This window comes from Staurois parvus, unplaced genomic scaffold (assembly GCF_062004578.1).
Source record: "Staurois parvus isolate SC_StPar_1 unplaced genomic scaffold, SC_StPar_1.0 ptg000104l, whole genome shotgun sequence".
Lineage (NCBI taxonomy): Eukaryota > Metazoa > Chordata > Amphibia > Anura > Ranidae > Staurois > Staurois parvus.
The window spans coordinates 7,397,297-7,469,385 of NW_028317900.1; the positions used below are offsets into that span (position 1 = coordinate 7,397,297).

At 41.4% G+C, this 72,089-nt stretch overlaps 1 long non-coding RNA gene across 1 annotated transcript; it reads right to left on the reverse strand.

Annotated features, from left to right (window-relative positions):
- Positions 1–2,148: 2,148 nt before the first annotated feature.
- Positions 2,149–34,549, reverse strand: LOC149467680 (uncharacterized). The gene is made up of 3 exons (XR_016311899.1): positions 34,312–34,549; positions 16,593–16,653; positions 2,149–4,197 (listed from the first exon to the last, which is right to left on the reverse strand). It is a non-coding gene; the product is annotated as an uncharacterized LOC149467680 (long non-coding RNA).
- Between the last annotated feature and the right edge of the window lie 37,540 nt (positions 34,550–72,089).

Consider the following 72,089-nt stretch of genomic DNA (forward strand, 5'->3'; position numbering starts at 1 on the left):
GGTAAACAGAGGCTAGTTTTGAATAGGGAAAAGCAAGCACATCTACAGTGGGCCATATTTCTTCTGCACAATATCGGTAGACATTTATCTTAATGTTGGAGTTTTTGTTTAATACTCAATTTAAAGTAGATGTAAACCCGATCATTAAAATTTCATATATGTTTTATTATAATAAAGTCATTTTATACATTGCTTTCAATCTTTTTAAATCTGCAGCCTTTAATAAAAATAATATCTGACAATCGAGCCTTGAAAGTCCTTCTTCAGGCACTTCCTGTTATAGGGTGACAACACTATGGGGTTTATTTACTAAAACTGGAGAGTGCAAAATCAGGCTCACTTCTGCATAGAAACCAATCAGCTTCCAGGTTTTATTGCCAAAGCTTAATTGAACAAGCTGAGGTTAAAAGTTAATTGGTTTCTATGCAAAAGTGAGCCTGACTTTGCACTCTCCAGCTTTAGTAAATAAACCTCTGTCTCTGTTTTTCACATCTGAGTATGTGGTAAGATACCGCACAGCTACAAAAATACTGCTTTTATATTATATTATTAAGTCATGCGGTATTTTAGTGGTGAAACATTCTCCGCTGACAGCTGAATGTCAAAAGAATTGTCGGCATTGCCCGACAATTAAAATGTTTTTTTCAAACAAATGGTGTGGGGTCCCCCCTCCTATCCATACCAAGCCCTCTGGGTCTGGTATGGATTTTCAGGGTAATCTCCTTGCCAAAATTTAAAAGAAAGTGGTGTGAGGGTCCCCTCCAAAAATCCATACCAGACCCTTATCAGAGCATGCAGCCCGGCAGATCAGGAAAGGGGGGGATGAGCAAGCGCCCTCAACATGGGAGGGGGATGCTTTGGGGCAGGGGGGCTCCCCCCAAAGCACCTTGTCCCCATGTTGATGAGGACAAGGGCTTCTTCCCCACAACTGTGGCTGGTTGTGCGGGTCTGCGGGCAGGGTCTTATCAGAATCTGGAAGCCCCCCAGATACCACCCCCCCCCCCCATGTGAATGAGTATGCGGTTAAAAAAAAGTGTAGTGTAAAAATGACAGGAGACAGTCTTTCAGTAGTACTTTAATAAAAACAAAAATAAAAAAAATGTCCCCTGAAGTAGATCCGACGTCAATTATGATGCCTGCCGCCATCGCCAACCAGAATATAGAAAAAAAACACTCTGCTCTCAATGCTGGCGCCTGACCATCTGACAGCTGCGCTACAATGACAGTTCATAAATACTGTGATGACGTCACAAGGAGGTGGGGTTACCCCCTCCCCCTTGTGACATCATCATGTGCATGATTGGCCAAAGCATTGCATCTGACCTGTGGTCTGGAGCATTGCTTTGGCCAATCACAATGCAGTTGCAGTGCATTGTGGGGATGAAACAGCCCACCAAATGCCCTTACCATTCGTGTTTTCAGTGAGCACACAAACGGCCAATGTTCGAGTCGAACTTACGTATAATTACATAGTGCTGTAGAAAACTGAATGTCATCTTGTTGGGGCTTACATATGCTTTAAAACACTACAAACTACAGGTCTTGTGTGAATTATACATGCTGTTAATTATTTTGTATGGCTTTAAAACCCCTTGCAACTGAGATGTTTTCATGCTATTTATGTCCAGTACCTTCAAATTGTGTATACAGAATTCCCTAATGAAAGTGTCAAAGTGGGACTGACAATTATTACAGAGGAATCTTGGAGGTAGTAGTAAGGGGTCCCAGACACCCTGGATTTTTAAGCATTATCAAAATATGGACAACATTATTACTGGAGACCAGTTGGCCTGCATTTGGCAGCTCACTATAAAAATGGGGATTCGCCCGGAGAGGACATTCACCCAAATCGAGAAATCCAAGCTTAATTGGTCAAGAGAGCTCCAAATGAAAAATCCTTAAGAGTCCAAAGTCTTTATTGTTAAACTGGTTACAACAGTTGCTCTGCTTGGGGCAAGGATTTTTCATTTGGCACTATCTTTGACCTATTATAGGGGAGAATCTTGACTTTGGTTTGAGAATATCTATGACTGACTTGCTTGGTCAAATCACTGCTGTCCCACTGTGTCTTTTCTCTTCTTCTTGCCTTTGCCAACTCTGCAATACTGTGCACATGTGGTGATGTCTTATGAATAATAATACTGCATATTGGTTTTGTACAAAGCTATCTTTTTAATAATGATTAGGATTTTTTTTTTAAATACATTTTTTAGTCCAGTAAAATAAGAAATATCCATAAGCATAAGAAATATATGAACATGTTATATTTTCACAGACAGCAGATGGAGCTCCACTATCTTCTTGCCACCCTTTGTCTGCAGAGCTCAATATCTCAAGCTGGCATTTACACACAAGTGAATATCAGGAGTGAAACTTTAAACATTGGATGATGCAATCTAAGGTTTTAATCAGTATAAAAGGTATGAAACAATAGAAATACAGAAAAGAGTGACAGGCCACAATTGAATAAAATAAGTCCAAGATAATTTAATAAGCCATATGAAAAAGTCATATAAAAACAGCAAACATGTTCCGTAGGCAACACTACTCCCCCTTCCTTTGTGGCTCAACAAAAGATAACACTTAGATGGACTCCAATTTTACAACAGTGACTTCACAGATCTATATTAGAACCAGTATTGAACTTTCTCCATGGAAGAACAACTTGGCAGCAGTTGCTAAACAACAATGAAGCCTCCAAAAAAGGCAGTGCCACCTACCTGTTTCATTATTTAGAAAATTGTCTCTCCCAGCCCCTTTACAGAAATGAACTGTAAAGCTGGGTTTACACTATAAGAAAATCGGGCAAACAATTTCATACAAGGAGCGATAGGTCGATTATCTGTTCATTAGTATAGTGCTTTTGAAAGCTGATTCTGACTGTTCATGCAAAAAAAAAGTGGAAGAGCAAGCTAGAACATTTTTATCGCACGTGAACACAACATCTGATTTTTGCTAAATGTATACAGTAATCATATAAAGGTAATTGCATAGAAGAAAACGCACATGATTAGAAGCAAAGAATGACCCAGAAGAAGGTCGCAATGAACATATCATATCACAATCGTAGAGAAAAAAAAGAACGTTTGCCTTTTTCGTTTGAGAATTTTTGTACAAGTTAATATCATTGTCAGTTACATCATGATACACACCTTCATGGAAAATTGGACAATCGTTTGTCCAATTTTCTCATTGTGTGTACCCCACTTTACATTGTACTTGAGCACTTTGTAAGCTTTGAGAGGAAAAATGAAGAAAGGTGAAAATCACCCAGAGCACAAATCTGCCAAATACCCTTGGTCATGAAGCGATTCAGCAAGACTTTTGGGACACATTTCTAGTGCTGTTTAATGTACTTAGAAACCTTGTATAATATACATAAAAATCTGTGCAATATCTTTATTCTACTATATACACATGCAAAAAATACAAGTAGCTTATATTTATGACACTTTTACTGTATGGTAAACAATTCTGAAGTAAATACTGTTGTATCGGTGATAAGGAGCATGGCTGTAAATAAGAGCTCCTCAACGTTGGAGTAGATTGTTGACTGTGTCACACATGTTACAGTTGTATTGCCCCTTGTTGACAATTCTGGGCCAAAATTTGCTTTTGAAGCAGAAGCAAATTTCTCAATACTTCTTTCTGATTCCACAGTCCAAAACCCGCAAGGTCCCTCACTGGCATCAGCATCTTCTCCCTGACTTCTTCCGGGTGCCTGACTTCAGCCATCTTGATTGGCCAGTATGGTATGACATCAGTCCTACACAAGAGTTTGGTCAGCCCAGCACACAGGCACTGTGCCAGAATGTAAGCTGAACTGTGCGTTGCATGTCTCTTCTACAATAAAGAGCCAGCTTGCTCACAGTTTTTTAATTTTAGGCTTTAAGTTCCACTTGAAGTTCCTCTGGATCTGAGATTTGATATGTTTCTATTACTCTCCCAACTTCTTTAAATAGCTTCTCTACTTTCGCAGGAGGAATGTTTGCCACAATCCAGCAAATTTATATACACCTTACCAACACATACATGAATCTGTCGCACGTTTCCCATTTGTTGCACCAGCATGAGACAGGTCTCTAAAGAATATCTACGACACTCTTTATGAATTCCAGGGATGGTGTTTTCCATTCAAATTTTTGAATTTTAACACTGGCTCCTGTTCATTCATCGTCACTCTCCTTGCCATCTTAGCTGGAAAAGAAAGCATTCCTATATTTATCCACAGCAATGTTTCAGTGTGCCTTCTGGTAAACAGCAAGTCATATCATCCATAAATGGACATTTCCACAATCTATAAAGCTTGCATTCATGCCTGGCCCTCAGCTAAGGGAGGTACAAAGAAAATAATAACAGCCTCATTATTTGTCCACTCATATGTCAGTTCCTGGCTGCGAGCTTCATGATTAGAATGCTGTGACATCATTATTTGCAACCTTTTAAGAGCATAAATATAACACATATATATATATGGTGTAAAATTATCACAGCATATTCAGCTTAATCCATATGTTTACTCAACAGCCAGAAAATGCTTTAGTATACTTACTCTACCATTGTTTATTTTTATTAATGCAATCATTGTTAAATTAGCTGCACAGTTATTCAAGGAGTATATTCTTCCTAGGCCAGGAAACACATTTGCAATGCAAAGGTCCTATTAGGGGAAATTTTAATTCTAATCTAAATATTTCTAAACCTCTAAAAAATTAGATAATACATTCTATTAATATTAAATGAAACATATTTTAATGTTCCTAGGGAAAGGTTCGCTGGAAGATGGGATTCCACTGCAATAGCTAGTTTGAAGTCTGGAACCTACGAAAGTATGATTTTCCCAAACAGATATTCTTTCTACATCCCCAAAAATGTTTGAAACACAAAGCACACATATATGACTATGGGGTTGATTTACTAAAACTGGAGAGTGCAAAATCTGGTGCAGTTCTGCAGAGAAACCAGTCAGCTTCCAGGTTTTATTGTCAAAGCTTAATTGAACAAGCTGAAGTTAGAAGCTGATTGGCTACCATGCACAGCTGCACCAGATTCTAAGTGCTCCAGTTTTAGTAAATCTACCCCTAAATGTTCTGCTTTGAAGATATTTTTCCTTATTTTTTTCTATACTATAATATGCAAAACCTAGCTGGATGACGTTCCGTTTGCTAAAGCATTATGTATTATAAATAACAGCCATTGTTTTTTTTTTTTAGAAAAATTACTCTTTTCACCCATTTTCATCCATTTTTGCGTCTCAGTGCTGTTAATCTCTTGCAGCCTCTTTCAGCCAATTCCTGTCTACAAGCACTCACTCCAGTATCGGTTGCATCTCATTTCTCAAAACCGGTAATGACAAAGGTGGACCATGCCATGTCAGCCACAAGAGGTCCCCACCAGAGGCATGTGTAACAAAGTGAAACTGCAGATACACGATTAGAAAATGGTTGTCACTCCATTACAGGAAGAATCTGAGCAAGGGCCTTCCAGGCACTTCCAATACCTACCAGGTATTCTTTAATGTAATAGCTGCAGATTTAAAAAGATTGAAAACTTTTGAAATCACATTAACATGTTAAAGCAAATCTGAGATTTTAGTGATTGGGTTTAGGTCTATGTTAAGCTTCCGCTCAGCTGATAAACATTTTACTGATGATTGGGTGTTGAGTTGTTCAAGAATTCCTTGAGCTATCATAAAACTGACCAGCTTCCATTGCTATTCATACTGAAAAGAAATATCTGTATTCATCTTCATAACCAAAATGAAAAAGTACTGAATTTTTTTTCTTTAGTTAATACTGGTAGCCACATGGTGGCTCGATTTTGCGTCTTTCCAGCTGTTTTGAAATTTTCCCATTTTCTACATCAATGTATACATAAAATAGTACACTCTAATAGGATATTTGATTAGCTTCACTCTATTGATCTGAGCACAGGTTCACTTTAAAGTCTATTAAATCTAGCGGCATCCTCTATTCCCTAGCCACACTGCAACGGCTGCCACCATGTTCACCAAATTGCATACTTCTCCCTTTCTTCGGGCTCTCCTTTTAACCAGAGGACTTTGACAAATACACTGTTATTTGATAATTAGTATTTTCCATTTTAATTAACCTGTGTAATACTCCTCATTAAACCATTTTGGAGAATGCTGTGACAATCAGTGCACATCTTAACTCTTTCTGCGGCTTTTCAGAAGTGCAGCACTTCCGCGAGATGCATCACACAGTGCCTGACACGGTGGCGTCTGCTGACTCCAGAACAGTAACCGGTGCAGTCCACCTGTGACCAGGATTCACATGCAGACATATTAACACATCTGCTGCGAGTTATATATATTACCCAGCGCCAGACTCAATTGCCTATTTCCCCATCTGCTGAGGGAAAAATGATTTCAGGAATTCCTATATATAAAAGAACTGCTCCCTAACATTTCATTAGGCTGAAATCAAATAATTTCACAGCTAATCTAGAAAGTTGTGTAAATATTTGCAAATTAGAAGGGAGCAAGACATGCAAAAAAAATCCTCTTAATTACCTTTTTTCAAGCAGTGTATTGATTTTTTTTTTTCGTTGCTGCAGATTTCAAATAGAATTGAATGGCCCCTAATGAAGTGAATTGTTTAATGCAAGGTGCTGCTTTGCACAGGAAGACACTTTGCTGCTCTTCATTAAGAGCAATTCAACCCCGAGTGCTTGAAAGCTGTCTGTATTCTAAATAAAACACAGATACAGCGGTAGCATGCCGCGGCCGCTCGCTGAAACTGAATTACGTCCACTTGTATTGCTAGATCATTCCATTAAAGGATGCTGGGGCTTAATCTAAAGGACATATCATATGGATTATTATCTGACTGATGAAGAATAATACCCACAAGGCATTACTCTATTTTATTTCAAAGATGATCTGTTTGATGGTTTATGTCAGGAACGTGCAGGTCATAGCTACTCCAAATATGCGTTTGCTTTAATTATCTCTTTATTTAAAACAATATTCTTTCCATCATTGACAACTTTTGCAGGAAGTCTGGGACGATGAAGATGCTCGCGCTTTTCATTGCAATGCCAAGGTATTCAAATAGACTGTGTCGCTTTAAAAAGATTCAGTCAAAGTGCTAAAAGTGACCACCTAATCCAGCTACCCTTTAAAAAAAAAACCATGCAGATAGTGAAATAAACAGGATTTTAGAGTTTTAATAAGCCTTGTAGAATCACAGTAGATAGGCTTCCTTGCCAATAATAAATTACAAAAAATTGGATTTTTGACAGTGTGACAAGATAAAAGAAATCGCATGGGAAGGATGCTCACAATTATAACTCTGTGATCCTTGGGTGAGGAAGTCAGCACATTAAATGTACATGCTGGCTTTTTGGAGAAATCATTTCCAAAAATGTATTTGTCAGGACAAAAAAAAAAAAAATCCCCCCCCTTTTTTTTTGTTCAATTACATTTAGGCAGGACAATAGCTGGAAATCTTCATTGCTCTCCCTACTGATGTCTTTTATTTTTCATTGTAGGTGAGTATGACACCCATATAGGGGTTAGCGCAGACCAGACTGCCCTGTAGGGTGACTGGCACAGAAAGGGTGGCAGGGAAGGAAGCACAGAGGTTTAGCAACAATCTGACACTACATAAATAATAATCAGGCCGTATTTCATGAAAAGAATCCCAGACAAGTATTTTTTTTTTTATGATTGGAGATTAGCACTCATCCAGAACAAGCAAACAATTTGTTATCGACAGAGGAGAATTTCACAGGAATAAACTGTACCTGCTGTCAGAGGAATTTAGCATTCGGCACTAAGCACAAGGTTTTCCCTGCGGAAAAAGAGCTTGACCAGGCTATTCTCATTTACAAAGAGGCAGGTTAAACAGTTAAACGCTAGCAAATCCTTCATAGCCCTGTGGGAAATTCCACTTTAATCCTGAACTTATAGGCGGACAATCAAAAGCCGAAAGCCTGGGTAACAAATCTGATCCGTGGTTACAAGTGTGTTCTCCTGGGACAGCAGGAGATGCTCCCTGCACAAGCCCAGGAAGGATAAATACCTTAATGATGAGACAGATAGTGGATGCGGAAGCAGTGCCCAGCTACAGACATTCGCCTCCAATTTAACATTGCATCATGAAAAGGCAATTGTGCTGAAACTGAAGGCGAGCCAGTCCTGATTATTGAAACTTGAAGTGTGGCTTTAAGGAATGATTAATGACAGTGTCACAGTTAAAACAGTGGCACAATGAGAGTTATCTCTAATCCACCTGCTTGCAGGCTGCGATTGTAAAACCAGGATGCAAACAGACCCCCACGCGCTCTGATAACAAAAAAAAAAAATTAGAAAAAAAAAATCTGTAATATGGGGCAAGGAAATCTAAGTACAAAGGTGGCGAGCCACAGATAGGTGTTAATGTCACGGGTGAAAAAAAAAAATGTCCCTATGCGAGAGACAGAAATTAAAGCGTGCTGCCTATCGCCTCGCCCGAAGATAGCAGTTATTTCTTTCTCGTCGGCGAGAGCGCTGAGATGCGATACACAGAAATTCCTTCTTTTTTTTTTCCGGAAGAACCTTTTAACATTTTTTTCCTATGATTTCAGTAATGAGGCTCCCCTCCTTTTGTTGTGTTACAATACTCGGGAGCTATCTGCTTATATTTCGAAAAGGCTTTTTAATCGGTTTAAAAAAAAAAAGTCAGTTCTTCCCGGACAAATAATGCCTTCTTGCAGGCCGCGCTTAATCTGTGCTTCCCGGGGGCTGCAAGATACAAACAGGAAGGTGACGGTCGTACACAACGTGGCTTGGAGGAGTTTAGAATCTTCTTTGTTTACAGAAAAGCAACAAGAAGCTCCATCCACTAATTATAAATATTTAAGAATTATGGCTGCAATGCCATGGGAGAAATAAATGCCGCGCCCGCGCCATTTCTTTATTTAAGGCTAAATTATTTACTACACTTCAGCACACGTCCCTTCGCTTAGAAAAGACAGCATCAATTTCAGAACCACTAGATCTACACATTACTATTATTATTACCGCTACTTGCGCACTACTGAAAATAATATTTGTACAGGGGCTTAATTGTCTTGTGTATTTCCACCTAAACAGACTTGAACGAGACGCAAAGCATCATTTAACCAATGGAATCCTGTTTAAAAGACAAAAGATATTTTTTTTATATGAAATGTAAAGAGGCAAATGCTGACCTTAAAGGCTTCTGGATGAAGGTTTTTTTTTTTCCACATCATATGAAATGAAAGCAATGGGTATTTTTATAATGCATTCATAATTTACATTAACCCCTTCAAATCTCAGTACAACTCCTAGCATGCACTGTACGCCTATAATGTAGTGCTCCAGAGGAAACTTGTGGATTAGGAGACAGCTTTTGTGAGTCTCAGAATGTTAAACAAAACCTCTGCCTCCAGTTTGCTGTTCGCACTGAAGACAGAGCAATGCTGCCACATGCAGGAATTTCTTGGTCATTACACCTTTTGCTCAACTGCTCCTTTTTGAATATAGGGAGGTTATTCTTCCCTTACCCAGCGAAATTCAAGGGATCATTCATGATTGACCCAGCAAACCATTGTTCATGTCAATTATCCTGAATGCAAGATTTGTTTGACTAATATTTTCCTAAAACCTTATCTGTTATTTAAAGTGAATAGAGGATTGCTAGCAAGCAGAAAGGGTAAATACTATTTGAAATTACTGAAATCCACCTATAATTGTCATAAAAAGCCATAATCCTAAACTATAAGTAATCCTTGCAAATTATCATATGACAGGAAGAAACACAAGTGTTGTTATTCTTATCATCGTCAATGAGTTTTAGTCTTAACCCAATCAAGTCTCACTTTGGGGCAGCGCAGTGGCTAAATGGTTAGCACTTCCACCTGGCAGTACTAGGGTCATTGGTTCAAATCTCAGCCACAGCACCACCTGCCTAGAGTTTGCATGTTCTCCCTGTGCCTGCATGGTTTTCCTCCAGGTACTCCAGTTTCCTCCCACACTCCAAAGACATCCTGGTAGGTTAATTGGATCCTGTCTAAATTGGCCCTAGTATATGTATGCATAAATGTAAGTTAGGAACCTTAGATCATACACCCCTTGAGGGTTAGGGACTGATGTGAATGTACAATATATATATAAAGCACTGCATAAGTTAAATGAGCTACATAAGTACCTGAAAGAAATAAATAAACAAAATGTTTCTGAATCCACAGGCCAGACATTTTCCACCATGCTGTAAGATTTCTCAAATTAAAGCTTCTACCTAATAAATGCTCTTTTTTTCACACATAGTACAGTACGTGACTAGCAATAAGCACAGAGAACTAAGCAAGAAGACAATAGCACTGCTGCACATTATTTCAGGCTAGCGTATTTGAACTGCGCTTTAATTATTTCTTACATATCATGTGTCACCCAATAAATAGGATAGTGTTCCAAAGAGCACAAGCTTTATGGCAGTTCAGAGAACGTGTTTTCTATTCTACCACAAAACAGGCATTGTGAAAGTCTTTCTTTTTATTCTTTTATTTAACTCTGTAATTTGATTGGATGTTAGAAGTGGGGAGACGTTATTGCAATTTCAGCGCATGTCATAACAAAAAAAAATATCCCTGATCTTTCAGTGAGCGGCTAGCGCCTATATGGCCATTGTACCAAACATATACATTTGTATATATAAATTTCAATTGTATGATATATATATATATATATTATAATTAATATATATTTAAAAATTAAAATACATATATATATATCAGATATAACAAATGGGTCCGATTACATAGCAAAGTCTGTAGGACATATAATCCAAAACTAAGAGCAACACTCATGGGTCTTGAGAGGTGAACACACAGGGGCTGATTTACTAAAACTGGAGAGTGAAAAATCTGGTGCAGCTGTGCATGGTAGCGAATCAGCTTTGAAATTCAGCTTGTTCAGTTAAGCTTTGACAAATAAATCTGAAAGCTGATTGGTTTCTATGCAGAGCTGCACCAGATTTTGCACTCTCCAGTTTTAGTAAATCAACCCAGCAGTGAAGATTTTATTTTGCCAATTCAACGAGGCACAAGCTCATCTTCCTCAGGACAATAAAAAAGTGAACCAACAGGCTGATGCTTCACTTGTTTGTTGTCCTGTGGAAGATGAGCTTGTTCCATGTTGAATTGGCAAAATAAAATCTTCACTGTGTGTTCACCTCTCAAGACTCGTGAGTGGCGCTCTCTCTTTTGGCTTTTATATATTTTGCTTGCAGATAGTAGGATTATGGAAATCAGCAGAGCTTCATCTTATTCACTATATTAAGGGAAAATTTCCTTGCAAAGTGAGTTCATAAATCAACCCCACAATCCCATAATTATATATATATATATATATATAAAAATTTTTATTTATTATTTTTATTTATTTCAGGTACTTATATAGCGCCATCAATTTACGCAGCGCTTTACATATATTTTGTACATTCACATCAGTCCTTAACCCTCAAGGAGCGTACAATCTAAAGTCCCTAACTCACATTCATACATACACATACTAGGGCCAATTTAGACAGGAACCAATTCACCTACTCACATGTCTTTGGAGTGTGGGAAGAAACCGGAATACCTGGAGGAAACTCACACAGGCACAGGGAGAACATGCAAACTCCAGGCAGGTGGTGCCATGGCTGGGATTCGAACCAACGACCCTAGTATTACCAGGCTGAAGTGCTAACCATATATATATATATGTACACACACACATGTATATATATATGTATAATTTGTTTACATTTTAATTATAAGGTTGACCTACTAACTACTCTGCTGACTTCTAGAATATATACATGTGCAAGCAAAAATACTTTTTTTTTTTTTCCTTGCATGTGCATGGGTCTTCTTGGCAAAGAGTAACTTCACCACATTCACTAAGCTAAGGGAAGATTCCCCTGCAACGTCAGCAGCCTATCTGCCCCTATAGATATTATTTTAATTGACATCTATAAGACTTCTTTACTATATATTTCTGTATAGATTGCCTTTGGTGTCTTGTAAAACTTGGTACTGAAAAAGTTAATATAGAATTAAACAGATACTGATAAGGGAGAGTGATAAACTCACAAGTCTGAATATGAAAGTCAGTCTGCGCCAGCCTCTGGCTATATCTAATCCCCACCTATTAGTTTGTTGGACTCATTTATTTATATATATATATATATTATAAAAAAAAATATATATATATACACACACACACACATTTTTTTAAAGACCAAAGAGGAGCGAGATCCAGCTTTGTAAATAGTGCCGAGATGACGTGCTGTCAGAATTCTGGATGAATGAAACGAGATATATAAATAATGCGGCATTCATGAAGTCTCTGGTTTGCTAATTACCAAGATTCTCTGTGCAAGCAGAGTCCTGAAAGGCTGTGGATAAGAAAGATGCTTTATACCTGTCTGTCACACCAGGAATCTCAGCTGTAGACTGTCACTAAACTCCTCATGTCAAAGTCTGCACAAGAGAGAGGCAGGAAGGATGGCGCTTTTTTTTTTTTTTTCCTCAAGGAAAGGGAGATGCATTTTAATGAAAGCCTCTGCATGTGGAACATTTGAATTGACACACAGATATGACCAGACCTGAAGCTGAAAGCAGACATAACAACTGACTTGTAATTACAAACTGGAACCTGCAAATTTTATTCACTCTTTCCATACTATGATGCCAACAGCTGAAAGAGTTAACTTGTTTTCTCCATGTTGGTAATCCAGGGGCCACCTACGACTCGGCCGCACTGATAGAATATAGTCTGGGTGACAGGTCCATTTGCCTGATTGTGGAAGAAGAGCTAGATCCTACACAAGTGTTGCATTGTACACACCACTGGGTATTGCCATGGGCAGACTTGGCATTGCAGGTGCTGCATGGTTGTTTATTGGATCACCAGATCTGGTGTTTACTATTTATATAATCTGATTCTAATTATACCTTAGAGAAGGCCTTCAATCAATTACAGGGTAATTAAGGACATGGAAACATGTATTCACACAGCTTGTCACGTGTGCCTTTTTTATGCATTTCAAGCTTTTTATTGTTGTTTTTTTTTTTTTAGAGATGCTGTTCAATTAACTCTCAAAGAAAATGGGGGAGATTTACTGAAAGTGGTGCACACACAATTTGGTGAAGCTATGCATAGTAACCAATCAGCTTCCAGATTTTTTTTGTCAAAGCTCATTTGAACAAGCTGAAGTTAGAAGCTGATTGGTTACCATGCACAGATGCACCAGATTCTGTGTGCACCATTTTTAGTAAATCTCCCCTTAAGTCTCACCCCCTGTTATTCAACACTCAAATGCCATAGACTAAAGTCAAAGGGATATTAAAAGTTCAAATTCGCCTTTCCAGATTAAATAATTTAGTTTTTGGTGTGATGACCTGGTATTAAATGTTTTTTCACATTTTAAAATTGAGTAGTAAATCTCCCTCAATGAGTGTCAAAATGAATGCAAGGGGGATTTCTTTACGTTATTAAATGCTGTCCTGTATAACACAATGGAAAATGTGGTGATCTGGCAGAAAAAAAGCTTTAAAGTGAACCTGTGCCTGGATCATGCACACTAAAGTATAAACATATTCTGAACAAGAAGTCAAACCAATTTACTTATCTCTGTATCTATAAGCATTGTGGAGAAATTCATTTTAAGTTTACAATACAGGCACTAAAATCTTAGCTTTATTCATGACAGCAGATCTTGGCAGCCAGCCAGCCCTCTAACAAAAACAACAATCTTTGTTGTGATCTTTGATGAAAAACTTCACAAAAAAGTAGTTAGAGAATTGAGCAAGTGCTTGTTGTAAAGCTTTTTTTACTGCTTGTTGATAACATGGAAAAAGCTGAATGTCCATAGTTTGGGTACAGATTCACTTACATTTAATGAGTAAGGTGAAGCTCTTGTTAACTTCAACCATCAAGTCATGTGCAAGACAAAATCCTGATAGGGTATTTAAATTGAACACAGCTACCTTTATCAAGCTGAGTGAACAGTTTTTACTTTAGCAGATCTACAGCCATGTTTGCTGATCTGGTGAATTCTTAGTAATTCACTGTCCACAATGGCAGACAATGCTCATGGAAAATGGTAAATGCTTATGATCCAATCTATGTTCATTTTAAATACAATATAAAGGTAGCTACCCACACTGCAAAGATTTGAGATGTGTGAAAAAATCCTGAAATGTCCTCCTTTTGATAAACTCCCCACCATTTTTCCTGTTATATAATGGGTCAATGGCACAAACGATTTAGGTAGGGGTTCTTTACTTGGTTGGACTATTTAATTTTACATTACATTTTCAACATTATTAACCATGTAACAGCAAAGTTTAGTGAATTTCACTTAGCTTAGTAAATAAGGTGAAGTTGCATTCATGTTAACCATCCAATCACGTGCAAGCATTTTTTTTAATTGCCATTGTGTATGATTGCATATTCAAAGTGAACACCTATTTACCTTATTCAGTAAAGGATTAGTAAAGCAACAAAAGGTTTAGTAAATCATTGCGAATTTTATAATATATCCGTGTATGTAATGGAATACATATTTTATTGTTTTAATAAGCATATAAAACAATAAATGTATAATCATGTAATAATACACCTTTATTATAATTATTATTTATAAACAGGTTCATTTGTATAAATACATGCTTGTGCCCAGTCTTTCTACATAAAAAGGGTTGATTTATTAAAAGCTTCACTTTGCAACAAGAATTTTCAGAACGCTAGAGGAATAAAATGAAGCTGAGTTCACATCAATCATCCATTCATGCAAACAATCCAGCTTTTTAAAATGTTAAAAGTAAGAATAGTTTTACAATATTCACTAAGCTAAATAAATATTCTCTTTGCAAAGTGAACAACCCCAACGTGTAGCAAGCATGCCAAAGCACTCAGGGCCCAGTAGTCAGTCAGCTTTTTGCAGATTTTTTTATACAATTATGAAAAATTGAATTAAAGGAATGCACAATTTTTCAATTTGCTACGTACAAAAAGAATTTCACAAGTATATATATTTTGTATTATTAAAGCTTATTATGTGAGTAGTACATTAACATTTACAATTGTGATATAACATTTGCATTTTTTTTTATATTCTGTTTCAGTTTATTTTGTTTATTGTTCCTGGACACTTATGTACAGTATATGATAACGTGATTTGGAACATCTGACAACATTCCCAAATACATCATATTTTGTGCGTATTATAAAGTACTGTTCTAATGATATATACACACTATACATTGGTATCACTACTACACAGTGATACCGATAAAACATTCAGTGTTAATTCTTATTTATTTTTTCATCCATTGTGATAAGAAATATCCAATTAAAATTGCAATCCTAGGTGACATGTGAATAGTTGCTCATACATTTCATGAACATCACATCTGCATTTAGCAAATCAGGGTTATGCTTCCATGATGAACTGCCTGAACTGATTGTCTAGAGAACCAACAAACATATAACCTTAGTAAATTAGGCCCAGTGTACAACAGATATTAGGCATAAGTTACAAAAATGTTAAGTAAAATGTGAGGCCACCCAATCATATCAGCACAGTCCCTCATAGGGGTTGATTTTCTAAAGGCAAATAAAGTGTGCACTTTGCAAAGTGCAGTTGTGCTCTGCAAGAGCAGTTGCTCCAGAACTTAGTAAATGAGCTGAAGCTCTGCTGACTTCCATCATCCAATCAGGTTCAAGCAAAAATGCTGTTTTTTTTGTTTTTTTTTCCTTGCTTGTGATTGGGTAAGCTTTGCAAAGTGATTCTGTACCTCATTTACTAAGCTCTGGAGCAACTGCACTTTGCAAAGTGCACAGTCTATTTGTCTTTAGTAAATCAACCTAGTCTCCATCAGGGGATCATGTAACAGGGTGGACGTTGTCACTCCATAACAGAAAGTCTCTAATCAAGGACTTACATGGCAGGATCACTGGATATTATTTAAATGAAAGCTGCAGATTTTAAGACTGAAAAGTTTTCCAATGATATTAACAAAGTTGCCATTAGGATTAATGTGATTGGGTTTATAAATACAAAGATATACTGCATGCCTATTTTTGCATTACCATTCATTACTATGAGTCTGAAACTGCAGAATACAATACAAGTCTTATCTCCTCACACAGGTATCTAAAGCACAGAGATGTGTACGTTTTTGTGTAAACAGGATCTTGGGGATTTTTGCTTCTAACTCTACATGGGTTGAGCCCATGAATAAAATTGGTTCAAACATAAACGCAAGAATTTTAAAATATATATTTTATAATATAATATTTATTTTATATAGGGCAAAGGAAAAATAGTGTCCCATTACATTAACAATTGCTACATTTAAGCCATCTTAAAACCCAGGTAATTAGAATTTACATTTACTTGCTGTCCAATGGAGTAAATTAAAATCTGCATTAAAATATTAACCACATAAATCCATAAAGCTGGCTGGTTAACATTTTTAGGATATCATCCTATACAAAGTTTTCACATAATCATAAATACATTTACTGAGAGATTTACATTTACTAAAGAACATAGATACATTCTACATACCTATGCATGACAACATGTTCATTTTCAGCTGAGTGCTGTTTTGGGCACAGGCATGGGAACTCTGCAAATTAAATTTAAAGAAGAAAATCACTTAATATCAAGTCATGACACCAAAAAGTAAATTATTCAGTCTGGAAAGGTGAATTGGAACTTTTAACATCCCGTTGACTTTAACCTAGCCTCTGACATTTGACTGTTGGAAAACGGGGAGAGACTTAGGGGGAGATTTACAAAAACTGGAGCACTCAGAATCTGGTGCAGCTGTACATGGCAGCCAATCAGCTTCTAACTTGAGTTTGTTCAATTAAGCTTTTGACAATAAAACCTGGAAGCTGATTGGTTTATATGCAGAGATTACACCATATTTCCAGTTTTAGTCAATCTACCCCTTAGTGCCAGGGAAAGAGCTTAATCTCAATTTGGGCAGCTGAGGAGGCCACATTGACCCAAGATCCAAGAGGCTTCACAGAGACACAGGGATTCATTTTAAGACTAAAGGTGGGAATACACAATTAGAAAATCGACCAATCGGTCATCTGACGACTGAGAGGCGTCCAATCGTTGGTCGAAATCGTGGCCCACATTAACTAATCTAAAAAAACTGTTCCTCGGGCAATATGTAGTGTTGACGTCTTCCATACAAGTGGAAGTGATGCAGTGTGCGTGTGACCTTGTAGCCACGCCCTTCTGGCCAGAACGACACAACAATTACCAGCAATGAGTATAATATATTTTATTACATTACCTATATACATAAATAGTGATACATAAAATATAATATGCAGAATTCTGTTTTCATTATCTCATTAGGCCAATCTACTTTTAACATTTGGATTTTTCGTTCGTGTTTACGAAGATTCCTTGGATATAAACATCCGGGTCATCTTCTGTCTCCGCTCATGCGTGATAGCGCTTGATAGATTTTTTTCGTACGACCGTCGTACCAACGCATAGGAAATCGGTCGTTCGTATGCGAAATGGCAACATTTTTCACTGTTGTTCAACCGGATTTTTTTGTTCACAGTATCATTATCGGTTAAAACGTCCTGCTCATCAACGAAGAGAAAATCGTTTGATCAGTGGTTCTGCGAAATTTTTCGTACGATTTTCTTATCGCGTGTACGGGGCATAACTTAGGTGCTTTAAGTGCAGCAAACATACAGATCAGTGGGAAGGGAACAGAGAACCTGTCACTTTGCCCTACTTCAATATTTGTTTTTTTTTTGTTTTTTAGTAACACATATGTACTTAGTAAAATTGTTCTGATCAGGTGGTACTGGGCTGTGCCCTATAACTCATTTGCAATAAAGCACATCAAAATTATTATAACATTTATCATGTATGCATGTGTGCATTTGATTCATTAAATGATTGGAATGAGTTGTGTTGAGCAAGCAGAGTAGGTGCACTTGGCATATGTGTCTGTAGCTAGCAAATTCTCCTGTATCATGGATCTTCCTTAATGTCCATAGCTGCATATGCAAGTACAAAACCTGTTTAAAAATGTGTAAGCCTTGCCATTTTTTATTATTGTAATTTATTATAAATTTAATATTACATCATAATGGAAAAAGGAAAGTGTAGAATACACAAAGTCCTGTGCATTCATCAACATACCAACCAGCAAAGTAAAAGCTCTAACCTACGCTCATATTTCCTGTAAAGTAATAACAAAAGCCGAAGGCTTAGTCCTGCATAATTACAGATACTTGTGTAGGGCGCTGGACGCTTTGGGTCACATTGCCACATTATTTATTTTCCCAAACAGCAGACAAAAGGAAAAAAGGCAACTTGTTTAGACAATTTATACCTTTATGTAAGGGGAGGGCAAATTTATTACGCACATCTTCCAATACATTTTTTCCATTATTTTTATTCTGACTTGTCAGGCAAGGTCCTTGCTGTAAAAGGGGGTAGGGACTATTGTTAAATGACTTTGCTATATACAGTATATATCTCACTTTCAGTGGCAATCCTGGAAACTCCTTTGTAGACTACAGTCACATGGATTTGCCTTGCAAACATCTAATTGTACATAAATACTGTACTTTTATCTTTTTTACTCAATAATAACTGTTCACAATGATGAACAACTATATAAACTACTGCAATAATAGATGTCAGCTTTGTCACCGGGTAAACACGTTCTACATTGTACACACAGTAAATAACCATCTAAAATAACTATCTTATGTTTGCTACAACATCACCAGAATGTGCCATGTTCAGTTCTTTGCAGCCTTGGAAAGAAAAAATGCTTTATATGGTTTGCCTGCCATCAAGTGGCATACATCAGTACTATATAAAACATTTTTTTAAGTATTATTATTTTCATTATTATACAGGATTTATGCAGCGCCAACGGTTTGTGCAGCACTTCACAATACAAATAGAGACAGCACAGTTACAATACAATATCACAATTAGATTGTAAGCTCTAATGAGCAAGGCCCCCCTAACCCTCTTGTAACTGTACTGTGTCACTTAAATTGTAAAGCATTGAACAAACTGCTGGCATATATTGGGAAGCACAATGACCTGGACGATGTAAGGAAGGGTGTCTACCATCACACTTTCTTCGAGATGTTGGGCTCCTGGTCCTTCGGTGACTACTTTAAGGAGCTGGCATGTTTATTGTAAAATAATAGTATAATAATAATAATATAATAATTATAATTATTATAATATAATAATATTACAACCAGAGGGTTATATGGATGTTTTCCTTAAAATAATGACCGTTATCTGATTTTCTTAGTAAATATATGTGCAAGGCTGGCCATAAATGGTATAACAAAGGGCAATGATTTTAGTATTGAGCATTTCCTCTGTTAACCCAGTTGTTCCCTTACGTCCTAGAAGGTGATAACAAGCATAGGCATTCTGAGAGTGCATGAAGATTTTTCAAAATGTTGGAAAATATCCTTTTTCCCATAGCAGAAAGATAATTGTATTGTGTGTGCGCTGCTATCAGCAACAGGCAGCGATTGCTGAAAATTCCAGTGCCCATGTAATTATTTTAAGGACAGACAGATATCCAGAATTGAAGTGTTATCAATTAATCACATGTGTATATATTTGTTGATATTTATTATTTCACATTGCAGAAAAAAGTTTGAACCTGAGAGCTTCCACCCCTGAAGAAGAAATATGTAGTCTTGAAACGCATCAGTGGGTTGCTAAATTCTGCATATGCTATAGATTCTGTCATTTTTTACAGCACCTTGAATAGTCTTCTATCATATGATCACCTCTCCATATATATATATATATATATATATATATTTATATTTATTTTTTATTATGACTTATGTATTTTACATTATTTTCTATAAACTAAATAATTTTTTTATCATCCTGAACAAGGCTATATGAATATATTGCTGCTTAAAAGTCCCACTGTCTAGGGTACCATTGTAATTGTATTGATATCCAGCCACCTGCCATCCTCAGCAAGATATCTGCCCATCTATGGCCATCTATACAAATTGCTGGTAAGAACAGTTATGTTGTAATTAATTACCTACCTATACATAAGAGCCTAGTCAGGTTATAAATGGAAATAGTTTGCAACTAATTTCAAGGGACTGTCACTCCTTTGGAACCAAATCCCTCTGTCCCTTTTTTTCTCCTTAGTTTTTCTTCTTTTTTGGTCTGATGTACAGACCTCTACAAAAATTTAATAATTTACCTACCAAAAGTGTTCTACTTCACTAAACCTTTTATCCAACCACTAAATAATTTTTAATTTCAAAAAGAGAAAGAGAACCGCTCACTGTAGAATACACCTCATATCCATTTATTGATTTGTCCAACAAGACAACCAGTCCATTCAAGTCCATTCAAGGTACAAACTCCAACACATTTCACTCCACAAGGAGCTTAATCATAGGGTCTTCCTTGTGGAGTGAAATGCGCTGGAGTTTGTACTTTGGATGGACTGGTTGTCTTGTTGGACAGATGAATATATTGATATGTAGTGTCTTATGCAATGAGCGGCTTTCTTTCTCTTTTTGAAATAAAAAATAATGTAGCGGTTGGATAAAAGTTTTAGTGAAGTAGAACACTTTTGGTAGTTAGATTATTACATGTTTGTAGAGGTTTGTACATTAGACCAAAAAGAAGGAAAACAAACGAGAAAAAAAGGGAGAGAGGGATTTGGTTCCATCGATTCTAGTAGCTAACGACTATAAAGAACCTAATCCTGTCATCAGAGAGAGGGGATAAAAGCCTTGAGCAGAGCAGTCACCTTCTGTTTACCCCTAAATAGTTATGTTTGGTATTTCCAAAAACAACTGTACAAAAGGAAATGTAGAGATGAAAAAAAATTACTTCTGGGTTTCACCAATAATTATGGTATATAAATTCTTCATATTCCGTGTAACTAGGGTGCACCAGGACATTGTCCTTTACCTAACGTAATGTGCTAGGCGCTAAACATGTGGGAGGCGCTAAACATACAAAAGTCATTACATTTTCCTAAATATTTTGCCTCTCACCTGCTATAAATTGTACTATGCGTGGCTGGTAGTTAATGCTGATACAGTCAGGTTGGAGCGATTTCCATGGCCTTTTCCTTCTGTACACAGAGGCAGAAAGGGACTCATTTATATTCATATTAACAGCAACCAGTAAACCTTGAAACAAGTGCACGGGGTCCAAATCACCCAGCAACGTGAAAACTCATGAAAAAGTAAAAAGTAAAGTAGATACATATTACTGAGGAAATAATATACAATGATACACATTAAAAGTGTGAAATTAGACTTTAAAAGACTAGAAATAAAAGCTCATGTAGCTTTTTATGTGAGCCATAATAATTCCATAAACCCCAAACAAATATAAATTTGTGAATATAAAAATTATTTGAATAGCTTTCAACCCATGCGACTGTAGTTGTTTTCCAAATGATGCTAACACTCTTAGGTCAACCTACAGATCCTGCTCTACAACAACGTAACCCAATAAAGTGACTTTTTAGATAGACTATGTTCCAGCTTAAGGCAAAAATAAACCCTACTATGCTATTCAGCAAAGGAAGCTGCCATCTTTGCCTGTTTGATTCACAACTGCCATTATGCTGCTCATGTGATCAATTACGACACCAGCCATTTGATGCATTGAGAGTTTGGTTGAGAGCACAAGCAAATGTGACAGTTAGCATTCCCGGCATGCCAGGAATTTTTCTGTGTTTGAAAACAGTAAATCGATGGGTTTAGTCCTGCTTTAAGCCCTGGTTCACATATATGTAAATCGGATGCATTTTGAACCGCATCCGTTTCGCATGACATGTGAGCCACCTGACTTTCTATGGAGTCAGTTCACATACGTGCGGACTAGCCGCAGTGCAATTTTTAAAAAGAGTCCGGTATAATTTTCTCTCCAGTTCAGGTGTGATTTCCAGTGTCTTACACTTTAGAAATTCCCACTTTAATCGAATCTGAACTGCTGAACGAAATTGCACCATACTGTTTTTACAAAACGCACTGAAACTGGCCCTGCACATATGTGAAACTGGTCTGATGTAGAACTAGACCCATCGATTTGATTGTTTCGAAAATCTGCTAGGTCTCGTTCACACCATATGTGCATAGAAACTGATAGAAAAAAACTCCACAGATTTCACCTGCAGAGACACAAGTTTACATCAGTTTTCATGTGCATTTCAGTGAGTTTTTATGCACATTGACATCAGTTTTCAAATGCATTTTTTTATGCAGAATTAGACATCATACCCGGTGTCCACTTTCTCTTCTGCCCTCTTCACCCCACATTGCTGATGTCACATCAGTTTTTTTCCGTGCAGAAAACCACATACTAGACATGTTGCAGATTTATGCGCAGAAAAAATCTACATGTGATACTAATTTTGTGGTGTGAACAGGGCACATAGAGAACAATTGTTTTTATTGTGCCCTTGAAGAATGTGTACAGAAAAACTGCCATCTCTGCACACTGGAGGCCTAACTGTCATATTTGTTTGTGCTCTCAACCGAGCTGTCATACCAACAAATGGTTGGAGTCATAACTGATTATAACATGTTCAGCACCATGGCAACTGCAGATCAAACAGAGGCTAAGATGGCAGACTCCTTGGCTAAAAGGGATAGAAGGGTTTAGATCCACTTTAACATAAAGCTTATTTTTTTTCTAACCATGGCAATGTAAAAACTGGAGATGTGATAGTGACACTCTCAGGACCTGGACATGAGCCTGGGACCTCATTGGTGTCTGGCATTGGCTCTTCTTGTTGAGCCACCTGGAATGCTCAACTCAAGTAGCTCAGTGAGAAGCGTCCCAGGTTCAAGTCCAGGCCCTGACACTCTCTTTGATGGTCCAGGGGTCCTTTCACAGTCACTGCAGCATGAATGATCTCGTAGGCCAAAAGACTGGAGATGTGCAGTGACGATCAAAATGTCATCTGAATAAACAATGACATAGCCATAAATATCATGAGGAAATGGCAGGGTTATTATGAAACCTCAAGAGTATAACTAAATACTCATACTGTTCAACTCAAGTGTTAAATTCCATCTTCTTTCTTGTTGCAAATCAGGTTTATACCCCCCAAAAACGTAGCCCTACCTTTTTGAGGGCAGCTGGATTTGTTTTGGGTCCCCCTAAGCTCTGCAAAGCCAAGCAACACACATTTTTCCACACTTGCACACTTCAGTAAACAGTCCTTGAGCTGGTTTTTAGTTGTTTTTATTAAGGGGTTAAAAATTTGGATGGGGTCTAAGGGTATATGGGATGCCCAAGGAACTGCAGAACTTGAGGACAAATTTCTTAGCAACCATACTTTACAAAAATGTGGATCCAAAAACAAAACTGTCTCTTTAAGAGAGCTCTAAGCCCCCCTTCATGTACCACCTCATACCCCAGATGAATCCCTCCTCTTCACTCAGCTGCACTGAGGTCTCTTTTTCGGACAGATTTCAGGGAGTTATTCCTAAATTACAGGCCTACAATAAAAAAATACATATTTCCATGCAAAAAAATGGTACCGCTTTTGGTACAAAATTCCTGACATAATCATACCGCCAGGGAGGTTAAAAACAACAAAGCCTAGCTACCTAGAGCATGCTACAAATATAACCTGGGGAAAATGAAAGCCCCTTGTAGATATTAAAGAGTTCAAAGTATTTTTTTTTATAGTTATTTTGTTCACTTTATGACAGGGATAAAAAACATACTATTTATTAACAAAAAAGAACCTGGCATCAGCTGTAAGCACATAGTTTGGGATAAAACCTCTTTTCAGGCTCTTTCTGATATATTGTAACATGGTTTGGGTTTACAGGAGCACTCATTCAACTACCAGAAGGTGGCTTATAAATATTATGGGCAATAAAATAATAAAGTGTCCACCTGTACCTAAGCATGTTGAGGCACTACCAGTAATGTCCAGGCAGGCCAGGAAACAAACTAGGTTGTGATGGCACATTGAAAACAAGATGGTCCCCATTCCACAATATCTGTATAAACATAGCCAATGGTAGGTGTGTGCAGCTCACAGGGTTCAGACTAGGGACTGCTAAAAAGGTGTCAAAATCCTTATGAAGGACATCACTGTGCATGGTAACAGATTATGTGGTATAATTAATAGAACTATTGATTGAGTATAGAATGAGCAGTTTCTTCAATAGTACTGCTTGAATTTGATTATTTGTAATTAAAGAATGGTTATGTTTACAGAAATTTTGACATTTAGCAATGGCTTTGTACAGAAGCTTTCTTTGAAAATATGACTTTAAAGTAACCTTTTCCCAAAGAGGAAGAAGTGAGATCTAAAGTAGCCCTTTCCCTCGTTCCCTATGTTTTCAAATGTGTTTGCATGGCTGCCTAACTCAGGGCCATAGATATGGGTTTTTTTTGCCCTTGGGGGAGGTTTACCCTTGGTACTCAGAAGTTAACAAGTAGACGGTGTGTGCTGCACGGCAAATTCCTAGTCTGGCAAAACTGGTCTAACAGTTGGAGGGGGTTAAAACTTGAGGCTATGCGCTGTATACACGGTAACATATGAGAAGGTTGAACCCCAAAAATATACTTTAATTTCCATGCCACAAGCAAGAGACTAAAGACACATACAAACCTCAGTATAATCATCTGTGATAAATGAAACTTCTATTATATATGTTTTTCTGCAAACAGCCTACCTTAAAAATGAACTTCATTAACATAGCTACTGACTACTGGTCAACCAGCAATCAGAGGCAGACTGACCATTTGGAAACTCGGGCACAGCCCAAGGGCCCAGGGTCAGTAGGGGGCCCCATGAGATGCCCCTGGTACCTTTTTCATAGGCTTTTTTGAGTTTGGGCAAGGACACAGGGGCCCCATGATCCCCTATTGCCCCATGAGTTGTCAGTCCGCCCCTGCCAGCAACTTTTGTACAGTATAAAGAGTGCAGGGGTCTGGAGTGCACACATCATAATATGTATTGTGCATATCTCAGGAGTCCATAATGCATAGAGCGCAAGGATCAGGAGTACTTAACACACAAAGCACTGGAGTGAGAGGTGTGTAATGCACAGAATGCAGGGGTTAGGAGTGCATAACACACAAAGTGCAGGGGTCAGGGGTACATAATGTACCGTTTGAAGGGGTCAGGAAAGTGCAATGCACTGGTTGGTAGACAAAGTACACAAACATTTATGCCAGCAACACAAACCAAGAGTTTTGGCAACATATATAAATACAGTCATGGCCGAAATTGTTGGCACCCTTGATATTTCTCCAGGAAATCATGTATTTCTCACGAAACGTATTGCATTAACACATGTTTTGCTATACACATGTTTATTCCCTTTGTGTGTATTGGGACAAAACAAAAAAAGGGAGGAAAGAAAGCAAATTCGACATAATGTCACACAAACCTCCAAAAATGGGCTGGACAAAAGTATTGGCACCCTTTCACAACTGCGGATAAATAAGAATGTTACAAGCATGTGATGCTCCTGTAAACTCACCTGGGGCAAGTAACAGGTGTGGGCAATATAGAAATCACACCTGAAAGCAGATAAAAAGGAGAGACGTTCACTTAACCTTTGCATTGTGTGTCTGTCTGTGCCACACTAAGCATGGACAACAGAAAGAGGAGACGAGAACTGTCTGAGGACCTGAGAACCAAAATTGTGGCAAAATATCAACAATCTCAAGGTTACAAGTCCATCTCCAGAGAACTAGATTTGCCTTTGTCCACAGTGCGCAACATTATCAAGAAGTTTGCAACCCATGGCACTGTAGCTAATCTCCCTGGTCGTGGACGGATGAGGAAAATTGATGAAAGATTGCAACGCAGAATAGTCCGGATGGTAGATAAGCAGCCCCAAACATGTTCCAAAGACATTCAAGCTGTCCTGCAGGCTCAGGGAGCATCAGTGTCAGCGCGAACTATCCGTCGACATTTAAATGAAATGAAACGCTATGGCAGGAGACCCAGGAGGACCCCACTGCTGACACAGAGACATAAAAAAGCAAGACTACAGTTTGCCAAAATGTACTTGAGTAAGCCAAAAGCCTTCTGGGAAAACGTCTTGTGGACAGATGAGACCAAGATAGAGCTTTTCGGTAAAGCACATCATTCTACTGTTTACCGAAAACGGAATGAGGCCTACAAAGAACAAAACACAGTACCTACGGTAAAATATGGTGGAGGTTCAATGATGTTTTGGGGTTGTTTTGCTGCCTCTGGCACTGGGTGCCTTGACTGTGTGCAAGGCATCATGAAATCTGAGGATTACCAAAGGATTTTGGGTCGCACTGTAGGGCCCAGTGTCAGAAAGCTGGGTTTGCGTCCAAGATCCTGGGTCTTCCAGCAGGACAATGACCCCAAACATACGTCAAAAAGCACTCAGAAATGGATGGCAAAGAAGCGCTGGAGAGTTCTGAAGTGGCCAGCAATGAGCCCAGATCTAAATCCCATTGAACACCTGTGGAGAGATCTTAAAATTGCTGTTGGGAAAAGGTGTCCTTCCAATAAGAGAGACCTGGAGCTGTTTGCAAAGGAAGAGTGGTCCAAAATTCCGGGTGAGAGGTGTCAGAAGCTTATTGATGGTTATAGGAAGCGACTGATTTCAGTTATGTTTTCCAAAGGGTGTGCAACCAAATATTAAGTTAAGGGTGCCAATACTTTTGTCCAGCCCATTTTTGGGGTTTTGTGTGACATTATGTCATATTTGCTTTTCTGCCTCTGTTTTATATTTGTTCCAATACATACAAAGGGAATAAACATGTGTATAGCAAAACATGTGTTAATGCAATACCTTTTTTGTGTGAAATACTTGATTTTCAGGAAAAATATCAAGGGTGCCAACAATTTCGGCCATGACTGTATATGTCCAGAGAATGGGCAATTTGTAGTTTCCAGTTGGGAGACATGTTGCAAATGTTCATAATTACAAAATACTAAAAGTGACGTCTGTAGCACTCGATTGGGTACTTATACCTATTATAGGAGGAGGTTGGTATAAAAGGCTTCTATAGATTTTTTTATCACTTAAAAACCACTAAACCTCTAGGTCTCAATGAATCTGCCCTTTTTAGAAACCCCAGTGGGATGTTGAGTTGTGTTCCCCTTTAATTTGCCCAAAACTTTTCCAAGGGATTGACCACCCATGACATCATATCTGACTCTTTTCCTCTTTTAGGGGTAGTTGTAGCTTTTACTTCCTCCTTTCCTTTGTGAGAGTGGAAGGGCATGTACGGTGCCAGCAGTGCCCCTGTTGGACTGCAACAATTCCACTGCACAAGCGAGTGATGTCAATACGCTGCTATTTCTCCACCACTACAGTGGCACAGGTGGGGGGAGGCATGGGCAACTACATGAGTGGTGCCATATGGGCCCTGCAGCCAACATAATGGCATAATGGTGCAACTGCCTAGACCGGCAGCCTTTTGGGAACAGCACCTGTCAACATTTAGGCAATTATTTGACTAAGAGGCAGATTATTCCCTAGACTATATATGGAAGAGATTCACAACCATATAGTAGAACTCTTTAGGGGTATTAGTGGAGGACATATTCATCAATTGCAATTGACTGCAGGGATTTTGGAATTTATGTGATGTAAGTTTATATGATAAAACAATCCATTAGGGGGTCACCCATTATCATGTCAATATGTACAGGATGACATTATGGGGTTTATTTACTAAAGCTGGAGAGTCCAAAATCAGACTCCCTTCTGCATAGAAACCAATCAGCTTCTAACCTCAGCTTGTTCAATGAAGCTTTGGCAATGAAACCTGGAAGCTGATTGGTTTCTACGCAGAAGGGAGTCTGATTTTGGACTCTCCAGCTTTAGTAAATAAACCCCTATGCATCAGCCAGTAATTCTTTTTTAAATTCTTTCCAATGTCTCTTTATGTTTATGGTTGATAATTGTTTATCTTACATTTTGATTCCTGGACCTGTATTATACTGTGCACCCCAATATTTTCTTCAGTTTTTTCATTAAAATTTATTGATCATGTTCATTAAGTAGGGTGGAAACTGCATGTCAAGGATCACAGATCATTAAATATATATTGGGGAATGTCATTATTGTCCAGCCACATTACGGCTCCATGAACATTCTAGAGGAGTTTAGTGTTTTGCCTGTAAAAGCAACTAAAGTTATCCTATGTGTCCATGTACATTAGGTAGTTTACATCTCAGCGTTTATAGGCAGAAAAAAATGCTTCTGTTTTTGATAGTGACTGGGCCAATGACTGAGTCAGTGGGCCAGCTACGGAATGGCCCGGGATGTCCGACGTCTAGTGAGAGATCCAGTGGTGTCTGGCGCTCTACAGCACACCCACCCCTGAGAAGTGATCTCCTAGATAATTGAAGACAACCCACCTGAAAATGCTTTATGAAAACAAATGCAGCCGCAAACCAGGTGAGCAGCAAAATACTTCCCTACGTGGAAGTCAAACTCTTCCAAGATGGGGTGAAGGAAACTGGCCATTAACTACAAGTTTTCAAGACCCAGTGTGGCCTCCAGGGAATCGACAAAGATGACTGGGTCACCAACCTCATCAGCAAGCTGTCTAGTCAGGCTGTGGATGCTTTAAAAGCCATACCTGCAGAAAACAAGAAAGACTACGAAAAAGTCAAGGAGCATCTGCTGGCCAAATTCACAATTAACCCTGAAGCTCATGGGGTCAAATTTTGCTGCCTACGATGGGAAGAGGGCCAGCCTTATATGGAATGAGCTCATCAGATGTCCTGATCGGTGGATGCATGGTTCTCCAACTACCTTAGCGGATGCTGCCCAAATGGTCCTCCTGGAACAGTTTTACGAACAATTCCCTATTGAGGTGTGCGAGTGGGTCCAGGACCAAAAGCCCTTGAAAGAAGACAAAGCAGCAGAACTAGCCAACCAGTATATGGATGACTGGAGATCCCACTGACCGGAGCCTTGCAGCTTCTCCAGACCACCGCCAGCACCTGCCCATATACAGCCATCCACCCAGCAGCCAGTCACCCTCCCCACAATGGCCTGACTTGCTATACCTATCAAGAAGACCAGGCCTTGCTGCTATGGGTGTGATCAAGTGGGACACCAGAGAGCTATCTGTCCTCGAAATGTCACAGCCACTTCATGGAACTGTGCTACCCCTGGTCCAGCTCGAGAGGCTACTCACTGCCTGGAGGCTGACTCACCATCTATCTTGACTGGCTTGGGTGAAAAGGAATTTGGGCTATTTCATGAAGTGAACTGATTCAAGCTGCTGCTGATGACAACTACAAGCATCACTGACAGGCTGCATGCGTGAACGGGTGACATACCCCTGTTAGGCCCCTGATAGTGGACCTACCATCACCTTGGTACAGCCTGGGATGGTTATATCGACCAAGACAACCAGGAGGTCTGTAGCTGTGCGAGTTGCTGGAGGCAACGTTTTGCATATCACTACTACTCAAGTACATATGGATTGGGGCGCGGGATCGAGAGACATGGAAGTTGGAGTTATGAAAAACTTATCCGATGATGTTTTACTTAGAAATGATTTGGGACATCTCTCTTCATCTTTCCAGTTGGCTTTATCCCTGGAAACCTGCCCTGTGACCACCCAGCAGCAAGCAAGGCGAGTGGAGAAGGCACTCTATGATGGGACCCAGGGCCCTAACCCTGACCAGACTGTACCACCCCTTACCTGTGCTACCCTGGCTGACTTTACCCAGGAACTATCATCTGACCCAACCTTAGCTAGTTACTGGGAGAGGGCAGGGACAGACCCCGGGGGATTAGAAATAGAATGGATAGAGTGGGATCAGGGATTACTGTATCAGGTGACTGAAGGGAAGGGACCTCATTCTGTGCCCAAGCGACAGCTGGCGACCTGCTTAGCATCAGACATGACGTTCTCAAAACTGGTCACTTTGGAGTGACCAAAACCCTTCACCGTTTGACTCAGCTGTTTTTGCCAGTGATAACCGGGGACATTAGACAGTATTGTCGTACCTGTGATACTTGCCAGCAGGTGACCGATCTATGGCTTCTTTGTACCCCCTACCGATCATAGCTGAGCTCTTTAGCCTAATAGCCATAGACCTTGTAGGCCAATTACCACGAGCCAGTCCCTCTAGGAAGAGATATAGCTTCACGGTGGTAGAATTTGCTATTCATTACCCAGTGGCAATTCCCCTGACAAACATCTATGCAGAGTTTGTTGTGGAGGCCCTGCTCTGGATCTTTATCAGAGCGGGTTTCCTTCGGGAGATTATCTCAGACCAAGGGACTTAGTTTACTGTGGACCTGACCCAATTGTGGAAGCTCTGTGGAATTAAGCCTGTACAGAGCTCTCCCTACCACTCCCAGACTAATGGACTATGTGAGTGGTTCAATGGAACGCTGAAGCAATTGCTTCAGACATTTTCAACTTCTCACCTGTATTTGGAGAAATTTCTGCCACACCCTCTGTGTACTTACGGGGAAGTGCCGCAAGAATCTACTTGGTTCTTCCTGTTTGAGCTATTGTTTGGGAGACAGGTGAGGGAGCCACTCGATCTGCTTAAAGCCCACTGGGAAGGGGGGTGGGGCAAAAGAAACCTCTGTGGTAGGTTACGTACTAGCGTTCAGGGACTGGATGACGGAACTCATGGACACAGCATGGGAGAACCTTCAGACCACACAGGGGCAACAGAAGCAGTGGTATGAACATACTGCTCAGGAGCGCACCTTGGCTGTAGGAAAGTTCTTGCCCTCAAGTCTACCAGGTTGGACAAATTACAGGCCACTTGGCAGGGACCCTACAAGGTAGTGGAGCAAATATGCAACACTACCTAACTGGTGGATAAGTGTGAACATGCTCAAAGCGCATCAGAGGAGGCCTGAGGCATTATCTGCCATATGTGCTCCAGCCGAGGAAGATTCTGAAAAAACCTTCTCCTGCCAGAGCTACCACTAAGAGATAGGGACAGAACAGGTGTAGAGGCAGTGAGGTTAGACAGGCATCTAGGGCAAGAGCAACAGGACAAGGCCAGGCTGGTCCTTAGGCAGCATCAGGACATGTTTACCGGGTACCAGAGTCAGTGAGAGAAGGTATGAGGAAGGATATTATTGGGATGCTCGATTTAGAAGGCATCAAGCCGTCCAACAGCCCCTGGACATCCCCGGTAGTGTTAGTGACAAAGTGGGATGGTACTGCCTGCTTCTATATAGATTACCACCAACTAAATGACTGCATGACGACCGACGCATACCCCATGCCCCAGGTCGATGAGCTGTTACACCGCATTGCTGAGGTAATTTTCTAACTGCCCTTGACCTATGCAAAGGGTACTGGCAGATTCCTCTGGACCTGGAATCGGTTCCGAAGTCATCATTTATCACCCCCTTTGGCTAGTACCAGTATAGGGTCATGCTGTTTGGGATGAAGAATGCTCCAGTGATGTTCCAGAGGATGGTAGATCGACTTCTCAATGGCCTTCAGGATCATGCCTGTGCATACCTGCACAACATTGCGATCTACAGTGATACCTGGGAGGAACATCTGCTCCACCTGGATACCATGTTAGACCACATCAGGGCTGCATGACTAACATTAAAGCTGGAAAAATACAGCATAGGGATGTCCGAGGTTCAGTACTGGGCCATGGGCAACAGTGCCCTGAACCAGCTGGGGTAGAGGCCGTTGCCAACTGACCAACTTGCAGGACAAAAACCCAGGTCTTGGCTTTCCAAGGCAATTCAGGGTACTATAGGAGGTTTGTCCCCATCTATAGCATGATAGCTAAACCTCTGATTGACTTGACAAGAAAGAGTCTTTCCCATCAGGTCCCGTGGTCCCCAAAGTGAGAGAACGCTTTAATTCCTACCCCAGTCTTGGCTGTTCCTGACCCAAACAAAAGTTTTTGTGTCCATACAGATGCCTCTTCCTTTGGGTAGGGAGCAGTGCTAAGCCAAATGGGAGCTGATGGCAGTGAGCACCCTCTTGCGTAAATCGATTGTAAGCTGCTACCCCGGGAGGTGGGGTATGCAGACGTAAAAAAAGAATGTTTGAGGCTGGTGTGAGTCATGAAAAGACTTCAGCCATATCACTATGGACAATCCTTCACTGACCACAACCCATTAACCTGGTTGAATCGAACCTCTGGGTACAATGGACGCTTATTTTGCTGGAGTCTTGCCCTGCAGCCGTACAACTTTACTGTGCAATACAGGCCGGGACGACAAAGCAGCCTTTGATTATAGTATAGCTCCTGGACATCCCCAAGCTGACCCGTATTAGATCTAGACTGGTCTGCCGGACTATGGAATGGGGGGGGGAACAATGTCACAGACTTGAGGTTGCAGGAAAACTATCATTGTAACATATAGCTTCCTATATATAATGTATTGGGCGCCGAACTGTTGGGAATTGTCTATGATAATGTGATTAGCTCTTATCTGATGGTTTTCTGTATAAATTCAGTGTGTTTCTCTAATAAAGCAGTTCTTGTTTACTCCACAAACTGGTGTTGTCTAGTCCTTTGGGGTAGCTACAGATATAATCACTTGCCCGTGTTCCAGAGCTTGGGAAGCAGCTAAGCTCAAAATTAGCACTTTTTGTTCTAAGAAGAGCACTGGCATTTCTTTTTAAACCACTGTGCATGGAGCCTAAATGTTTATTTGCTCATTTAACATTCTATAATAAGTTGGGCAGCACAGTGCCTAAATGGTTAGCACTTCCACCTGGTAGTACTAGGGTCGTTGGTTCGAATCCCAGCCACAGCACCTCCTGCCTGGAGTTTGCATGTTCTCCCTGTGCCTGTGTAGGTTTTCTCCAGGTACTCCGCTTTCCTCCCACACTCCAAAGACATGCTGGTAGATTAATTGGATCCTGTCTAAATTGGCCCTTGTATATGAATGTAAGTTAGGGACTGTAGATTGTACGCCCCTTGAGGGTTAGGGACTGATGTGAATGTACAATATATAAGTAAAGCGCTCCACAAATTGAATAGAATCCTTTTCTAATGTATTTTTTGGCCACTCACTTAACTTTTCTATCTCTTTCCATCACTTAACTTTTTTCTCATCTCTATTTGACATTTTAAAAAAATGCTTTCTGTTTCAATCACTTCCTGTAGATCATGTGACATTCCAGGAAGCTTCATATCCCATCATACACTGCCTTAGTGCATCACAGAATAGGTCATGTTTTACCACTCTGGACCACCTCTCCCTCATCACTATACTACCTCTTGTTTTATTTCCACCCACTTTCCTACTTCTTCCTATAGGTGGCCATACACTGTACAATCTGATTGTACATGTAGCACTACCCCCTTAGGAGTCGCTGAGTATTTTCAGCTCTCTGTCATTCTGTACCTCTCTCTGAAAGCCCATCCCCTGCTGACACCACAGGATTCTTTTGACCACAGTAAATTACCACCAGAAAGCAGACTCACACACAAATTATGAGGTTTATATTAAACTTCAATGTAAGCTTGGTTAAATGGTACAAAATAGTATTGGTACGTGGAATGGCAATTAGTACTTTTAGCAACTCTAAACAAAGAAACAATACATACAGAAGAATCTCAGTCAGTGGTAGCAGGCCTGCTTTTCAGAAGTTAACCCAATACCTTCACCCTGAGGTGGTGTCAACTCCAGTGAGCAATGAAAACTAGCAACAAGAGAAGTAGCTCACTTTGGGCCCTCAGAATCTGATGGCAAGACTTCAATCTGATATAAAAGAGCTCTTTGAACAGGGTAGTCAATGTCCCTTTAAATGCAGTGAGGATTCTTCTGCACGCCCGCTGGGGCCCAGTTGGTGCAAAAGTAGGAAGTAATGTGACAGTTCCTTACAGGATTAACACAAAGGTAGGAAGAAGAAAGGACAAGTACCTTCCCTTTAAGTGGCTCTTGACTTGGGTGTTCTCCCTTTTAATGCACTGAGAAAAGAGCAGCTTTAGGCAGATAAGGTGTCAAACTGGCAATAAGGCTTGTTGGCAAAGGGTAACTCCACTCTTAGCTGCAATAACCAATGGCAATGGTGAGAGAAGTTTTTTTAGAAAGGTAGGCAAATGGTTAAGGGAGCACTGATGTGATCTGGCCTACAGAAGGCATGTACTGCGTTCAGCTCTGATGATTTGACTGTGCTGCAAATGTGTTCAACAGAAGCAGCTATGGGAACTAGGCCACAACGTGTTACCTGAATGCAATGTCCACAACTGTGTGCAGGTAAAGTAGCAGATATAGGGAGAATGTCAGTGTTCACTTGCTTAACTGATGTATGGGACTCTCACCCGATCGGGGCTTCTAGCAGGTCCTGGCTGTCAGGGGATCAGGGGCCCTCACAGGTTCTCTGGCCTCACTTGCAGCGTTCTGTCTGGTCACCGCGCTCTCGGTCACCTGCCTTGCTGAACAGGGTGGCAAGGTTCGCAGTCAGCAACTCCTTCTTGCCTCTCTTCTCTCTAGCTCTGCAGCCTGGTACAGTTCTTCAGCAGTCAGCACAACTCTCTCTATGCTCCTTCTCTCCAGCTCTCTCCCCTCTCACTTCCTGTTCCTCCACATTTTTATGCCTCCGCCCACACACCAGCTCTTCTGGGAACAATGTGGTCCCCCAATTAGCAGCCTTCTAACAAAGTCCTGCAGTTCAGCCTATAAGATCCATAAAGCTTTTACCAGAGTGTATGTCACTGTAGGACACTGCCATCTTGTGTCTGTTTCAACATACTGCAGCTGACAGCAGGGTGTTACATACAGGACAATATCCTTAAAAGTGTTACTAAAACCCCGGACCCTGCATTCACTATATCTGGTCTCCCCGGACCCTGCATTCACTATATCTAGTCTCCAAGGACCCTGAATTCACTATATCTGGTCACCCCGGACCCTTCATTCACTATATCTGGTCTCCCCGGACCCTACATTCACTATATCTGGTCTCCTCGGACCCTGCATTCACTATATCTGGTCTCCCCGGACCCTGCATTCACTATATCCGGTCTCCCAGGACCCTGCATTCACTATATCTGGTCTCCCCGGACCCTGCATTCACTATATCCGGTCTCCCAGGACCCTGCATTCACTATATCTGGTCTCCCCGGACCCTGCATTCACTATATCCGGTCTCCCCGGACCCTGCATTCACTATATCTTGTCTCCCCGGACCCTGCATTCACTATATCCGGTCTCCCCGGACCCTGCATTCACTATATCTGGTCTCCCCGGACCCTGCATTCACTATATCCGGTGTCCCCGGACCCTGCATTCACTATATCTGGTCTCCCAGGACCCTGCATCCACTATATCTGGTCTCCCAGGACTCTGCATTCACTATATCTGGTCTCCCAGGACTCTGCATTCACTATATCTGGTCTCCCAGGACTCTGCATTCACTATATCTGGTCTCCCCGGACCCTGCATTCACTATATCTGGTCTCCCCGGACCCTGCATTCACTATATCTTGTCTCCCAGGACCCTGCATTCACTATATCTGGTCTCCTGCAGTACACAGAACAAGGAAATGCAATTATTTTAGTAAATTTAAACTGCCATATACCTTTCTTATCAGCAGCTAGAGCAGTCTTCAGACTTCTATCAGTTCCAGCAGAACACTGCTCCTGATGGCTACCGGAAGGTTCAGGGGCCCAGAGATGAGGTATCTATGATCCGCTGTGTGTGCACATTCTGCTCCTGGTGGCTACCGGAAGGTTCAAGGGCCCAGAGATGAGGTATCTATGGTCCGCTGTGGGCTCACATTCTGTTCCTGATGGCTACCGGAAGGTTCAGGGGCCCAGAGATGAGGTATCCTGGGGGGTTTTTTATGTTTTGGCTGTGCTTTTTGTAGTTACACATCTAATATGTAGATTTAAAATAATCTGGAGTTCCATAAAAGTATTGCACTTACAAACATAAGATGAATTCAGCATGTGGGATCATGAAAAGTTTCCAATCAACCATGTTGTTGATTGGAAACTTTTCACGATCCCACATGCTGATTTCATCTTATGTTTGTAAGTGCAATACTTTTATTAAACTTCGGATTATTTTAAATTACTACACAATGAGGAGCTTTTTGTTCTCTCTTTATACATCCCAATATTTTTGAGGAGTAATACTGGATCTTTATCATCGAGTACCAGCGGTGGAATCGCCTTTTTGTTGGGGGAGAAGATTAAGGATCCAATATATCCATTGTTATTCTATATTTGCTGTTTTTGACCGCATGATCTGTGGTCACATTTTCTGGTAAGAGGCTGTGAATGGTGATGGTGGAGGATTCCTTTCCTTTTTCTTTATGTTGGCAGCACATCACTTTTTGAAGATTTTGTTTACAATCAATATTTAGTCACATATATTGGACTCTTTTGAGGACTTGAATTTATTATTTTATTTTGTGTAATAGTGGCATGAATTAGCGCTACATTTTTGTTTTTTCAACACCCTGTGAAGATCGTGGTTTTTATGTAATTGTATTTTAAATTGTACACAATAAATTACATTGTGTTTGATATATTTTGCTTCTTTGCCATATAAAGTCCAATGGGAGGCAACAATTAGTAGAATATGTAAACAGAGAGAAGTTGGCAATAGATCACCAAAATACCACTCTCACCCAGTACAGTTCTCCCCTGCAATACAGGTCTTTCCTCAATGAAGCTCTCTCCCCAAGTACAGCTAATCCCCCACCATGAAACTCACTCACCACCAGGGGCGGACTGACCATTTGGAAACTCGGGCACTGCCCGAGGGCCCGGGGTCAGTAGGGGGCCCCCATGAGATGCCCCTGGTACCTTTTTATAGGCTTTTTTGAGTTTAGGCAAGGACACAGGGCCCCATGATTCCCTATTGCCCGGGGGGCCCCATGAGCTGTCAGTCCGCCCCTGCTCAGCACACCCAGCAGTTCAGAGTGGGGGGGAAGTTCTCCCTCATCTGGGTCATGTGGCCAGAGCCGAAGAGGAGATAAAGAGAGCTTGATTTGTTGCTGCCTGTATCTGAGGTCTGACAGCAGCAAATGCTTTGGATGCCCAGCAACTGCCAGCACTAACTGCTGCGCCATGAATACTCTGAAGGGGTGGCTGGACCCACTTATAAACCCCTTAGTTATGCCACTGTGCTGTGAAGGGGACTAGGATACAAGGAAGGGGGGCTATGAGGACATTGTCAGAATACACTGATCAGCAGCTGCAGAGAATTGGCTACAGACACTGGCTGAAATCAGTTTTCCAATATTCTCCTTCAACAGAAGTTGATCAAACCATTGACTTCCTGGCAAGCAGGGTCAGCCACACACTGACTGAAATTCAGCTGGCCCTTCTGAACCGACAGAATTGTGATCCTCCTATGGCCAACTTAGCCCGACAGGTTAGAATTAAATATATGCACAAAAACACGCACATACATAATAATATAATAATATAAATGCATACAGTGTATACAGTGCTCAGCATAAATGAGTACACCTCAACAGATTTTTCAGAAATCCTTTCCTTTCCTTTCAGAATCAACATTTTCTATGGGACATTATACTACAAAATTCTCCCATAAATGCGGGCCATTGATTGCAAATAAGATTTGCTAATTTGCACATAAAAAAGTATTTTTCCTAACAAATTCATTCAAGACCATACTGCAAAAATGAATACACCCCAATGAAAGTTTTAGGAGCAAAGCTAACAAAATCCTAAATAACAAGAATCCAATTACAGGTGAGTCTAATTATTCACTAAACAGGTGTCCAGCAGACAGTTGATTATAAAAGGGCATTACTTAGCAAAGAAAACCCCTTCCCATTTCATGCTGTCAGCAATGACACCACATGGAAGAGAAATGTCACAAGGCCTGAAAAAGAAAATAATTTCTTTACACAAGAAAGGTGAAGGCTACAAAAAGATCAGCAAAACTTTACTTATCAGTCAGAATACTGTAGCAAAAGTAATAGAAAAATTTAACAAAGATGGAACTGCAACCATCTCACAGAGATGTCCACGCTGTCCACGGAAGTTAACACCTCGAAAGGAGTTTCTGCTAATGAGAAGGGTTGAAGAAAATCACCATACAAGTTCACTGCAGTTAGCTAAAGAAATAGAAAGCCAAGCTGGGGTGCTTGTTTCCTGTGACACAATACAGGGTACACTGCAGAGGAATGGCATGCATGGGTGTTGTCCATGAAGAAAGCCTCTCCTAAAGCCCATGTGCAAAAAAGCCCGTCTAGAATTTGCCAGGGCCCATGCTGAAAAAGAAGAAGACTACTGGGATTCTGTACTCTGGAGTGATGGGACCAAGATAAATGTTTTTGGTACTGATAGCTTCAAAACTACATTGCATCACCTTTGTGATGCAATGTAGTTTTGAAGCTATCAGTACCAAAAACATTTATCTTGGTCCCATCACTCCAGAGTACAGAATCCCAGTAGTCTTCTTCTTTTTTATCAGTCAGAATACTGTAGCAAAAGTAATAGAAAAATTTAACAAAGATGGAACTGCAACCATCTCACAGAGATGTCCACGCTGTCCACGGAAGTTAACACCTCGAAAGGAGTTTCTGCTAATGAGAAGGGTTGAAGAAAATCACCATACAAGTTCACTGCAGTTAGCTAAAGAAATAGAAAGCCAAGCTGGGGTGCTTGTTTCCTGTGACACAATACAGGGTACACTGCAGAGGAATGGCATGCATGGGTGTTGTCCATGAAGAAAGCCTCTCCTAAAGCCCATGTGCAAAAAAGCCCGTCTAGAATTTGCCAGGGCCCATGCTGAAAAAGAAGAAGACTACTGGGATTCTGTACTCTGGAGTGATGGGACCAAGATAAATGTTTTTGGTACTGATAGCTTCAAAACTACATTGCATCACAAAGGTGAGGAGTACAAAGAAAAATGCATGGTACCTACAGGGAAACATGGTGGTGGCAGTGTACTTCTGTGGGGCTGCATGAGTGCTGCTGGTGTCGGGGAGCTGCATTTCATTGATGGTATTATGAATTCACAGATGTACTACTCTATATTGAAAGAGAAGATGCTGCCATCACTCTGTGCCCTTGGTCATCGCGCACATTTCCAACATGACAATGATCCATAACACACATCTAAGACCACTGTTGTATTTCTGAAGAAGAACAGGGTGAAGGTGATTCAGGGGCCAAGTATGTTTCTCTGAATGTCTGATGTGAACCCAATCGAACACCTATGAGGAATTCTAAAGACACAAGTTGAGCTTCACTCTCCATCCAACATCCAGGTTCTAAAAGAGGCCATTCTTATAGAATGGAAAAAGATAGATATGATTTGTCACCAACTTGACATTCCATGCCTAAAAGACTTGGTGCTGTCAATACATTTGAGTAAAACTGAAGATTTTGTAATCTAAGTTATGTTATTAACTTTACTTTCATGTAATGTGCTAAACAAATGTTCTATAAAACCCAGTTTTGTAAAAATTTTGGATATTGTTCTTGTGTTCATTGAGATATTGGTTAAAATCTTACTTTTCAAAAGGGGTGTACTTATTTATGCTGAGCACTGTACAAAAAGCCCTCCATTGATCCAATGGGACACATAGTAGAGTTTTCTTGAAACCATTATTTACATGTCTCCTCGCATCACAAATCCCAAAAATAAGATTATTCCCATTAGGGTAGAGGAAAGAGCCATGCAAAATCATTCTATTTTGCCTCTGGGTCATTTGTAGGCTGCAAGAGGCTGATCCCAGGTCAAAGCTTAGGTACCTAAAGTGGCTGCAAACATCAGACATAAAATACGAACAAAGCATACCCTTCTATAGCAGGGGTGTCAAACTAAATTTAATTATGTTTGCCCTCAAAGGGTTGGTTGTATCTGTAAGACTAGATGTCCAGAGCACCCCCCCCCCTTACATTAGATATCAAGATCCCCCCCCCCCCATCAAAAGTCAACCACCCTCTCTTACATCACAGTGCACTCCGCTTACCTTGTGCTGCTGCCGAGAAGAAGCTGGGGGCGAAGCAGGGAGTCAGCTGGTGGAGTCAGCTCAATGCTGAAACCAGGGGAGGCAGAGATGGCACCGGATCTGGTGGAGGAGTTTTGTCCTCCTCTCTGCTACCCACTTCTGAGACAAGATAGCTACAGGAAAGGTGCGAGAGCCACATGAAATGGCCTGCAGGGCCTTGTGTTTGACATATCTGCTCTATACTGTGTACTTGTCTCAGTTAAGAGCACAAAGTGTCATTTCTGTCTGCTTCTTCATTCCTCTGGTATCAGTATGAGTCACTTCTGACAAGTTTTCCTGACACTAAGAGAAAAATAGTGACTGGGAGGGAGCACCAGCTTTTGAACAGCCCTTATCTCTCTTTGCTGTGTGAGGGGGTGTGTGTCTCTTCCCTCCAATCAGCTCTCAGAGCTCTCCTCACTGAGCTCTGCAGTGTGTGATTTCAGCTTTCCACCCCCTGCTTTCTGAGCTCTCAGAAGAGCTTTATAAATTCAGCATTTTGAACAGATGTAGAGAAGAGAAGACTGCAGATAGACAGGTACAATTTATGTTTTGTGTCCGCCGGACACAGCAGAACACAGATCGCTGTATGGGGCCACTGTGTGAGGTCCCAATTTATGTGATCACTGATTGGTCAATCAGTGATCACATGAACAGTAGTAAACAAGATGTCACTTCCTGACATCATTTTTTACAGCTCTCACAGTATTTCTCAGTGGCTGCAGGAATGCAGCCAGAGAGGAGAAATTATTGCTTTTACAACCTTTATGGGTGTAAAAGCAATCAGTGTAAAGAAAAATAAATACATTTGATCACGCCCCTACAAGTAGTACAGTGTCACTATGATCACTATGGTGACACTGTAATGCTAAGGTGATGGTATTTAAATTTAAAAAAAATATTTAAGAAAAAAAAAATAAAAATGTAAAAAAAAAATGTTTTTTAATTATAAATTTTTTTTTATAAACTGATTTGGGTTTTTTTTTTACCAAAAAGGTATCAGAATACATTTTTGGCAACATTTATGAAAAAAGATTATTTATTTTAAAAATCTTATAAGAAAATCACATTTTTTTCAAAATTGTTGGTCTTTTTTTAATTTATATAGCAAAAAAATAAAAATCCCAGTGGTGAATAAATACCACCAAAAGAAAGTTCTATCTGTCTAAAAAAATGCTAAAAATTTCATATGGGTACAGTGTTGCACAACCGCGCAATTGTCATTCAAAGTGTGATAGTGCTGAAAGCTAAAAATTGGCCTGGACAGGAAGGGGGGGAAAGTGTCTGGACTTGAAGTGGTTAAACTGCTTGCATTTAAAAGAAATACATTTAAGGATCTATTAATCATCACAGAGCTCCATAATTTTGCCTATAATAACTGCCTGCAATTCAACTTTAAAGTCTTAAAAAAAATTGCCTACCAGGCAGGGTTTGTAGTGCATTAAAGACATACAATGTGATGTCATCCTGTGACGGTCATTCAGGATGGCCAAAGACTGATACCTAGAAAAAGCTGAAGAGCCAATACCAGCACTGGCGAAGTACCATGTAGGTGTTGGACCATTAAAGCAGAGGTAAGTATTAGTACTGCCTAACTAATTGGTGGGGTGGGGGATGGGCGAGATGAGGATTTTATCCCAAAGTGGGGCTTTAAATATACTCACTGTATAATAGGAAACCCTACCATAAGCAAGCAACAATTATAATGATGGCATGGTTTGCACATAGCAGGTTGTGTATGGCTGACGTGGCTGACATAATATGGATTTGGCTATATTCTGATATTTGTACTGTAAGGCTCCATGTACACTGCAGCTGATAAACTCACGTTTAGGAGCTTTTCTGCGTTTTTTTCAGCAGCCCCTGAACTCACCCTAATGTTTTCCTATGTGTCCATGTACACATCCTCGTTTACAGGCAGTTGAATTTACAGTCAATTTTTTTAATGCACCAATCTTGCGTTCAGGTGTAGATTTTATCAGCATTTCAATCGTCAAACGATTGTAAACGTGTGTAAACGCGGCTAACCGCGTTTATAAGCATTTGCGTTTGGAAATTTTTTTGAACTCTTCCATTTCCAGATGCTGTCCAGAGCCTTTTTTCATCATAAGAAATGCATGCAAAGCATTTTTCCGGTACTCAAATGGACTTAGTACACCATACTTTGAGGTTTCGCATGAAAGAAAATATGTTAGACACTGCTGCAATCATTTCTGCACAGAAATGAGCTGGAAAACCACACAACACCACAAAAAAAAAAGACAGCTAATCTCAACAAATACTGCTCTCTCTGCTTCTGCTCTCTCTATTTCTCTCAAAATGTCTGAAATAGTTAATTTTTTACTGTTTTTCAGTGCATTCTGGGCATTTTGGAAGGTCTCCTGAGGTTATCTTAAAAAAAGCTTCTAAACGCAAACACTCATAAACGTGCATAAACGCGGTATGCAAACACGGCTAAACAGGCGTTTTTTAACCTACATTTTCCAGCAATCAGTTTCCATCGTTCAGATATGTTTTCCAAATGTCCCGTGTACATGGAGCCTAAATATATAACACATATATGTAGCACCATATTCTTACAGCAATTCAACACAAATTGACCTGTTAGGATGGTAACATAAAATCACATGTAAGGAAACATGACCAAGAAGATAAAGCAAGCAGTGAGCAGTACTAAGCCTCCATAGTCGGAACTCATCAAGTCCTCTCGGTGACACTCCGTTCCCTACAGCAAAGTATCAAGTGAATATGTAACCTGTCAGAACCTGTACCTCAAATTGTACATCAATCAACTGTTAGGGGGCAGCTCATATTTCAGTTACTTGCAGACAGTCACATTTTCTATGTAAAGCTAAAAGAGAGAAGAGATAATAAAGATAAACACATCAAAGGGCTGCTAAAGCTGAGATGACATCTAGAACAAGAGGTCATGTTCCCAAGCCTACAGCTGAAAAGCTCAACAGCAATCCTTGAAAACCTCAATTACAGAGAGGTAGTAATAACGATTTGATCATGGTGTTAAATTATATATCTGCATTTTTTTATCAGAAAGAAGCTGAAAGTTGAACATGTATTTTGAGAGCATTGATTTTCTTTCTCTAATTTGTCACCAGTTGTTTTATATTATGGTGTTATGGTCATATTTTCCCATCCTAATGCACCATAACCCATTGCATTATTTCTTGTAAATATACATTAAAGGGAATGTAGAGTTCTGTACATATTTTTCTTATATATGAATTATGTTTAGAACTAAAAATGAAACAACTATTTATTAATCAGGTAATATGAAATATTTCACGTCTGTTTCATATTTACCATGTGCAGCCAGCAGGTGCTGCTATAAAGTCAGTTCCCCAGCATTTCTGTTGAGCTATTTATTTATAAACTATGAAAAATTGCCATCTGATCTGCTACTCTGATCTGGTTCTACATGGGGCACTGGTTACAAAGAGTCAAAAGTTAGCAGCCACTGAAGAGCACGGTCCCGTTGAAGCACCCTGTGCTAAGGCTCCATGCACACTAGGAGCTGAAAAAATGCTGGAAAAATGCTGGATTAAGAAAAATGCCAATATTAACGCAGCTAAATGCTGGCAAAACGCCAAGACAAAAACAAAAAACGCTGAAAAAATGCTAATATTAGCATTTTTTATCTAGTGTTTTATCAGGATTTTTTCAGCTCCCAGCATGCAAGATGCCTTAATGTTCATTTCTAAAGCAAAATGCTATACAAATAATGAAAAAGTGAGATAAAAGTTTATTCAGTTCAAGACCAGTGTGGATGTCCCTGCTCGATAGAAGTTGATCATTCGATCAACTTCTGTTGAAGGGACGTGTTGAAACATTTTCCTTCAGTCAGCACCTGCAGCCAATCAGCTGCAGCCTCTGATCAGTGTATTCTGATAGTTGCTGGTGATAATGTCCCAGCAGGGGATGATTTCACCATCCTCTTCATTTGTTTGGGTGGGGGAATCTGTTTTTTTTGCTAAATGAACAAAATAAACTTGTATTTCCAGTTTCAGGCCCTCTACCAAGTTGTTATTGTGATCTGTGTCTGTGATGGTGAGATTTACCTCTCTATTTGTCCTGGTGACCACTGAAAGGCTTCATTCACACGACCATAAAAACTTTACTGATGTTATTACACGTGTCTTTTTAAGAGAACAGTTCCTGTGTGATGATTAATAAAGATGCATTTAAACACGTAAAGATGTGTGTGCGTACATTATTTGTTTTTATTATAATTTATTTTTCTCCTTTATTTAGACTTAATTTATGTGTGTACAAATGCGTTTATATGCATAAGTCTGTGAATCACATGTTCTTAGATGCAGATGTTTGGATTCTGCGTTATGGATCTGAAATCAATGCAGCTGTGTTCAAATTTTTTTTACAGCCGTGTGAATGAAGCCTTATGCAAACCATACATGGGTTGAATTCTGAATGCATTTTCTTCTAAGAATCGTAACTGAGAATTTTCGTTTGGATTTCGCACCATTAGTGGGCTGCAACATCGGCAGATTTTCGTGCAGCCATCGAATTTGAGTGATTGGCATGTTTTGAATATTTTTGAAAAATTAACAAATTTCTAATCGATTATGGGAGAATTGTGCGAAATATAATCGAAAGAGCATGAGCCATGACCTGGACAAAAATGAAGATTTATAGCCACGAAAATTCTTTTCTGTAGCAACATGAGGTGAGATTGAAGGCTTGGTTGGTCCAATTGTGAAATCAATGATGGAACCATGAGATTGCAAAACACACAAAATTTCTGATTTTCTAAAGAAAATTCTTTCACAATTTGACCCATGTATGCCCTGTGTACGTGTAAGCGGAAATCCTAAATTTTAGAGTAGTCATGAGAACAAGAGGTAAAGGGAAACGTTCCAACGGGGCAAATGTTCTGCTGACAACTGTCTAAGATGGGAATTCCCCTCACATTTTGGAGATTTTTTTTATTCACTTCCTGTTGTGTCTCCAGGTAAAGTTTTGGCTTTGGAAACATTTTAAAGTAATAAAGAAATAAAATAAAACACTGGAAGAAAGAAAAAATCCGTATCCTAGCTTGCTAGCCGGATATGTGTGAGAAGCATGATTTAATATTTCAACTTAGGTTTTGATGGTAGCTTAAATTTGGTGCTTCCCACTGTGCTAATGAGTTCCTGTACTCAAAGTAAATTCAGTCCTACTCCATGCAGTAATACAAAGACCCCCTCAACTCTTATCCTATGGACTGGAGACAGATAGAGAACTTTCATACCACAGGCCTCTACAAAGTAGGCTAGTTATATGCAGTCCAATCTTCAAAAGGAACACGACTGATTAAATCGTTACTTGAAACAACTGGACAAAAATAGTTCAGTTGTTTAATTTCTGAGCCTTTTTTCTACTTTCTCCTCCTTATACCCCACTTATATCACACCTGAATGTTGCCCAGGAAAAGAGAAAAAATCTCTGTAGGAGCCAAGAGAAAGAACTGCGGCAGCCCATATGGAAGAAAAATATATTTGAAATATATTTTAAAAATATTCTTCCCAAATATATTGACATATATTTGAAATGCTGCAATTTTGGCCATATTCAATATATTTCAAAATACATTTCAATAAATATATATATATATATATATATATATATACACTGTATATATATACTGTATGTTGAAATGCATTTTTATTACAAAATATATGAAAAATATTTTTAAAAATACATTTCAAATATACTGTATGTCTTTAAAAATACAAATCTACATTTTTATAATGCATTTACAAATATATGTAAAAATATATGTTAAAATTACTTTTTTATATGTTAAATAAAATCTGAAGAATATATTTAAAAATCTTTTTTTTTTTTTTTAATATATTGAGAATTTTTTAACATATAAAAGTCATTTTAACATATATTTTTACATATATTTGTAAATGCATTCCGAAAATGTAGATTTGTATTTTTAAAGACATACAGTATATTTGAAATGTATTTTTAAATATATTTTTCATATATTTTGTAATACAAACGCATTTCAACATACAGTATATATATATATATATATATATATATATATATATATATACATATACACACATATACATACATATATATATTTATTGAAATATATTTTGAAATATATTGAATATGGCCAAAATTGTAGCATTTCAAATATATGTCAATATATTTGGGAAGAATATTTTTAAGATATATTTTGAATATATTTTTATTCCATGTGGGAGAGGAGGGAGAACACAGCCACCTGTTAAATGTTGAATAGTCTGATAGAGGCTGCAGGCATGGACTGGAGGGAAATTAGATGGGTCATGGCCACTGGAGGGGTGAGCATAATATACTCACAATTTCAGGGAATTTTCCTTTGGATTGAGTTATGAAACTTAAAGGGTCACTTTAAGAATGCCATTATTTTGTTCTGGTTTTAAGTGAATTTCCTGCCTGAATAGCACTAAGACATGAATGACACTGTTCCACACCATACTACAAGGGCTATTCATCATCTGTATCTCTTTATTTATCCATCTATACACATTAAATAACTATAATTTATTAGACATATAGTGGGGATATGGGATAAACTGTATCAGTTTATCCCATATCCCTGCTATATGACTATTAAAGTAAAGTGTGAGTATTTGGCATTTTGTAAAGCAGACTAGGAGACTGGCTAGAGAGGGATCATTTTATTGCAGTTGGCCATTTTGAACACATGCAATATATGGAAAACAAGAAACACTGTTTTTATTCAAACATTTGCTATACATACAGTATGTAGGGATATATAGCAGTATGCAGAGAATGCATTGATAATCTTAGAGATGACAGGTATATATTTATATCATTAATTATTAAAACTGATCTAAGATTATATGTATGTGTCTGTTCATATTTCCCATGTGCAACCAGCATGTGGTGCCATAACATCAGTTCTCCAACACTTATGTTGTTATTTATTTTTAAGGTATGAAAAACTATCTAATCTGATACACAGAACTCATATACAGCTTTATGAATCAGAGGAGGGACATGCCGCTCCTCCTCCAGTCAAACTGCATGGACAGGATCAAGAGCGTTCCCTCACGCATGCCCCGATAGCACACGGATAGCGACAGCAGGGGATCGCCAAAGAGGATGTAAGAGACCACTCTGTGCAATATCATTGTACACAGCAGGTAAGTATAGCCACTTTTTATTTATTTTTTTTAAAATGCCTTTAATATCACTTTAAACTTTATTCTTTCAAGACTTCTTGGCCTTAAAATGAAATAAACAAACAATGCAGGTATCTATATTTATATGCCTGCTTCAATTATATCTGATTTGATGAAAACTGTCCCTACAAGTTTTATTCATATATTGCCTAGAAAAATATTGATCTGGTTTTCTCTGATCAAAACTCCCTCATTTTGAATAGGTCTCTGTATGCTGGTCCCGACGTTCAGTCGATTGACATTGTATAACAGCAGACTAATTTAATGAAAGTAAAGACATTCCACGCCATGTACAGAACGTGGAGAAAAGAAAGCAGACTTTACAAGCTCTGCAGACTGCAATGTCCTCTTTGGTGGACAGCTCAAGGATGCAGAACTGAGTAATCAAGAGATTAAAGATATTTGCCCTGCCAAGATATATCACCACTGACATTTGTTATGGAAAGGGTCCAGATCAGCAGATCTTACTGAGCAACTTAAAACAAATATAGTAGTTGCAATCTGTGCCAGGCTGGAAGGCACCAGGCAGACTGTTGTAAATTTAACCTGTGATTGCTGCACTGGAGAAAGATGAACACATTTGTGCTGGGGGCTAGGCTAGGGCCTAGTGAAGGAAAAGAGCACATTCAGCACACTTATTCTCTCTCTTCTTTTGATCCCTAAACACTTTCATTATAGATCATACCTAACTAGAGATCATCGCCCTGCCATGAACCCCATTGATTCAGTCCCAAAATCTAAATTCTGTAGATTGCCTCTCACCCTTGTGTGCCACGGCCTCTCTTTACATTATGAAGCCTACCCGCAGAATGAAATATGGCTTTCCTCTGAAGTGAAACGAGTGTACTAGTCTGCAGAATTCAGAAGACTTCAAGACAGAGGCTATACAGTGAGGCAGCCCATATAGCAAAGATGTCAGAGCAGTGAAGTTGGGACGGTGCACTATTACGTATCTAATAATGCAACTTTGTTGCCCCCAAAAAAATAACAAAGAGACCCTGTAAAAAAAAAGGAATCATATTTGGCTGTCATGTTGATTTTCTTTGCTCCCTTGCAGAGCTACACCAGGCAAGGGATCTTTAGTATCCAGGTGTGTTTGTGGTTCCATCTTTAGCACACTCTAAGGTAGCTAGGGAGAGCTCTAGGTCTAATTGTTAGTCAGAGGCTGAGTAGTAATAGTCAGAGGGTCAAATTCAGGTCGGGGCTGAGAGGCTCTGCAGACCAGCTCTCTGAGATTTCCCCCTGCTCTGGAACATTGGAGAAAGTTCTAGAAGCTATGGGCAGAAGTAAGGAGTGGCTGATCTGAACTTTTGAGGGATCCCAGCCAATCCCCAACAGGAGGCTTGGCATGAAGCCAGGACAGCCCTTAAAAGTGACAGTCTGCTCAGCAGCAGGAGAGAGAATTCGGGTGGAATATGGAGAGGAAGTGAGAGGTTAGAGAGCAGGAGCTTGAGAGGGGGTCCAAATGGATAGGGGCTCACCTACAAGCAGAGGAGCTTGGAGAGAGGAAAGCTCAGGACTTCACCAGACCCCAGAGCAAGGACCACCTGTGCAGCAGGGAAGGGGCGGCCCAGCTAGAAGGCCTGATAGCAGCCACCGACCTACCAGCAGCACAAGAGAAGGACTAAGTGAGTAGACCTGCACCCCCTGGGCCAGTAAGGGGAGAGAGGCAATCTAGTGGGATTCGCTTTCTTACCCAGAGCTGTTTCACACTGTAGTGGCAGGCACTGGATCCCCTGCCCAAGGATTCACCCAGAACAGCTGGATGAGGAGACAATTCATCTGGGGTCTGGAGTGGTACCACAGGAGATGCTAGATAGTTCTCCAGAAGAGATTTTTGTTTGCTGTAAAGACTTGTAAATAGTTGCTAAAGAGGTTGTCCTCTGTTGCCATTACCCTTGGGCATCCCGTACACCCCTTACTCCATCCAAGTTCAATCCCCTGATAAAACCACAAAACAAAGCTCAAGGTCTGGTTACTATGTCCTGGCTGCAACCAGTAAGTGCTGGTTCACATATATGCGGATTGGATGTGGTTCAATCCGTTCAGTGTGGATTTAGTGCAGTTTGAAAAAGAATTATGTACAATTTCTGAGCAATGTGGTCTAGTTCAGATGCAGATTGCAGGCTATGGAATTCTATGGGAATTGTTTCTAAACCGCATATGTGTGAACAGGATAATCCTGAGTAGAGATGAGCGAATCGAACATGACGAAGTGGAATTCGTTCCGAAGATTTGGAAAAATTCGATTCGCGACGAATCCGAAGATTAGCAAACTTCGGATGCACGAATCGAATTTTCCCAAAAATGGCGGCGACATGTGTGGCGACGGAGAAAATGGACAGAGAAGATGGGGCGGGGATCTCTGGGAAGGCGCGCAGACAAGGCGCGCTGACCCATAATGCATTCATGACATGTGATCGCATTAGCCAATCAGCAGCCAGCCAGCACTGTGTAATGGTGGAGCTATAAATCGCGGCCATCTTAGAATTCTCCATTAGCCTACGGTCATTCAAGAGAGACAGACCTGTGTGTATTAAGGGACAGAGTTAGGGCCACAGAGACTTTAGGGCCACAGAATTGTTACTCAGGGACACAGAATCGTTACTCAGGGACACAGAATCGTTACTCAGGGACACAGAATCGTTACTTAGGGCCACAGCTATCAAAGAATCGAAAATTTAAAGTGACATACACCCTTTTTTTTTTTGGTGGCTGTCGTGCACAGTTGGTGCTGCAGTTTGCCGATTGTGCAAAATAAACTGACTTTCTGCTTCACAACCACTATTGTACGTTCAAAGAGTTAAATCCATTTACACGCCGTCTGGCGGTAATATTTTTTGGGTGATTAGTGCATTCCAGTGACAGAAACGTACAGTTTCCAGCCAACGGCAAGCTGCAATTGACCGATTGTGTACAATAAACTGACTTTCTGCTTCACAACCACTATTGTACGTTCAAAGAGTTAGATCCATTTACACGCCGAGTGGCGGTAATATTTTTTGGGTGATTAGTGCATTCCAGTGACATAAACGTACAGTTTCCAGCCAACGGCAAGCTGCAATTGACCGATTGTGCTAAATAAACTGACTTTCTGCTTCACAACCACTATTGTACGTTCAAAGAGTTAAATCCATTTACACGCCGGCTGGCGGTAATATTTTTTGGCCCCCTGTACCGGCTCCTCATGAACGTGGTTCAGCGGGTTTGCATCACTTAACGGCAAATCGTTGATAAACGCTGGGACGTTCAGTGTTGTGCGCATTAAGCCAGACACCAAAGGGCAGCACAGACCTGTTATTACTCGCTCAAGCATGGCTGAACAAAACCAGTCTCTACCACAAATTGGACCCAGACCTGCCCAGGGTCTCGTAAGTAGATTGCACGGAGGAGTAGAGTTCGTTATTGGAATTAACTGTGAGGGACTTTTAAACCTAGGCCTGTGTATGGCCTTCAATTGAAGCTGCTTCTGCTCCGCCACTCTGCCATTGGACTCTTGATAGTCATCTCCCCACGCTGCTGCTGGGGGGACTTTTTAACATAGGCCTCTGTATGGCCTTCAATTTTAGCTGCTTACGCTCCGCCACTCTGCCATGGGCCCCTGTACCGCCTCCTCATGCTGCTGCCAGGCCCGTAATCTGCCATGGGCCCCCGTACCGACTCCTCATGCTGCTGCCAGGCCCGTAATCTGTCATGGGCCCCTGTACCGCCTCCTCATGCTGCTGCCAGGTCCAGAGTGTGTCATGGGTCCCTGTACGGCCTCCCATTGCTGCTGTCTCCATCGCCACACTCTGCCATGTGCCACTTTCAGGTCTCCTCACACTGCTGGTGGGTTCCATTTTGTCATAGGGTGCTGTATGGCCTCCCATTGCTGCTGCCTCCACCGCCACACTGTGGCTCCACACTCTGGTTTTGGCCCCGTGACTGCCCAAATGAGTGAAGTGTGCAGTGATTCTAAGATTGACGGCACTCATCTGCATGTCATACTGACTGACAGTATTATTTCTCTTCCCCAGCAGACTCCAAGGGCATTTAAATTAAAGGTACAGTGTTCTGCACTAATATAAAGGCTCTCTGAAGCCTAGAAACACCCTTTTTATAAGTTAAATTCGCAGCGAATATATTCGGCTCGAAGCGAATTTAAAAAATTCGGCGAATCAGCCGAACCGAATTTTTGAATAATTCGCTCATCTCTAATCCTGAGAGCTAATCTTGTCCTGAACCTAATTTAAACCTGACATGAGCTGGTGAACAACTACTGTATCAATTAAGTGTGAAACCAGAGCTTCAATCCGCACCACACGTGTGACTCAGCTCTGAAGGAGATACATGTTGCCTGCCTGTGCAGGATTATGGGGGACCCAAACTTCAGCGACTCCTAAGGGGATAGTGCTACACAACCGTTGACCATTACGCCACTACTGTGTCTCTGCAGAGCTTTAAGGACATTGCTGCTGGCGTATGAGGGACCAATCATCTGACCCTCCCGGACATGTGTCAGTTGCTGAAGATACTTTGGATGATGTGGTTCTGGAAGAGAGTGAAAAACAGAGACACAGATGGTGGGTTAATATTTTTATGACGTTAACAATAAATTCCATTGTACACTTCCCAACTTTTTTTGAAGTCCTCTGCAACATAGCACTATCCACAGTTCTCTTTCTTGCTCTCTTTCTATCACTCTCTTTGCACACTCCCACACCTGCTGCAGTATCCTCCACAAAATAAAAGGAAAAAATCCAACAACACAAGCAAAATCTCAAAAGCTCATCAACAAGAAACATAGCAACATATCTGGTGTATTAATCTGGCCGACTCGTGGATATGTTGTTGCTAACCTGTTTGTTCTTTTAAAAAGTCAAATACAGCAACAAATTGCAGCGCTTGAGTATATAATAAAGGGAAATACCATATAAATTGCAGAATTGAAAGAAATGACATTCATTTTATAACATGCACCAGATCCAACGTTCATAAATTAATGTCAGCAATGGTCAGGTAAATAATAGAAATTCATTCCACTAATCAAAGTGCCTTTAGTGATAAGGTTGTTAGAGTCATAGGTTCTGAGGGTATACCCAAGTGACAAGCAAATCCGTGACTTCCGTGATAGGGGAATAGCTGTAAAATGCACTAACCAGATAGCGCAAATAAATGCGCATTGGAGTATAATGACCTACTCCTGGTCACAGCCAGATGGTCCTCAGCGTAAAGCCCTCAGGAACACCAGTGCACCACTCTTGCCTTCTCCTGCCACCAGGGGGAGTGCGCCTCTTTCCAGTATCACGAAATAGCTTTATATCCTCTATCGCCAGGATTAGTGTGCTTTCATATCAGGAGATCATCTCAGGGGCTCGGCAAAAAGACCCAGAAGAAAGAAATCTTGATAGTGTAGTATTTTTATTCAAAGGGTAAAAGCAAGTAGTACACTTACATGGTAATGTCCAAAAAAGCTGATTCACAGAATCCAAAAAAATGGCCGACAGTCAGATGCATGAACCAGTGGATAATCCGTGGTATGAGAGGTGTCCTTATCCCTAACGCGTTTCGTGGCAATGGCACATTATCAAAGGGAATGTGCCTCTCAACCCAGGTCCCTTATTTATAGGGGGACCTCTAATTGTTCAAAAGACGCTTTTCCGCGTCATTTTAGCGCTACTGCGCATGCGCGAAGGCCAAGACGCCCGTGCATGCGCAATGCAAGCCTACCGCGTCATCGCGGTTAACCCGCGCATGCACAGATCGCATCCGGTGGCCATTTTGCTGAAGTCCAGGATATACAAAGACAGAGAAAACGATCCCAGCCCAGAAAGAGGGGACTTGGATAGAAGAAAACCCTCCTCACAAATCCCGCTGTGCTGGACGATCTCTGCATTAAAGGAATCATTAAGGGGGTGATCCAGAGATATAATAAATAAATAAGCAGGGATGTAAACCACTCAAGGTATTATTTGTAAAAAACGGTGTTGTAGAACTACAAGTACCAGCCCCCTATGTTCATGCATAACTGCCAGAGGCTATCAGTAAAACTTTACAAACAGAACTGTTTAAAACAATAGAAGTACCATAAAAGGACAAATTAAAGCCAACAGCAATTTAAAAACGATAAAACACAGCAATGTAATGTGCAAAATGCAAAATGTAAATGGTCATTTAAATGCGGCAATGCTCATACAAATAAAAATAATCATGGTAATGATCATAAACATTACATTAATGGTCATAAAAAATGAAAAATAAATAAAATGGAAAAAAATTATCAGAATTAAGATAACCCCTAGGATATTCCCAGGGAAAATAAGGTAAACTAATGGCAACCCCGTATGGATCATTAAGGGGTGTTAACGATACCTAACCATGTTCAACATATACACAACAAAAGTTGTGTGTAAAATGGTAAATTCAATATTGGGAGAATCACCGGTGAAAGGTAAATAAATGTTGTTAAGAACTAGGTTACTACTACTCCAGCTAATTACTAGAAAAAAGGAGGGGGGGGGGAAGAAGCCCCCCAAGATAAGATGATGGTATTAAAGGACCTTAGTTCCCCGCGGAAAACAAAATGATACATAAATAAATAAAAGACCATGCTAATAAAACATACATACTGGATAATTAATAGGATGAGGCAAGGGCAACCCAAATGGATTTAGCTGGTATCCAAAAAGCAATTAATATCTATATCAATATTTAACCCATGTGGGGCAAGTGTTCTTAATAAAAAAATCCATTTGGTTTCAAGTTTCGAAACAGCTCTTAATTTGTGTACTCCTCTCCAGTGTCTATGTATTGTGTCAATTCCTATAAACCTCAGGCCATGTGGGTTCTTGTTGTGTGCTTGACGGAAGTGCAAGGACAGTGAGTGTTCCTTGAACCCCTTGTTAATATTCTTCAGGTGCTCCCTCAATCTATCACGAAGTCTCCTAATAGTCCGTCCCACATATTGCTTCCCGCATGTACACTCCAGCAGGTATACAACATGGGTACTATTGCACGTGATGGTAGACTGAATTTCGTATGTTTTACCAGTTGTGTTGGAACTAAATGTGGTTACCGGATATTTATGAATTCCATTATTAGTGCATAGCATACATCTATTACAGGGGAAAAAACCTTTACGGCCGAAGAAGAAGGAAAGTTGTTTAGGTGGGTTAACAATGTTAGGGGCCAAGGTGTTTCTCAGAGGAGGTGCCCTACGGAAAGTGATTTTGGGGGCTTCCGGTAAATGGCTCCCCAACACCGGATCATTTTTAAGAATTTTCCAATTCTTCCTGATAATACTAGCTACATCCCTAAATTGTGTAGAAAAGTCAGTGATGAAAGGACAGTATCTCTCAGTGGTGGTTCTTTGTTTAGTGATGATGAGGCTATCCCTATTCATACCACCCACCTTGTCCCTCTCTACCTCAAGCATATTGGCATTATAGCCTTTTTCAATGAATCTCCGCTTAAGGATCTCAGATTGGAGAACATAATCCTCTTTTTTGTCACAGTTTCTGTAGATCCGGAGAAACTGTCCCCTTGGTATGTTGCTCAACCATCTCGGATGATGACAACTGTCTTTAGGGATAAAGCTATTCCGGTCTGATGATTTAAAATAACTCCTAGATAGAATTTTAGGGCCCTCAATGTATAATGTCAGGTCAAGAAAGTTAATTTCCTGATTGCTATATTGAAAGGTGAGTTTAATATTAATATCATTAAAGTTCAGTGTGGTGAAGAAGTTGTTCAAGGTAAATTCATCCCCTTCCCATAGGAGCAAGATATCGTCGATGTACCGACTATAAAACAATAGTTGTGGCCACTCTCTGGAGTAAATGAGATCCTCCTCCCATCTTGCCATAAATAAGTTGGCAAGACTCGGAGCAAACTTCGCGCCCATGGTGACCCCAGTGATCTGCAGGTAGAACTTATTACTAAACCAAAAGTAATTGTGGTTCATAGTATAGTCGAGAAGTTCTAGTAAAAATGCCTTTTGTGAGACTGGTATGTCATTAGCTGTATTAAGATAATATTCAGCAGCAGCTAGTCCATCATCATGATTAATATTGCTGTACAAAGCCGCGACGTCAGCGGTCACAAGAAAGGTGGGCTGCTTAAGGGTGACTCCTCTAATGTCTGGCAGTACCTGTTTCGTGTCTTTGAGAAACGCAGGGGTGGTACAAACCAAAGGTTGGAGGAAAAAATCAATAAATTCACCCACACGCGAGCACAAAGAGCCGATCCCACTAATAACAGGACGGCCAGGGGGATTCACAGGGTTTGTTCTTTTGTTTGCCCTTCTACTACGCCTGAACATCTGATCCTTGCTGCTGACTCGAACCTGACACTATGAAGTTACTCATGACTGATGATTTTGTCCACTGCCTGCCACCAACCTAGGCTCACCTCTGTCCCAGCCTGATGTCTCAAATCATTCATCCCGTTTTATGGCCTGTTGACATCTGTACCCTGGCTTGTAATTTCATATCTACATTTCTGTCTATGCAGTTTCAACTCATTTGCAGTTACCAGCAGTGGTGCCATCCAATGTCTGTTGTGTTACCTATTACTCTTAACCAGGCTCACTTAGAATAGAGAACAAGAAGAGACCATCCTTGCCATCTCAGTCTCCCATCACATACACAACAGTTGTTTTGTACTGTACATCACATAATGTGATCAGTGGTACAGAACATACTGTTGCCTTTGGCATACACCACTCTTTTACCCATTGCTCAAAAATAGAAATGTTAATCTGGCTGTTAAAAAAAAATTTGCCTTATGCTCTTCGACCTTATACTATTATGGTCTCTTTCTGCTGTTTCTTTTCTTCATTTACTATTCATCTTTGTTTAGCCTCATAGGTGCTATTTTGTATTTAATGTGCAAAAATGTATCGAAAATACACTGAAAAAAATGTTAATCCTTGGTCTGTTTCAAATGCCACTTGGATTGACATACCTCCATAGATGCAGTTTGTCCAGAGAGTATGGTCACCTGCCAACTTGACACCATCCAGCTTAGCTCTTCAACAAAACACAGATCATTTGCCTCTGAAGCAGCCGGCGTTACTGTCAAAAACAGTCAGGCTTCCAGCCTTGCTTCCATAATGGCAGCTATGGGATGCCTTCCCCTTATCTCCTCCAACTACATAAGAGACCATAGTTCCTTTTAATACAGATCTATAAGCCACCATCTTCTATGAAAATAGTCTGGACCTTCCAAGACCCACATGGACGGTTAAAAATTATTCCATCTATTTGAGTGTTATATGGCTTAGAACTCTTTTTTATTAAACTGGTGGCTCCCCCATTGGGCAATTACAAGTTATACATTATACAGTTGGAAGAACTTTCCTATGAGGATTTAATTTCCAACAGAGGAGGGTGCAAGGTGCCATGTTACAAGCTATATAAAGACTATATGCAATGATATGGGCACCTATCATTAGGAGTCTTCCAATGATGTCTGATACATGTGCTATTCTGGTTCTACACTGCTCATATGTGGGTTGGCCTTACAATATATTACATATGAGGACTTCACTATAGACTGTGAATAATATCTAGCCACCTGCTGTATCTACACTGTATATATGTGGGTTGGTCCTATAATACGTTCCATTAGAAGATTTCTCCATGAATTCTGAATGATATTTAGCCATATGTTGGCCCTACAGTATATTCCATCAAAGGATTTCTCGAATGATATTTAGCCACATGAAGTGGCCCACTTTTGAATACCTATATGGAGGAGAGGTTTCATACATGTGATTTAGTGGACTATGCCCTCCACTGGGGTATATATATTTTTAAATATTTTTCTGCACCATTTTTTCTTCTTTTTTTGGAGGGGGGGGGGGGGGGGCTATACACTATTTTCCCTGCAGCTGCTATGGTTGGTTTTTTTAATAATAATTGGCCGACTACGATTTCATTGGCCATAGAGTGGGTTTTTTTATTTTCTAGGTTCTAGGTTTTCAATAAAGTTATAATTTTCTTCTATTACATGTGTTAGGCTATTTAATGGGTCTCTTACATACACACCTATTTAGGGATACATTAGATTATGATATATTGAGGTTGAGCTTTAGTCTGTTTTTTATGTTTTTTCTTTAAAACACAGATGTTGCATCCAACACAATCTTACTTCTCAGAAGTGCTATACAAAGGATGCTCTTTTCAGTCTTTTAAAGTGTGCAAAGATAATAACTTTTCTAAGCCCTGTCTCTGTACAGAGCTAACACTGACTGAGGGAACATGAAGAAACAGGGAGCTTCAAGCTAGAACTGAACTAACTAGGACTAAACAGGAGAGAATGGCAGAGGGTGATACTAAATCCCATAAGAAAACAAGCTGTAGTGTTTTGAAACACCACTAGATGTCAGTATACATGAGAACAATACAATAGAACAACAGAAAAAATGTAGGTGGTATGTGGGACAGAAACGTACAGAAATAAACATTCTCCTATTTTCTGTAAGAATACGCCACACTTGGGAGATCATATATCTGTTGCTGAATGGGACCTCTTTTTATTACATGGGTGCACAAGTGTACAGTACTTCTTTGCTACACCCTCAGTAGAGTGCCCTCACAAGCTTGGCATATAGACCATATATGTTGTCCTAGAATGCCTGTGCCACCTCCCTATAGCCAACCAAGGAGACAGGTGCTGGAATTCTCACCTATCCTTGTGCACATCATTTCCTATACTAAAGCCACTAAGGATCTTGTATTACTCACATCCCATGACATCAAAAGTACTGGCTTACATCCACTGATTCAAGCGAGTTTCTGAAAGAAGCTTACATACAGCACATGCAGCTATGAGAAATCCAGTGTGTCCTTTACAATCTTAAATTAATTCTTTGACAATGCACCCCTATACAAATCATAATAAATAAAGAAGGAAACTGTATTAATTAGTTACTGTACATTCAGTGATTTCAACAACACCTTCATTGTAAAACATTTTTGTGCTTTTCCTTCAAAATAGTATTTGTCTATAATGCAACGGGTAACATGTTGTGCTGCAAGTATATAGTGCTACCCAGGGACAGACTGACAACTCATGGGGCCCCCAGGCAATAGGGGATCATGGGGCCCCTGTGTCCTTTCCCAAACTCAAAAAAGCCTATGAAAAAGGTACCAGGGGCATCTCATGGGGCTCCCTACTGACCCTGGGCCCTCGGGCAGTGCCTGAGTTTCCAAATGGTCAGTCCGCCCCTGGTGCTACCCCTTTGAGAGCCACTGGTTTTGGGTCACCTTTGTATTTCCTGCACAGCCAGGCAACACGCATTTTCCAGACACATGAAACAGTCCATGGGCTTGCTTTTTAGGATTTATTAGGGAGTTCAACTTAGATTGTTTAAAGTGATTATGGGATGCCCAACTTGATTGAAGAGTAACAAAATTAGGACAATTTCCTTCTCTAGAATATTGCAAAATGATGGACTTTTGACTGCGTTCAAGCTGGAGCCTTGACAGTCTTTAGCAAAGTAATCCCCTCCTAGGAATTTGGTGTGCCTCAGTGGATTTTCTGCAAAGTGACAACTTGTAGGAGCTCTGGGTCCCCTTAGTGAACAAAATACCAGCCTACCTGACTACGGTATCTGATCCCAAGGCAAAGTATTGAGTAAGCACTGAACTGTCCCCTGAAGACTTGCCAAGAACTTGCATCCAGCGGACTTCTCCCTTATAGGCCCTGGGGATGTAAAGATACTCACACTGTCCTTGTCCTGCACCTATAAATATAACTGCTTTCAGGTCTTCCGCTGGGCTTGTTCTTTTCCAGGCTATGCAAGCTGTCCTTCCCAGGCTACACAGCAGCACTTCAAACCTTTATCTTCTACCCAACTCCCCTTGCTGGCCAGGCTCTATCATATTTATGGGCCAATCTGCCGCACTGCCAGGCCTTCTACCTGGGAATGGCCAGACTCCTATAAATATGCAGATTAGCCCCTCCTCACCTCCACCTACTGACTTCTAGAAGCTTCTCCAAGCTTCTAAAGCAGGGGGAGGTACCAGAGGACTGACCTGTAGAGCCCTCAAGCTTAACCAGAAGTAACTCTCTCACTCACACCCAGACTTTTAGCAAGCCTCTAACTACAATCAACAAATTATGTACACTAGAGGGCGCAACAATTAGAACATATATTTGGGCTACTAAACTATGCTTACTGATAACTATTACCAGTGTACAAAACTCTGGCCCATATTCAGAAAAGGTGCCTGTGTTTCTTGCTCATTCTTGCAGTACTTCATTATTTCACATGCTGCTGTGATATATTTTGCTTTGTTACATGGTTACTCACCCTTTCCCTTACAGACTTTCTTTCTTGTTTTGTGCGGTATGCCACCCTATTTATTTTTTTTTGTTTTTTCATTCTTGGCCTCATTTGTGGAAAATTGTGGTTCAAATATCCCTATGCATTGTGTGAATCTTCTATAAAATTGAGTGAATTTGTGATACATCTACTAATAATACATTCACATGACCCACTATAAATTTACCCATGAAAGGTGCACTCCAGTTAGTCAAACCAGCCTTTCCATCAAAAATGTTCCCTCCGAGTCATCCTCTTAGTGTGTATGTGTAACCAATTATTCCAATGGGTAAGCTGTACTTATCACAACCTCCATCAATCCAGCAGACATAGGCTTAAAAAATATGTAAACCCAAAATTTTTATATTTCTGATATATGTCTGCTGTACCATGTACTTTATATGAAAAAGTATCCCTTTTGCTTTGTATTGCTTCCTTTGTGTGAAATCTATGGTGTTCCTACCAGTCCCTCTGTTTTCCTTCTAAAAACTGACTACACTAGGCAGGAGAGCGCAACGTGGTCAATTCTCTAGCTGAGCTGAGAACTCAGTGTGCTCTCCTCCAATGATCAGACTTGTGCTCACATGCCCCCTCTTTGCAGCCATTCCATGGGAAGATCAGTATGCTGTTGGTTCTCCTTCCTAAGCTTCTTATGCAGCTGAGAACAGAGGGTATTTAATCACTTATAAATAAATAAGAAAACCAGCTTCTGTATGTGTTTGGTCTTGTGTATTTATATGTTTAGCCTCACTTGCTTTAAAATTAAACTTGTATGTAAAGAGATATGTAGGTAGCTATTACAGATCTGTTCTTAAAAATGCTTGTTTCCAGGTTGTCTATGACTTCAGTTCCGACCCAGAGCAAGCATACAACAAGTTGGATTTAGGCATTCCTGATCTGCTTGCATGTTTCAAGCCATAGAATCTGGTTGCCAGTAAAACAACTAGCAATTTCAGGAGGTTACCTTGGGTTAATTATGGCATTCTACAGAAAATATGTTTTCTATATTGTCTTTTTTCATGAAAGTGGTAATGTGCTAGATTCCAATGTTGGTGGAGATTTTGAATAAATCAAATTATTGTAGCCCTGCTTGGTGGAGTCCCAACATGGTCCATGCAAGAGTGACAGGATAATAGCACAATGCCAAAGGGATTAGTCCATAAATACGTTTTTGATGAAATATAAAAAAATATCTGAACTCTCCATATCACCTAGCACCCATTCTTTTACTCCATACCAGCATCTTTATTGCCTGGCATTGAGTATGTTGGATCCTGAACAATATTAATAAAATAAAAACTCTTGGCATGTCTCCATAAAGAGTAAGACCAAAAGTCAAGTAATATGGGATGCCTTATAGCAGAGGTCTCCAAACATTCCATACAAAGAGCCAGTTTACTGTCCTTCAGACTTTTGGGGGTCTGGACTGTGGCCAGTGGGAGTAGAACATTTCCTGGCCTCAGTGGGAGTAAACAATCCTACATTCAGTCTTAGGGGGAGGAATAGTGCCCCATCATTGGTGTCAGTGGAAGGAATAGGGCCCCATCGTTGGTGTCATTGAAAGGAATAGTGCTCCATTAATGGGTTCAGTGGAATAAATAGTGTATCGTTGTTGGTGTCAGTGGAAGAAATAGTGCTCAATTGCTGGTATCAGCATAAGGAATGGTGTCCCATTGCTGTTGTCAGTGGGAGGAATATTGCCCCGTTATTGGAGTCAGTGGAAGAAATAGTGCCCAATCATTGGTGTCAGTGCTAGGAATAGTGCCCTGAGGGCCAGATAGAGGCAAACAGAGGGCCACATCTGGCCCCCGGGCTGCAGTTTGGAGACCACTGCCTTATAGAAACTTGTCCACTCAACTCTTTATGAAGAAATATTACATAAAATAGACCAAGATGCCAGTGACAAAGACACTAGAGACAAAGAAGCCAACATATGTGGATCACTATAAGACAGAAGATAAATTATTTGGTAAAAAGGATACTTATAAGGCCTTTAAGAGATAATGATGCCTTAAAGCAAAAAAATCTCCTGGCAGAGATCCTTCAAAGGATGCCTGAAACTTCCTTATTTTTTTATATTTGTATTTCGAAGGGGGAAATTTGCCACTTGCACTTTTATGGCCGCTAATACACTTTTGAGAGCAGACAGTCATCACCCCATGTCACTGCTCAAAGGAATTCCGGTAGGTCAGTTTCTGCGAGTTCATTGAAACTGCACATACGATAGTGACTTTAGAACTGAGGCAGCCCACATGTACGATAGGTTTAGAGAAAGAGGCTACTGGCATATAGTCATCAGAAAATCTAGGAAGAATGCATGGTCAAAAAATCATGAGCATCTGATTACCCCTTCCCCATACGGTAATTGAAAATGATCAGAAGGTTCAAGTGAAAATTATCACAAAGTACAGAGCACAATGGAAACAAGTAAGGGGCATATTAACAAAACATTGGAACATGTTGACCAAATCTCCAGCTGTTGCCAAAATTGTGACACTCGCTCCCAATTGGTGGCACGAAGAGCAAGAAATCTGAGAGACTCTTTGGTCCATTCTGAGTTTAGTAAGGAATCTCAGAGGCAATGGCTAAATAGAACCCCTTTACCAAAAGGCATGTCTGCCTGTAGTCACTGCCACATCTGTAAATATGTAGAAAGGATGGACGTGTTCACCAATTGGGATCAATCAAGACAGTATATGATTAAAGAGTTCATTAACTGCTCGACATCACGTCTAATTTATATGCTAGAATGTCCATATAAAAAATACTACATAGGAAAGACTAAACGAAAGCTTAGTCACCAAGACGTGGTGATTTTAATACAATTTTGCTGCAGAGAGAAAAAATGTGGATTTTCAGGCTAGGTACCCTGGCCCCATGAGGCCTAAATACTGAATGCAGCTTGCAAGTATTCTTAGAATCATAATACATTAATAAACTCCTGTCTTCTGGGTTATCTTAAATTTATGAATTGTTACCTTTAATATATGTTCTATTGATCCTTTCCTTTTTTCTTTTCCCTTTCCTAACTATATCTGTAATATACATGTATATTTATCTGTATATAATATTATTTTGGACAGCTGGAACTGATGGAAAGTACCTATTACAAGAGATGGTGAGACACTGTTGATGGTATTTGCCTATTAATGACTACTTTGGTCCGCTTACCATACATGTGGTTATGGGCTTTACCTTTACAGCATGAAGCAATCTATTACCTTCTGTGTCCTATGTGCTGCTGTCAGTATGTACTTATAGATGGTCATTTTGTGGACATACTACCACAAAGCCACAAACCTATTTCATCTTTACTTTATGCTGCAATTCACTATTCCATATGCATTCCATATGCGGACACTTGGTTGAATTACTAATCTACAAAATTATGGAATTCTTGTGCCATCCGGGCGATCTATGGGACTGACCTATTGTGTCCGCATCTTGATGGTCTCTTACCAACTGGCTCTGAGGAAGAGGTACAACCTCAAAATGTGTCAGCTACCAGCTATCTAGAGGTCTACAGTCCACCACAGACCACCTTCAGGGGTTTTGGACTACATTGCATCCCTTGTGACATGTTTTCCATTTGATTTTTTTTCTCTTGTGAGTATTTTACTTTTTATAAATAAATCTAATTTTTAAAGGTAATGCACTAGGCCCATGCGCCCTCTTTTTGTCTCTTTTTATACAGTTCTCTTTGGATTTCCCTGGTCCGTTGAGGGCAACAAGGCTTGCATTCCTTTCATACACATGTGGGGATATTGACATTGTGGAGTCCACTGTCCAGGGAAGGAGCTCAGGCATTCTGTTGCTTTTTTCTTCTTTCCAGAAATATTCCACCATTGCATAACTAATGGACTTATCAGGTATCGATACAGTACACGGCCACCAAACCTCCAGCCCCCAGAGACTAACAAAACAGCTATAGTAGCTGAACATCCAAAGAAATTAAAAAGCTATAAGATAACCAAAATAAAACAGCTGAACTGAAAAAAACTGACACGACAGCATTTAGAAAAGCCAAGCTGGAAAGTCTGACGAAGGCCATGGATCCAACTACTGGAAATATTGTATGTTTCAAAAATTAAATGACTAAAATCAACAAATCAATTATTCAACTCTACCTTCTCCTCAGTGGGTATCTGTGCTGGAGAGGCTGAATTGAAAAAGAAAGCCGAAGTCCAGAACAACGAATTAGGATGATGTCTGAAAAATTTCAGCCTTTTCATCAATTTAGTGTTCATGCCTGTCATATCCTCAAGAAAAGCTGAGCAGACCAGCTGTACAAGAAGCATTATGGTTCATAATGATCAGTGTTCTGCATCAGCCTGCCAGAGATATCACCTCCTGGTACCTTTAATCAGAAGACTAATGCTTGGGCATTATGCATAAAAGAATGTATTTATTATTGTTTTCACCTGAGAACTCAACTTTCACCCAAGAATTCACACAAAATTTGCTAAGAAAATTCCGTGAATATTGTGTTAAAATTGTGTAATCTGATCACCTTAGGAGGCTACTTAGAATATTTTATGGAAATTGCAAATAATGTTGATTCTCCCATTCACACCAAACAGCGTGGATGAATGAATCTCTCCTTCCCACTCTCTTACCTCCTACCATAGGTGCCAGCTATCAGAATACTCATGCAGTGGCTACATCTGATTGGATGCGCCACTGTTCCAGCTCACAGTTTTCCACCTAGCATCTTAGTTTTTTAGATCAAAGGATGTTGGAGACGGGGATGTTGACAAGGCCATCCTTAGCTCAAATTTTGGTCTGTTCAAATTAAATCTTTAAAATCCACATATACAGGAAATTCAGGAGCTTCCATTGCTTGGAGGATCTTTACTTGTTCTCTTGGTGATCTGGAGGAGGATCAGGTTGTCCAGCTTTCTGGGTTGTTTACAACAAAGTGTGATTGACCACTCTTAACAAGGGGTCATGACTTTCTGGTAAGCCTTTCATATGAATGGTTGGTGACACAACAACTGTCCTTGGATTTCCTTTGTTTCATCACAGCCTCTGGGGACTTTTTCTTTATCTAAATTTTTTGGATGGAAGATTTTTTGTATGACAAATTTTTCACTGTTTTTTCACTAATCATTTGTTATTGTATTAAGCGCTGCACTTTATGTATATAATGTCTTGTCACTGTAAGGAGGCTTGGTAAATTCAGTGCTTTACTTCCTCATGTCAGAGGCTCAAGTAGGACAGAAGCTTTTGAAGGGGACTCCAAGGTGTTAGCCTTCTACCCACTGATTATGGCCCATGAAAGAGACAGGAATTTGTCTGCTTTTCCCATCCAGAGCATGGCGGAGAGCAGGGTCCTGAAACCCTTTGACTGGCCAGGAATATCTATCGAGACTATACAGCTAGGAGGTCCCCAGGACAGTGATGCATCTGCAGGAACATTGTGTTGGACAGATTGTGCAGACACACCTTCACCAGCCAGGGATATGGAACTTTTCTTGGGCATATTTCTTATCTTGCCCCAACTGATCCTGCATAATGCTTCATTTATCCATTTTGCACTGGCTACTACTGGCTTTATATTATTACCTTTGTATATTATTTCCACTGAAGATGTGCCACTTGGTAACCTAGGTCCGAGCTGGATCTGGGGTGGGACATTTAGAAACAAGAGTTGTAATGTACTTTATGTATCTGGGGTTGTGGAACTTTTTCTGGGCATCCTGGTGGGCACGGCCTGGCTAATCAAGATTTATTTAATGCAGTAACAAAACAAAGACATGTGGAAGATGATGGAGCTTTGAAGGAGGGGAGGAGAAGATGGGGCAGTGGAGGAGGGGTTGCATGCAGAGGTCAGTGCTGAAGAAGGGTGAAAGTGAGATGTGGATGGGGAATGCAGAGGCAGGCAGCTGTGGAAGCAGACTGAACTCTGCACTCTGCTCTGTGTGTAGCACACCCTTGAACTCAGCACTCTGTATGCAGTGCACCCCTGAACTCGGCACTATATACGTAGCGCACATCCAAACTCTGCACGCTGTATGTAACCCGCTTACCACCCCCCCCCCCCCCGCCCCAAAATCTGCACTCCTGATATTTTATGGCCCTTTAAGACCCTACGACTGTTAGTAAAATTTGACCACATTTGGAGGGTGTGTGTGTGTGTTTAGGGGGTTGTGGTAGTTCCTGCACCTATTTTCTGAAAAAAAAAGCCCTGGGCACAACTACATTGGATACTTGGGTACAATTTCAAATTTTTTCACATTTTTTGGGTTAAATTCCACTTTAAGAAGGAATTTATCAAACGCAAAAGTAAGCGATTTAAGTAGAAAGGACATAAAACCAGCTGTAAGGGACCGCCCGGCGGTACTACTAGCACTCCACTGAATAGGCGTCCCCAGCGCACGGAGTCTAAGTCCCAGGGTGCTTGTTCACCAGGGCCCCTGATGGTGGGGATGGACTTGGAGCTCCCTGAGACCAGGTCGCGACTACCGGGTGCGTCCGTCAGTGGTAGTAGTATGCGCAAGGGGCTCCCACGGGGAAGAGTCTGATGTGAGGAGGTCAGAAGACCCCACTGCACGGGATGGATGGATGGATGAGCAGGGTCAGACGGGCCGGGTCGGTAACAGAGAGGGCGGCAAGGTACAAGGCAGCGGGCAGAGAATGGTCGGGTCACACGCCAGGTCAGCAACAGCAGGTCAAATCCAATAGGGGGCATTCAGGAGAGAGGTCAGGCAAAGCAAGGGTCAGAACAGGCGAAAACAGCAAGGTCAGGTACAATCCGGGTCAATAACTTACAGGGTACAGGTTCACAGGATTCAGAATGCAGGAAAGACCAGAAGGCACTGAATGACAGCTCAGGGCCGTTTAAATATCCCGCCCTGCGCTGCCATTGGTGCCCAGCGGGCGGCCGCGGCTTCTACTGCGCATGCGCGAACTCGAACGCCGCGGCCGGCCCGGAACCAGTGCTCGAGTCCCTGCGCCGGGCGGCATACTGCGCCTGCGCCGGGACCAACGCGGCGGGGATCGAGGGGATCCCTGACATTGCCCCCCCCCTACGGGCAACCTCCGGATGCCCACCCGATCTCTCCACCACGGGTGATCGCGAAAGAACCTCCGGACAAGTCTGGGTGCATGGACATTATGGGCTGGTTCCCAAGAATTGTCCTCAGGACCATAGCCCTTCCATTTGATAAGGAATTGGGTCTGGCCTCCCCTCCTTCGACACTTCAGGATTGTTTCAACCTCAAATTCTTCTTCTCCTTCGACCGTTACCGCTTCCGGGGGTCTAGATTCCCGGTCAGGGAAGGCATCTGGGACCACAGGCTTCAGAAGGGACACATGAAAGACCGGGTGGATCTTGAGCGTGTCAGGGAGGGCGAGTTCATAGGCTACTTCGTTAACCATCCGTTTAATGCAGAAGGGGCCTATAAATTTGGGTCCCAATTTCTTTGACGGGCAAAGCATCTTTAGATTGGACGTCGCCAGCCAAACCTTCTCCCCAGGCCGCAATACCAGATCTCCTCTCCGTTTCCTGTTGAATGCTTTCCTGTAGTCTTCCTGGGCCCGACTGATGGCCACTTGAAGCTTCTTATTGTTCGCAGCGAAGAACGTTACCACATCTTGTGTTGCTGGTACTGGGCATTCCGACACCAAATCCGGGAGGAAGACTGGGTGAAAGCCATAGTTGGCGAAGAACGGGGACTGCCCTGTTGCTGAGTGGCGGGCGTTGTTATACGCAAATTCCGCTAAAGGAAGAAGTGGCAGCCAGTCATCTTGAGTAAACGAGGTATAGCATCTTAAATATTGCTCTAAGGTCTGATTGGTCCTTTCGGTTTGACCGTTAGTTTGAGGGTGGAACGCAGAAGAGAGAGATAATTTGATGTCCAGGGCTTTGCACAGTGCTCTCCAGAATCTGGACGTGAACTGGACCCCTCGGTCCGAGACAATGTCTTCGGGGACCCCATGCAACCTGACTACCTCACGAATGAAGACTCGCGCGGTCTCGGCCGCCGAGGGGGTCTTCTTCAACGGGATGAAGTGGGCCATCTTGGACAAGCGGTCCACGACTACCAGGATTGCCGTGTGGTCTCGGGATGGCGGAAGCTCGACTATAAAGTCCAGTGAGATCTTTTGCCAAGGCCGTTCAGGAATAGGTAAGGGTCGCAGCAGACCCCAAACCTTGTTTCTTGAGGGCTTGTTCTTCTGGCAGGTGACACAGGACCTGACATAGCCCTTACAATCTTTAGCCATGTCTGGCCACCAGAATGAGCGTCGGAGAAGTTCCAGGGTCTTTTCTGGGCCAAAGTGCCCCGCCATTGGGTGGTCGTGGCAATGCCCCAAGACCAGGGTTCGAGCTTCTTCCGGCACCACAATTCGATCTTCCCTCCATAGGAGTCCCCCCTTGTTCTGGAGCGGCCCTCCGCCTGGGGTAGAGAAGTTTGTGGATGCCTCCATTAGCCTGGAACGAAGGTCCGACTGAAGGACCAAGAAGTTACCCGAGGACAGGATGGTGTCAGGTACTGGGGTCTCCTTGGCGTCTTCGTACATCCGTGATAACGCATCCGGCTTAGTGTTCTTTGATCCCGGCCGGTACGTAATATGGAAGTTGAATCTTGAAAAGAATAGTGCCCATCTCGCCTGTCGCGGGCGTAGACGCTTGGCAGTTCTCAGATACTCTAAGTTCTTATGGTCAGTAAATATTAAGATGGGGTGCACCGCACCTTTCAGCAGGTACCTCCATTCCTCTAACGCCGTTTTGATCGCTAGTAGCTCACGGTCACCGATATCATAGTTCCTCTCCGCTGGGGTCAGCTTCCGTGAGAAGAACGCTACCGGGTGGAGCAGTTCCTTGGTGCCTTTTCGTTGGGAGAGGATGGAGCCTACCGCATTCTCCGATGCATCTACCTCCAGGATGTAGGGCAGAGCGGCGTCTGGGTGACCCAAAATGGGTGCCGAAGTGAACAGCTTCTTTAAGGCTTCGAAAGCTCCCTGCGCTTCTGGTGTCCATCTGAATCGGGTTCCCAGCTTGGTTAGCTGAGTAATGGGGGAGACCAGACCCGAGAAGTTCTTGATGAACTTCCGGTAAAAATTTGCAAAGCCGATGAATCGCTGGACGCCTTTCCTGTCTGTGGGTTCAGGCCAATCCAGTATTGCAGCGACCTTCTGGGGGTCCATCGCGACCCCCGCGGTGGAGATAATCAGGCCCAAGAAGGCAATGCTGGATTGTTCAAAACAACATTTTTCTGCCTTGGCGTACAACCCATGCTGCCGCAACCGCCCCAATACTTTTGCTACATGTATTCTGTGTTCCCCCAGAGACGGGGAAAAAATCAGAATGTCGTCTAAATAAACGATCACAAAGACATCCAGAAAGTCCCTAAAAATATCATTTACAAAATGTTGAAACGTGGCCGGAGCATTACACAACCCGAACGGCATGACCAGATATTCAAAATGACCGAAGCGGGTGCGGAAGGCCGTCTTCCACTCGTCCCCCTCCCTTATGCGAATCAAGTTGTACGCCCCCCTCAGATCCAGCTTGGTAAAAACTACTGCTGACTTTAAACTTTGGAACAGCTCAGGTACTAACGGTAGTGGGTAACGGTTTTTTATCGTGACCCTGTTCAATTCCCTGTAATCGATACATGGCCTTAAGGTTTTGTCCTTCTTTTCAACAAAGAAGATTCCCGCCCCCGCCGGTGAAGTGGAGTGGCGGATGAACCCCTTCTGGAGGCTGTCCTCGATATATTCCTTTAGGACCCCCAATTCGGGCTCTGAAAGGGGGAAGATTCGCCCAAAAGGAATTTCTGAGCCGGGTAACAGGTCAATGGGGCAGTCATAAGGGCGGTGGGGGGGTAGAGTATCAGCTCCCCGTTTGCTGAACACATCTAGAAACCCATGGTAGGCCGCAGGGATTACTAGTTTTAATTCAGCTTCCCCCTCAGAGCACAGGAGGATTTGGGGGGTCCCCGGGCCCGAAGTGCGGCAGTATATCCGACAGTACGGGGAAGGGAACGTGATTACTCCGGTCTCCCAGTCAATCTGGGGGTTATGGGCCCGTAACCATGGGAGCCCCAGAATGACTGGGAAGAGGGGTGAAGCTATAGCATCCAGGCGGAGGAGTTCCTGGTGCTGGCCGGCAATGACAGTGGTGATGGAGGGGGTTTCCTGGTTCACTACCCCCGATTTTATTCGGGAACCGTCGGCCAAATAAATATTGAACCCCTTCTGTTTCAATTGAAGGGGAATACCCTGCTGGTGAGCAAAATTAATATCCATGAAGCAGCTGCATGCCCCAGAGTCAATTATGGCCGATACTTCCACGGTCCTTTCTGGAAGCTGAAAGGAAAGGGGCACCACTAAGTATTGGGATGGACCAACATTGCCAAGGGATAAGGAAGAAGAGGTGCACTTACTCAGTTTCTGCGGGCAGGAACGCGCCATATGACCAGCTTCTCCACAATAGAGGCACAGGTTCTGGGATCGTCTGCGCAGATGTTCCTCTGGGGATAGTTTAGGCCGTGCCAGGCCGAGCTGCATGGGTTCGGGGTTGTCTCCAGGTGGCCGGTTTTGGATGACTGGCCTAGGTGTTTGACTGGGACCCTGAAATGATCCCCAGGGATTTCCGTGACCCTGGCCGGACCTCTCAAACCTGCGTTCCCGCAGTCTACGGTCAATTTTAATGGTCAGTGCTATTAGGTCCTCTAAAGTCTCAGGTACCTCCACCCGGGCGAGCTCGTCTTTCAGGCCGTCTGATAGGCCAACACGGAACTGATGCAGGAGTGCGAACTCGTTCCAGCGAGTATCCCCCATCCACCGCCTAAATTCAGATGCGTACTCCTCCGCCGCTCGGCGGCCTTGCCGGAGTGTGTACAGAGTAGCTTCAGCAGAAGCTGCCCGCTGCGGGTCATCATAAAGGATGGCCATAGCATCAAAAAAACTGTCAACCGAACCAAGGTGAGGGTCATTTTTTCCCCGTAATCGATGGGCCCAGTCTTGGGGTTCACCCTGCAGGAGGGATATGACGAACCCCACCTTCACGGATTCAGTCACGAAGGTTCGGGGTTGTAGCTCAAAATAGAGGAGGCAGGACTCGCGGAATGATCTGAACCGAGTGCGGTCCCCGTGGAAACGTTCTGGTAAGGGTACTCGGGGGTCGGCCGCCGGGAGTGGTGCAGATGCCCCAGACACCAGCACAGGGGCTGCTACAGCTGGAGGTGTGGGGACCGCGGCCTGTGGGGCAGGAACGGATATAGTGCAGGCCTGGAATTGAGTTTCAATCTGCTGACATCTATCCTGCAGGGCCGATACGGCCTGTGTCAAATTGGATAGGTGCCTGCAGATCTCCTCCAGCGGCGAGGGACCTCCTCTAGACTCAGTCATGGCCTTCTGGTACTGTAAGGGACCGCCCGGCGGTACTACTAGCACTCCACTGAATAGGCGTCCCCAGCGCACGGAGTCTAAGTCCCAGGGTGCTTGTTCACCAGGGCCCCTGATGGTGGGGATGGACTTGGAGCTCCCTGAGACCAGGTCGCGACTACCGGGTGCGTCCGTCAGTGGTAGTAGTATGCGCAAGGGGCTCCCACGGGGAAGAGTCTGATGTGAGGAGGTCAGAAGACCCCACTGCACGGGATGGATGGATGGATGAGCAGGGTCAGACGGGCCGGGTCGGTAACAGAGAGGGCGGCAAGGTACAAGGCAGCGGGCAGAGAATGGTCGGGTCACACGCCAGGTCAGCAACAGCAGGTCAAATCCAATAGGGGGCATTCAGGAGAGAGGTCAGGCAAAGCAAGGGTCAGAACAGGCGAAAACAGCAAGGTCAGGTACAATCCGGGTCAATAACTTACAGGGTACAGGTTCACAGGATTCAGAATGCAGGAAAGACCAGAAGGCACTGAATGACAGCTCAGGGCCGTTTAAATATCCCGCCCTGCGCTGCCATTGGTGCCCAGCGGGCGGCCGCGGCTTCTACTGCGCATGCGCGAACTCGAACGCCGCGGCCGGCCCGGAACCAGTGCTCGAGTCCCTGCGCCGGGCGGCATACTGCGCCTGCGCCGGGACCAACGCGGCGGGGATCGAGGGGATCCCTGACACCAGCACATGAAAAAGTAGAGCAGATTTATGATAAGAGATAAAGGGTTAGGTAATCCCTCTCCAACAGAAGTTTACCATTAAATAAGGAATTTGTAGATAACATATGGATGTTTATCCACTAAAGTAAACTGGCTGGAGATGAAATATATATACAAGAATAGAAAATATGTTACATTTGTAACAAATGTAGTAGGACAATCATTTTCAAAACTTTAAAGTAGTTCTAAAAGGTAAATTAAGGTAAATTAATGCATTAAGGTAAAAAAACCTTCTGTATGCAGCTCCCCTCCCCAGCACCCCCTTATACTTACATGAGCCTGATCCCAACTGTGCCCGAGAGCTGTCAATCCCAGCCAGTGAGGGGGGGCGAGCTGCACTCAGTGTGTCAATGGAAACACAGAGAACGGCTTGGGAGCAGGCATACACAAGTGCCCCATAGCAAGCAGCTTGCTATGGGGACACTCGGGGGGGGGAGCCAGGCGCACCTGTTAGGGACCCCAGAAAAAGAAGATTGG